This window comes from Nomascus leucogenys, chromosome 22a, assembly GCF_006542625.1.
Source record: "Nomascus leucogenys isolate Asia chromosome 22a, Asia_NLE_v1, whole genome shotgun sequence".
Lineage (NCBI taxonomy): Eukaryota > Metazoa > Chordata > Mammalia > Primates > Hylobatidae > Nomascus > Nomascus leucogenys.
In genome coordinates this window covers 66,985,559-67,046,506 of record NC_044402.1, presented here as the reverse complement: position 1 = coordinate 67,046,506, position 60,948 = coordinate 66,985,559, and the positions used below count along the sequence as shown (strand labels likewise).

General features: G+C 39.0%; 1 protein-coding gene and 1 pseudogene across 2 annotated transcripts; one reads left to right on the top strand and one right to left on the bottom strand.

Moving 5' to 3' along the window:
- Nucleotides 1–1,562: 1,562 nt before the first annotated feature.
- ADGRF4 (adhesion G protein-coupled receptor F4) lies at nucleotides 1,563–22,675 on the top strand. 2 transcript variants are annotated; one of them, XM_003254195.2, is made up of 10 exons: nucleotides 1,563–1,716; nucleotides 7,866–7,974; nucleotides 8,850–8,904; nucleotides 11,381–11,532; nucleotides 12,989–13,240; nucleotides 14,436–15,815; nucleotides 17,466–17,507; nucleotides 17,952–18,011; nucleotides 19,049–19,105; nucleotides 21,869–22,675. In XM_003254195.2, the coding sequence occupies exons 2-9, from the start codon at nucleotides 7,882–7,884 to the stop codon at nucleotides 19,100–19,102; spliced, it is 2,088 nt and encodes a 695-aa protein (XP_003254243.1). In that variant the 5' UTR covers nucleotides 1,563–1,716; nucleotides 7,866–7,881; the 3' UTR covers nucleotides 19,103–19,105; nucleotides 21,869–22,675. The 2 variants fall into 2 exon arrangements, with proteins under 2 accessions (XP_003254243.1, XP_003254242.1); XM_003254194.2 differs by having other exon boundaries at nucleotides 1,576–1,804.
- An 8,279-nt stretch (nucleotides 22,676–30,954) lies between these two features.
- LOC100589872 lies at nucleotides 30,955–53,429 on the bottom strand (annotated as a pseudogene).
- Nucleotides 53,430–60,948: the final 7,519 nt, after the last annotated feature.

The window sequence follows — 60,948 nt, the reverse complement described above, 5'->3', positions numbered from 1 at the left end:
AAATTGGTACTGATAATGTCCAAGGCAGATTTGTAAGTATCAGACTTAACACATAATGATTCTTGGGAAAGCCATTTAAATTTCTGAGACTTTAAGTGGATAAATGTAGGTAAAGTAGTATAGTACTTGGCTCATAATAATTGCTCATTCAAATTCATATGTTAGTTTTAGTTGTTTTTTTTTTTTAATTAGAGTCCTGTGAATACATGAACCCACCCACCCACCCACCCACACGCAAACACAAGCAAACACACAGCCATGACCCCATGCATAAGTTTGGCTGAAGACACCCTCATGGGAACTAGCTCACTGACTTCCAAATTAAAGAGTTAAGCATTTGATTTGGTCTGTTCAACATTAGGGGTATCAGCCAGCAAAATCTGTTGAGCTTATCATTGAAAAATCCTTTCATTCGTTACTGTGGTCATAATACACAGTTACCTGGCCAGGAAAGAGTACACCTCGCAGGGATCTGCTCACTGCACGTGTGCCTGAGCTCTCCCTCACTTTCTGCCTTCTTCAAGAATTCTTCCCTGATTGGTCCAACCAGAAGTGCTGATTCTCCCCACCTGATTTCCTGTAATTTTATAATCTATGTTCTTCACTTTACTTTTGTAGTTACTATGTTACATTGTTTATTTCCTTTTGGTCTTTTTGTATGCATATGTATATGTTTTGGGGAATGGAGTTATTCACTTTTGTTATTCACTGTGTTACTCACTTTTGTATGCCCATAGTGCAGAGCATGGTGCCTTGTACATAGAATATGTTCGCTAAATATGTGCAATAAAAAGTCCTTTGATTACACCATGGCTTGATATTGGCTTTTCCACTTCCCAAATGAGCCAGTTCTTAACTACTGACCTAAATGGAACTGACCCATTTCCATAAACAGCACCTCCTTGACCTTCATTGCTATAAAACCTGTAACAAAACTGCCTCCTCACTTACCTCTCCTTATTGTCTACATTTCCCCTGGAAATATCTAAATGAGCGTTTGCTTTAGATCTTTGAGGAAGGAGGGCATGTGAGTGGACAACAGTAGAAATGGGATGTGTGGGACTGTTTGGTGGTTAGCAGAGCAATGCAAACTGGCTCCCCTGTCCAAAGTCAAGTCGTGTGCGTTCCCCACTACTGGACACAGTGTCTTCTGTGTCTGAATTACCACAGCCATGTAGTGGCTCAGTGAGAACTCCTTGTCCCGGTCATTACAAAAATAAAACAGAAATCTCTGTTGCTAGGTTAGGAATTAGACTAAAATGTATGCATCAGTTTATCAGCCAATTTCCTCCAAGTTCAACATCAGAACAGACAAAAAAAAAAGTATCAGCCTTTTAAAATCATCAACAGTAGTGGCATAACCTTGCATTTTATCACCCTCATTCCAATTATCCCAGTGCAGCAGATAGAAGCAGAGTCTCATGCGATCATCTGAGATAAGGATGAAGAACTGAAAGACAAACAAGTGACTCACTTTAATGGATTTGCTTCAGACAGGAGAAACCTGTAATTTCTCTTAGGCGTGCTTCATGGACCCATAGTGGAGTGAATCACAGACTTGCACAAGCCTTGAAACTGTGGGCAACTTTACAGTTCTCAGATCGGCTTCTTGCAACAGGCAGTCAGTTCTCACTGGGCCCCTTGGACTCCCATTTCAAAAATGGAGAAGACAGATCACAGCCACTGACCAGGGACTGTGCGAGGTGCCACGTGATGGTGAGGCATCATGCTGGGGAGCTGAGAGCTGACCTTCCTGCTGGGTGATTCTCCACCTCTGGGCTGCTAGATCTACTTCCTGGATGCCGTGAGTAGATGTCCCACACCAGCACCATTTTCCTGTTGAAGAAAGGCTTGTTTTTGCACATGTTCCAGGAGCGGGAAATGTGTGATATATGATGGTATTTTCTGGAATGCTTGATTCCTCCGGAAACTTGTCTAACATGATTTAGAAATTGGCCAGTTCAAGGTTGGAGTATTTCCTATGTTTGTTTTTCTTTAAGAGTCATTTGTCAGGCTTTAATGGCTCACTCCTAGGAGTGAAAATGCAAAGTATCCTGTCAGGCAAATAAACTCACTGTCCCTGCATTGTCCCCTTGCTTGATAAATTTCAATACCTGTCTTTTAGACTGAATGTAAAGCTGGATGTTGTCTTAAAAGTGTTCTTTATTAGTTTCTTCTTTTAGTGAGCCTGACAAAGCTATCATTGTATCAATTTAAAAAAAACATTTCTCCAGTTATTGCCAACACATTTGGCATCTTCCCTTGTTTCAAGTGGCCAATTCTATGCCACTTGAAGGTCTATATTCCTTATACTCTGAAGACAGTTGTGAGAGCTCTAAAGTGTTGCATCATTAGGTGCTGTTTGTTTGTTTGTTTGTTTTTCAGTGTCAGCACTCCATGAGTTTTCTTCACGGAGCAGAGGCAATTGCGGGGCCTATCAATTTCTTTAAAATTTTATAAGTATCAAGATAGTTGGTGAGATATCTGGATGTCTTCCAGCTCTGAAATGATGTGATTCTTGAAACCTATCAGAATCTGAATCCAGATTCCAATTTTTAGAAGAGATGCTGGGCTCCAAACAGATTGGCTGGAAGCCATCTAAAATAGCCAAAGATGAGATGTTTCTGATTCTAATAGTTCTTTTCTATCTTTCTTTCCCCCAAGGCTTTATGTGAAGCATTTCATCCATGGCAAGGGAGAACTCTTAAGGGTAACTACATAGATTCTACTATGAGGGCAAGAGATACTGGGCCTTAAACACAGAAACAACTCATTTATCCATCTGATGTTATAATCAGAGTTCTAATTATACTACTGGAACAGAGGAAACAGACAGTTATAGAATTAGGGGAACAACACACACACACACACACACACCACCCCCCCAAAATGTGGGTCACTTAACTTTTAGGTTCCTTGCCCTCTAGTTAACCTCTTTGAATTGGTTGTTCCCATCAGACAATGGTCTGGCCTGGGAGTATGAGGCGAGTCGCCACCTCGAAGACTGGCAAAGAAGTGAGAAGAGGCACTCCCTCTCACCTTGTGGTACAGTTCGGGGGAGAGGAACCCTTTGGGAAAGTATTTCCTTGATTCACAAATATTCTTGGCCATTCACCTTAGGGTGTTTTGCATGAACACGTTTGCGAGATCACACCTTCCTATGCATTCCTTCCTGACTGATTACACTTACAGTTCCCGGCTGACCTTTTTAAATTTTCTTTGGGAGTCCCGATGTCAGGCCGCACTCAGCGTGTTCAGATGGGTAGGGAGAACTCAGTCTGTGTGAGTCATCCCCTACAATTCCATCTGGCATGTTTCAGAAAGAAGCTCCAGTACCCAGACAGACTCACTGTAGTTTTAAATTCCAACTCATTCAGAAAATCTGCTCGAGGTACAAGCAAGATGGGGCAAATAGGAGATGGTGTTTCAGAACAGCTGGGGTCATCTGGGTCTGTCCGGAGAAACAGGGTTTTATTAGTTCTGACTTACGGAGACAGTGTGGAAAGAGACACACGCATTGTTATGACACCCTCTTGTGCCCATGGCGGACATCCCTAATGGGGCATGGCATTATTTCCTGCTCAATTCTTTCTCACATAAGGCTCCAGGCAGTAAAATAAAGAGGAGGTCCACAGTACGACTGGCATCTACTTAAGTCACCAGGTTCCAAAATCATCTAGAATTGCAAACGTGCTCACCTGCCCCTCTGAGATAGAAAAGTTGCCTCATGATTTTAAAGCAAAAACTTCAGATGCTGATGTCACTTTGCAGGAATCATTTCCCAATTCATTCACTTATACAACAAATGTTTACTGAGTGTCTATTCTGTATTTTATCCTCTGCTGGGTGCTGAGGATAGAGAAACATCAGGTGTTTACATTCTGACTAATGACAACCTGACTTTTTTTTTTTTTTTTTGGTCTATTTCACTAGGTGTGGCCTAATTTCTCTCAGGCTCTGGGGCGAAGAGCACAAATTGTGCTCTGTTGACCCATTGTGGTTAGAATTTAGGCAGCGGTGTGAAAGTCGCTGATTACTGTAAACTTGATGGAGAGGTAGATCCTTAGACACATTCACCCTGGGACAATCAGGTCCAGCTGTATTTGCCTGTAAGTCTCTGAGGCCAGCAAATGTTATTTTCTTTGTAACGACCAGCAAATGTTATCTTTTTCTTTGTAATGACCATGTTAGGGCAGGGAGCCTGGCCTCCATTCAGCAGGCTTGAATTGCTTTTTAGTACTATGTGAAAAACAAAGGTGAATGGTAGTGGGTAAGTAACACTTTTATAATCATGCACAGAAAGAGGCGGGTTATGGAAGTGGAGGAGAAGGAACCTGGGACATGACAGTTTCAGGTCCCGAGAAGCTGCCATTCTAGGTGGCTTAGTTGTTTTTATCTCTGAAATAAATCATCTTGCAGACACCTTGGGAAGGAGATGTGGAGCTGCCCTTATTGGGTGACTAGTATAGCAATTGGAGGGAATTTATAAATGACTAATTCTTTATTTACCTTCTTGCCACAGATAGCCTCAGGCAAGAGTTCTTTTGCTTCTTGTTTTCTCTTTCACTTTTTAATTCCTCGTTTCTGAAACTGATCTCTTTCTTGTGGTCACCCAAGCTTTGCTGTGAATGACTTAAAGAATTCCTATGAACATATCAGCACAGGGACGGGCATTAGGTAGATGCCCAGCAAATACATGTGAAGCCTAAGTCTGGATAGATTAATGTGTTTCCCTCCAAGATAACATATTGTGATGGAATAGCAGCTTGAAACTCCTCAAGGCATTTCTGATTATCTATTTATTTTTAGTTTTTGAGACAGAGTTTCACTTTTGTTGCCCAGGCTGGAGTGCAATGGTGCAATCTCAGCTCACTGCAACCTCTGCCTCCCAGGTTCAAGCGATTTGATTCTCCTGCTTCAGCCTTCCAAGTAGCTGGCATTATAGGTATGCACCACCATGCCCGGCTAATTTTTTTTGTATTTAGTAGAGAGGGGGGTTTCACCATGTTGGTCAGGCTGATCTCGAGCTCCTGACCTCAGGTGGTCCACCCGCCTTGGCCTCCCAAGGTGCTGGGATTACAGGCGTGAACCACTGTGCCTGGCCTAGAATTTCCAATTATCAAGTGAATTGGTAAAACCCGGGTGAAACAGTCTTCTTACTACAAGAAATCTCAGAACCTTTGATATGTGTTCATGCCTGTTTGTGTGTGTGTCTGTGTGTGTGTTCGGGGGAGTTGTGGCAGTGGTGTTACACATCGTTTCCCAAACTGATATGACTATGGAACCCCTTTGTCTTTTATGAGACCAATCTTCCACAGAAACCCATGTGAGGACACAAGGCCTTGGTCAAATACAGTAGACACAAAAGCCTCCGTTGTTTGCCACTAAAAGTAGAGCAGGCCCCCTCCCCGAATTCAAAGAAAATTAGGTCAGTCTATACAAATGCCCTCAAGGTTAAATTTTTCTTCTGTTCCATTTTCTTTAACCTTTTTGTGCCTGCTACAAATGGTTGGCAAACAAATGGTGGATAATATGCATCAACCTCAAACATAAATATGTCTTGTTCCAGCATTATTCTGTCACGATTACTGCTTGCCATTTTTGTTTCCCCTCACTGGGTACTAGAATCTTGATTTAAATGGTGACATCTCTTCCCAACAAAGTGTTTTTCTGCCACCAAACACAGAGGGTTTATAAAGGTAGGGAATATAAGAGAATACACAATTTTGTTGATAAACTGAACACAATGTAGAACCAGAAGTCAATAAATGGAATAAAGGTAATTTAAGGAGAATATGCTTGGAACAAGTTTGGATTCTCCACATAGGATAGGATCTAGCATTGGCTCCCCACTCTTTACCAGAAGCTGGTATGTCCCTCACCTGGGTGAGTTAGCCCCCATCAGGCTCCCATATGAAAGCTTCTTCTTTATGTACTGACCATGGTTTGCTTATACCCGTCTGGACAATTCTCACTCTTCTTGTTACTCTTAATTTAATATTTAGGTTTTGCATGCTTGTTCTTTTCTTTCCCTCATCCTTTCAGGAGACCACTCACTACATATAGACATGTGCTAGGTGCTGGAGGTATACTATATTTGTATTTACTGAAACTTTTCAGTTTGGAATGTTGAAAAACTCCAATTCACTTTAATTATTAAGTCTTTATCAGTGGTAGATCTAAGGACGTGTGTTTCCTCCATTACGTTCTATAAAATATCAACCATGGATGAATTAGGAGGATAAATTATGCTGCCAAAGCTTTTAATAAAATTTTAAATTCTTCATTCTCAGAACCCTTAAGCTCTTCTCTGCAGAGGACTCTGGCTTTTGGCCTCAGCTACATTTGAATTCTGATAGGAGGGATCCCATTCAACTCTTTCTGGTGAGAAGAGAACAAACCAAATTAGGGCTAACCTGAAAACATCTATCTAATCCATCCCTGCCAATCAAACTGGGCTAAAATAAAAATGCTATGATTCCTCTTGGGTAATGTCACTGAATATTCTCCCCCAACATTTGTAATAACTGAAGGAAATTTATTATATAAATTACCATCCCAAATGGTATATAGTTACATATGCCAGACTATAGTAACATGAATGATCAAGCAGCAAATTAATTAATCAAAACCTTCCAGCCAATTGTGTTTAGTTCAAATTCGTGTATTTTATGGTCACGTTTATGATTTCATATTACATATATATTATATGCTAGTAAAAATTTTTATTTATATACATATATGAAATGTATCATTATTCAATATTGTTCCACAAAGAATGATTTACAGAAAATGTCATAGCTGTTGGATCCTTTACTCCCTGAGCACGTTCAGGAGCTGTGTGCAGCTGGAGGCCTAGCACTAGTTGGAGAGACATTTTTAGACTTCACAAATGACATCACATCATTATGCCAAATGTCTGACTTTCTTTCAACAAAGTTAGCTTTAAGCAAAACTCCCGTATTAAAGGTAATGGACAGTAAATATGACCCTTCTCCTGAAGCCTCAGACAACAGGTGCTGTTCTTTTTCTTTTTTTTTTTTTTGAGATGGAGTTTCACTCTTGTCGCCCAGGCTAGAGTGCAATGGCATGACCTCAGCTCACTGCAACCTCCTCCTCTCGGGTTCAAGCGATTCTCCTACCTCCCAAGTAGCTAGGATTACAGGTGCCTACCACCATGCCTGGCTAATTTTTGTATTCTTAGTAGAGATGGGGTTTCACCATGTTGGCCAGGCTGGTCTCGAACTCCTGACCTCAGGTCAGCCTCCCAAAGTGCTGGGATTACAGGGATGAGCCACTGCACCCGGCAGCAGGTGCTATTCTTCACAAATGCCTCCTTTCGTCTCGCCTTCACCCATTTTAGTGCACATTTCTGACCATGTTCTGAAATGTGAAGAGGAATTGGGTTTGCCTTAAGCATCGGTCCTATTATTTGGTCCTGAGAATAGGTTTCTTTTTTCCTTGACACACATACCCTGTGTGTCATAGAATTAAAGGAGTTTATGCAAAGACAGTGCTTAGAACAGTTATTGGCAAATAGATATTCTTGATAAAAATGACTATTAAATAAACTTGTTAAGTAAATAATAAGGAATGATGCTTTGGTGAAGCTACATCCTTTCTGGTTCTTCCATCATTCTATCTTCTTCTGTAGAAAAGTTAACAGTTGAGAGAAATTATTTTCTTTCGTACATTTTAGCTGGCTTGAAAATAGATACTGGTGTGCTTTTCCAGGGCAGGCTGCTTTGGCGTGACTATCTCAGAGTACCTGGTGGGTTCACTAAGGGGTCGGTTAGCCTGATAAGTATTGTTAGGTGTGTGAAGTTGTCACCTTCAGGTGGGTATGCCTTCTTTCTCTATTGCAGGTGAAGATCCTCATGTATGAAAATGAAGTCCCAGGCAACCATGATTTGCTGCTTAATGTTCTTTCTGTCCACAGAATGTTCCCACTATAGATCCAAGATTCACCTAAAAGTAAGTTTGATCTATTCCTCCATGATCCAAAGAGAAATCTCTCAGTTGCCCTTGATGGCAAGACTTCTGATAAATAAGATGTCACTTAAAATACATTTTCAAATGGTTACAGCTTTACTGTTGCTGATAGTAACTTTCTAAAGAAGGGAACAAAGAAAAGCTGAGAGGTGGCAGGGACTTGCCTGGAGAGCAACAGTACAGTAGAATAATCACGTTGCAATGGGAAATGTAGATAGAATGTAGATAGACTGCTGCTGAGAGAAGAAAGTACTTGCCTGGCAGTTGAGCAATGGAGGGTCAGATCTTAATTTTGCTTCCCACTAGTTGCACAAGTTGTTTCACTTTTCTGAGTCCCAAATTCTTTATCTATAAGATGAAGTTTTTAAAGATATTATTTATAGTCCTTTATAGATAAAAGAGATTTGTGATTCTATTATTGTGACCTAGTGATTATTCCTAGTATCTGTTCATTTCTGTCTTCTAAGGATCTACAGTATCTGGTGGACCACATTAACTTCATTTCATCCTTACAGTTAATACAGGCAGAGAACAGATTAGTGGTTTAATTCTCATCTCTGTGTTCTCCCTGGATGCTTAAACTTTTTGAAAGACGTAGCATCTCTACTAACTTCACCTAGAAAGGCCAAGTGACCACCATCAAGGTTCTATCCCTCGTCGGAGGGCAGTGCATTCTCCCTGTGCTCTCATCCACGTTTCCTTCAGCAAGTTCCCGCAACACAAGCACATGGATCTGCTGCAGTTTCCTTTCTAGTCCTGAACACATTTTCTTTTCATATTCACATGGAGCCTCTAAGCTGAGATGAGGGAGCACAGTCCCACAGTAAAGAGGACCTTTGGGAACTTATATTTTTCAGGCTGGAGATAAACTTCAAAGCCCTGAAGGGAAACCCAAGACTGGAAGGATCCAAGGTATGTGGCTATAGAACAGTCTTCATCCATTTGAAGACAGGGAAGAATAAAGGAAGGGCATTGGTGTTGCAAGCTTGTCCCCAGACCACAGACTTTCCAACTGAATAGCAATCTCCAGTAAGTTCTCTATGCTTACCAGTATTGATAGATTTTCTTACATTTATACCATTACCAGTGGCATAGTCAATGAAGGGAGTTAGCAAATGTAATATTCACATGTGCTCTAGAATAGTAGACAAGTACGCACTTCCAAATCCCAAAGAGAAATCTGTTCAAAGTAATGAGTTAACAGGAGGCAGAATAGGAAAGAGGACAAGATTATTCCTTCCTTCCTTCCAAGATATTTTCAGTGTGCTTAAATGTATGCAACACTCTGGTGCTGAGAAGTCTATTAAAGCACTGTAAGATGGACATCATGGTGATGAGACTGGTCACTCTCAGGAAGTGAGAAGTAAACTAAGGGGGTAATCACTAGGAGTACTTCAGTGAAATCATGTGGTTCTCACTCACATAGTAGGGAATAACTGGATTCTGCACAATCATGGCCAGGTGGCAAATACATTCTTATATAGATGTGGAAGTGAGAAAGGAAAGCAGAGAGAAAGGTAACTGACATTTACTGGGCATTTAAGACAACTTAAATCTAAGTGTTGTACAAAATGCTGTCTCATTCCATGTTTGTGACAACATTATGGCATCATATTTAAACTATATGGAAGAAGAAACTGAGAACCACTTTGGTTAATGAACTTGCAAAAACTGATGCAAATTTTACAAACAAGGTTTGATGCAAATTTTGCAAACAAGGTTTGGCAAAGCTTGTTCCCTTTCCCAGTGAATTCAGTTATCACAGAGCTGTCCAAGCCACAAAAGGTGACTCTCAGGCAACTGGTTACCTCATTTTATTGATTTGAACACCCTAATAGCTCTCAGCATCATTTACTTTCCATTTTCCCCAGCTGCTATCTTAAGGCAATTCTCCTGAGAATATTTCAACAGTCTCATTCTTCCTATCTGAAGTGCACTCACTCTGACCCATGGGCCAAATTTGGCCTGCCACTAGTTTTGGTAAATAAACTTTTTTCGGAACATAGCCATGCCATTCATTTACATATTGTCTTTGGCTGCTGTCACACTACAAAGGCAGGGTTGAGTAGTTGTGACTAAGACTCATATGGCCTGCAAAGCTGAAAATATTTACTCTCTGGCTAGAGTTACCATATTTAGCAAATAAAAATATAGAATGCCTGATTAAATTTGAATTTCAGATAAACAATGAATAATATCACATGGGTCATACAGACACTAAAAACTTATTTGTTGTTTATCTGAGCATTTACAGTCATTTATTCTTTGCAGATTCTATATTCGCAAATTTTCCTAATGCTGAAATTTATTTGTAATCCCTAAATCAATACTAGCAGTGCTTTTGTGGTCATTCACAGGCATGCAAAGTGCAGCAAAATATTGAGTTGTCCAGTGCGTATGTTTTCAGCAGGGGCTGGACAAGGTGATGCTTTACCTTCTTGTTCTAGCTCTCCTACTATAAACAACTGTGCTTTCCTAGTCTACGTAGCATCACAGTTTTTTTTTTTTTTTTTTGCATTTTTGTGCTTTTTGTTGGTGATTTTGCTGTTTAAAATAGCCCCCCAAACATAGTCCTGAAGTGCTGCCTAGCATTCCTAAGCCAGAGAAGGCTGGAATGTGCCTTATGGGGAAAATGTATATGTTAGATAAGCTTTGTTCAGGTATGAGTTATAGTGCTATTGGCCAAGAGTTCATTGTTAATGAATCCACAATATATATTAAATAAGGTATCTTTATATAGAAACACACATAAAACAAGGTCATATATTGATTAGTTGATGAAAATGTTGTAAGCAGAAGCTTGTAGGACCCTAACCTCATATTACCCTAGGAGCAGTTGTTCAGAACACTTAGTGTTCATGGTGACTTTACAGAACATAACTCCTGTGGATAATGAGAATCAGCTGTGTGTGAAAATAAAATTGACATTTAACTGGGATTCCCGTATTTTACCTGGCACCTCCATTTATGTGTTCCTTTACATAAAAGTTTATGGACTCCTGCTCTATCTTATCATCAATTATCTTTCAAAAACAAGTTCAATCATGTCTTCTGGTAACTCCCACATTAGCATAGCATTCAAGGCCCTGCATGAGTTAACCCCTGCTTTCCTTCCCACCCTCATCTCTTGCCACTCCCCCTTCAGGTGCTCTGGACTAGCCTTTCTGAATGACGTGAAATTCCCCTTTCCACGTGCCATTCACTCTGCCTGGACACCAGCTTCACAATCTACCTGGCAGCTCTTACTCATTGCTGTGGACCCAGTTCAATCCAATTGCTTCCTCTGGGAAGCAATCCAAAAATCTCCAGAATGAATTCGATGCACCTGTCAGTGTGGCGATCCTAATTGGGCTCCTGTCTCTCTCTCTCTCTCTTTATTTCTTTATAGAGCAATGCGAAGGACCTTGCATCTCTTCTTCCAACTGCAGCCAGCCCTGTGCTAAGGACTTTCATGGAGAAATAGGATTTACATGTAATCAAAAAAAGTGGCACAAATCAACTGAAACATGTACAAGCCTTTCTGTGGAAAAACTCTTTAAGGTGATGCATTCACAAATTATTGGTGACAGAAGCCAATCCCCCAGGAGAAAGTAGAGGCATTTTTAATGTGATCTGTTCAGTATGACAAAAAGTCTCAGATCTGCACTTAGAAAAATCTACAGAATGGGTTAAATTTGTTTCTTGACCTTCTTTCCTAACCCACACTCTCAGGTACTCCCCCTCCTCTCCACATGCTCTCTATTTCTCCTGCTAAGAAACTTTTCTCAAAAAAAAAAAAAAAAGATATGAAACTAATTTATGCTATTGTGTATATGATTGCTTAGAGGTTACATTTTAGCTCTAAAGGTGGGTTTGTATGCCTCTTGTGATAATCAGTTAATCAACTAAATGTGTCTAGGATCAAATTTATTTTGATATCTCTTTTTTTGTTTTTGAAATGGAGTCTTGCTCTGCCTCCAGGCTGGAGTGCAGTGGCACAATCTCGGCTCACTGCAACCTCTGCCTCCCGGGTTCAAGCGATTCTCTTGCTTCAGCCTCCTGAGGAGCTGTGACTACAGGCACCCGCCACCACACCCAGCTAATTTTTGTATTTTTAGTAGAGACAGGGTTTAACCATGTTGGCCAGGATGGTCTTGATCTCTTGAACTCGTGATCCGCCCGCCTTGGCCTCCCAAAGTGCTGGGAGTAGAAGCGTGAGCCACTGTGCTGGGCCTTGATATATCTTTTTAATACTTTCAATCTCTTGACCAAAAGAAAGGAGAGATGTGTGCTCGATCTAGAGGAACAGAATTGAATGCATACAACACATCCAGTTAAAGTTAAAATCTCTTTTATATCCTTCCAGGTAGCAATTATTTTCTTCTACCTCCCCTGCAATCCCCTGGAAGCACATGGATGTCCGCATTTTCTAAAATTTTAACAGTGGTTTTACAAGGGGATTGCAGCTGGCTTCTCTGTCACTTAGCCTAGGTAATCACATAGAAGTCCTTGCAACTATGTCGCACTCAAAAGTGAATGAAAGGAAATAAATCATTGCTTTGCTTTATTCAAAGCACATTCTGAGTGAATCTAGGTAAAAGAATCAGAAAATGAGCAAATCACCTCTTCTAGCTAGTAAACTCTGAAGTCTGAAATTGTCATTCCTTAGCATTCTGTATTTGACCTGCCAACCTCCCAAATCCACTCCCTCATGAAATTCCATGTGGCTCTTGTTTCCCTTCTCTGTAGAAAATTATCTTGTTATAATACTTGAGTTAAAAATCACTGTCCTGAAAGCAAATTCCAATAGTAAAGGTCGATATCCTGGTCCCTGGTAATTTGGGTGAAATCCCCTGACTCTTTCTGATCCCACTGTATCCTTTCCACCCCCCTCTGCATCGAAACCACTTTTTAGGACTCTTTGGTTCTCCATCTACCTTCCCCATGTAGATTGTTTGTGCTTTAGCTCCTTTAGTCTGATACATGGTAGGTACTTAATCATTTTTGTTTTAAACAGGACTCAACTGGTGCATCTCGCCTTTCTGTAGCAGCACCATCTATACCTCTGCACATTCTAGACTTTCGAGCTCCCGAGACCATTGAGAGTGTAGCTCAAGGAATCCGTAAGAACTGCCCCCTTGATTATGCCTGCATCATTGACATTGTGAAATCATCAGAAACGACATCTGGAAATATTGCATTTATAGTAGAGCTATTAAAAAATATTTCTACAGACTTGTCTGATAATGTCACTCGAGAGAAAATGAAGGTATGCTTTGTTAATCATTAAAAAATGATATTTTTCTTAAAATTTTCATTTGAATAGTTTCAAATGTACTTTCCAGGGCAAAAACTACAGTGACAGCAACCATCACAGCAACAGCAGGCATTTCACTTCAGTTTGGGATATTGATTCATTCTAGTTTATGGAAGTTTTCAAGTAGTTAAAACTTTTTTAATACCTATTTTTGTACACACTTCATATTTTCAAGAAAATATCACATAGTGTAGTGATGGCTGTGAGCAAGATAGAATGTACACTAGTGTTTCTAAATTATGTTCTTTAGAACAGGGGTCCCCAACACCCAGGCAGTGGATTGGTACCGGGCTGTGGCCTCTTAGGATCTGGGCTGCACAGCAGGAGGTGAGCGGAGGGTGAGCGAATATTACCACCTGGGCTCCGCCTCCTGTTGGATCAGCTGCAGCATTAGATTCTCGTAGAAGCACGGACCTTATTGTGAGCTGCCTATGAGAGGGATGTAGGTTGTGTGCTCCTTAGGAAAATCTAATGCCTGACGATCTAAGGTGGAACAGTTTCATCCTGAAACCATCCCCACCTCTGCCACCCAGAGCCCATAGAAAAATTGTCTTTCACGAAGCTAGTCCCTGGTGCCAAAAAGGTTGAGGACCACTGCTGTAGAACATAACCATTCTGAGAAACGTTAATGGAGGTTCCATTTTTAAAAGGGAGATCTGTAGCCCATCAGCTGTAGGAGGTTCTGAGTTAAACAAAGTTAGGCAAGTTTCCATATGGCAGGACTTTTCAGAGCCTTTAGTATCCTAATCAACTTTGGAATTCTTTGTAAGGCAGAGGGAGATAGGGACAGGGTGTGCAGTCTTTCTTAAGCTTAGATGACCAGAGAACATATCTCCACTCTCCTCCATTAAACAATCATTAAAATCTCATGGGAAACTTGGGTTCTACATACTGCAGTCTGGAAATGCTGCCCTGTGTGCAATAATAAAGCAGGTAAACCTTAGCTGTGATTTTTTTTTTGCATTATTTTACTTTTCTTCCCTCTGTGTGGCCTTACTAATGTGGATTCTAATACATAGGGAATTTGAAGAGAAATATGCCAAATAAGATTGGGTAACTTGATCTTTAGAAATTTCAGGTTTTAGAAATCAACTTTGTACAACAATGCATAAATCCTTAGTATAATGTTCACCTTTCTCCATTGCAGAGCTATAGTGAAGTGGCCAACCACATCCTCAACACAGCAGCCATTTCAAATTGGGCTTTCATTCCCAACAAAAATGCCAGCTCGGATTTGTTGCAGTCAGTGAATTTGTTTGCCAGACAACTCCACATCCACAATAATTCTGAGAACATTGTGAATGAACTCTTCATTCAGACAAAAGGGTTTCACATCAACCATAATACCTCAGAGAAAAGCCTCAATTTCTCCATGAGCACGAACAATACCACAGAAGATATCTTAGGAATGGTACAGATTCCCAGGCAAGAGCTAAGGAAGCTGTGGCCAAATGCATCCCAAGCCATTAGCATAGCCTTCCCAACCTTGGGGGCTATCCTGAGAGAAGCCCACTTGCAAAATGTGAGTCATCCCAGACGGGTAAATGGTCTGGTCCTATCAGTGGTTTTACCAGAAACGTTGCAAGAAATCATACTCACCTTCGAAAAGATCAATAAAACCCGCAATGCCAGAGCCCAGTGTGTTGGCTGGCACTCCAAGAAAAGGAGATGGGATGAGAAAGCGTGCCAAATGATGTTGGACATCAAGAATGAAGTGAAATGCCGCTGTAACTACACCAGTGCGGTGATGTCTTTTTCCATTCTCATGTCCTCCAAATTGATGACCGACAAAGTTCTGGACTACATCACCTGCATTGGGCTCAGCGTCTCAATCCTAAGCTTGGTTCTTTGCCTGATCATTGAAGCCACGGTGTGGTCCCAGGTGGTTGTGACGGAGATATCATACATGCGTCACGTGTGCATAGTGAATATAGCAGTGTCCCTTTTGACTGCCAATGTGTGGTTTATCATAGGCTCTAACTTTAATATTAAGGCCCAGGACTACAACATGTGTGTTGCAGTGACATTTTTCAGCCACTTTTTCTACCTCTCTCTGTTTTTCTGGATGCTCTTCAAAGCACTGCTCATCATTTATGGAATATTGGTCATTTTCCGTCGGATGATGAAGTCCCGAATGATGGTCATTGGCTTTGCCATTGGCTATGGGTGCCCATTGATCATTGCTGTCACCACAGTTGCTATCACAGAGCCAGAGAACGGCTACATGAGACCCGAGGCCTGTTGGCTTAACTGGGACAATACCAAAGCCCTTTTAGCATTTGCCATCCCGGCATTGGTCATTGTGGCTGTAAATCTGATTGTGGTTTTGGTTGTTGCCGTCAACACTCAGAGGCCCTCTATTGGCAGTTCCAAGTCTCAGGATGTGGCCATAATTATGAGGATCAGCAAAAATGTTGCCATCCTCACTCCACTGCTGGGACTGACCTGGGGTTTTGGAATAGCCACTCTCATAGAAGGCACTTCCTTGACGTTCCATATAATTTTTGCCTTGCTCAATGCTTTCCAGGTAAGTTCCAAGAGGGAGTCATTTCTGTGTTACTCTGACTAGACCACAAAAAAATGGCCATGATTTGAAATTATAGAACACAAAATGTTCTCTCCACTTCCTTTTATATCTTAGGGTTATTTGGCTATGGCATCTCTGACTGTATTGATTGTCAAGTTGAATTTAGCTGACCAGGGTGGTTGGGTGGAAATCTCCTTCCTTCTTTCCTCACTGATGCACCTGTATCCCTACTAAAGTTGCAATGTTAGAAGAAGCTAACCTTCACTTACAGAGGACTATTATTTGGTCAGGGATATGTGAGGCTACATATCATGCCTCAAAACAAGCATATTTTTTATCCTTTCTCCAGTGGTTTGGGACCTCAGTGAGATAACAGTCGCTTTCTATATCATGAAGTAATGGGCCTTGCCACTCACTTTCGCTGTTAGCCAGTCAGGAGTTCTCATACCTCTTTCCTGCTAGTCCCTGTGAAATAAAAATAAATTGTTATTTATAGAAATAGATCTTGCCATATGTTACCTGATCTTGGGAATGCCACTTTTCTCTGGGCCTCAACTATTTGGTTCTTACTATTTGGTTCTTTGCAGTAGAATTTTCCCCACTACTCTTTTAAATAATGTAACCAAACAGCAAAGTATTCCTATTAACATGTCAGTATCATTCTGTTTAAAAGCATGATACAAAATAGAAGGCAGACTTTAAAGAAATGCCAACTCAGATCAATTATATATCTTACTCATAATTCTGTAATAACTATGGAGCACATTTATTCTACTCTTTCTGTTGCATTGCTTTACAGTGAAATCTTTGACATGAGGGATTTTTTTTTAAAATCAAAGACTCTGGGACTTTTGATAAATTTCCCCACTCTTGAAGTTACTCTGTTGAGTAATGATCTCATCCTTTCTTACTTTGCAGCTTAATTAAACCCCAGGAAATTTTGCTCTGTATTTCTTTTTCAGTTCACTTGTGTTTCTCTCTTCTTGATAGAAAGAAAAATACCCAAATGCTTTTAGTTATATACATTTCTCTTTTCTCAGCAAGCTCTTCCTGTGACTTAACATCTAAAATTTTAATCTGATGAGTGTTTCTTCACCATGAACTCTCCTTAGATTGATAGTGAAAAGATCCTAGCCTTATAAATCTCTGTAGCATTCTTTCTTTTATGTAGAAATGGTTTTTTTTCCCACCAGCTTAGAGGCCTTGGCTGTCCATTTACCAACTTTTAACTCCAACTCAAAGTAGACTAGAATATAAGTTTCGTTTTCTTAAGACACCTTCCATGATTGTGAATTTGAATTACAAGTTTCTGTCACATGTTACTGTCATCATGAGTAGAAACAGCTACTTCAATATTTGGGAAGAAAGTAACATAACTGCATAAGGCTGAAAACTATCCTGCATCTACAGCAATTCAATAAATATCAATAACCCTCCTGCACATTCCTATGCGGGTGATGATCCTCTTCCAAGGGTGGGGGCAGACTCAAAGGAACACTCATCAGTGCACTTTTATCTGCATTAGTGGAAACTGAAATTTCTAATGTCCAATAACTGCCCTGGGAGGTATCTAGAAGAGTGGTATGACAATAACAGCTGAGATATTTTTCGAAAAACCATCCCTCATGAATCTGTTGAATTTTGCCACAGGGTTTTTTCATCCTGCTGTTTGGAACCATTATGGATCACAAGGTAATTTGAATTTGCTTCCTCCTTATAAATGGTTTTCATGTGGCTGGGGGAAGCAGGAGCATGAAGCAGTTTTGATTGGAGAGCATACTCCAGGGGAGTTGAGTTTGTGAGGATGGTTCAAGGAATCAGCTGTGAAAAGGAAAAAAATACACACCAATATTCTGTCATTTCTTGCTCTTTATCAAGTCAATAGGAGGCTGTGTGCAAGTATTGCTAGTGAAGAGAATGGAAATCATAATCACAATTTTAGTCCTAATACCAAATCCCAAATCTAATTATAATTACACCCTAACTTTTATCCAAATCTTGTTACTTGCCAATCACTATGCTAAGTCCTCTGATATTGCTTCTGCCAGGGTTACTGGTCTTAAAGTTTCAGGACAGGCGATTCTGTTGTTTCTTCCAACATCTGTGAGGTACTTCTCACTGTCATTGCTTCTTTAGATAAGAGATGCTTTGAGGATGAGGATGTCTTCACTGAAGGGGAAATCGAGGGCAGCAGAGGTAAGCCTTCCCCTTTTAGTCTCAGCCCTGGAGGGTCCGTGTCCTTGCCGGTTATGCAGAGACAAATACCATAGCTCAGTACTCAGGATCTGTGGGCAAAGAGGATCAATAAAGCATACTTCATTCATTCATTTCTTCATTCGGTAAATTTGGAGTATTCTGCTAAAACTGAAGGTCAGTGGAATATACCCTTCAAGAGAATGTTTCCTATTGGATGTATTTCAGCTTGACATTTGAACCCATCAAGATGGGACCACATGAACTCAGGATCATAGATTCATAAAATGTGAGAGCAGTGAAATGAGAAATGAGTTAGAAATGAGATTCTAGTCCAACCCATTCATTTTACAGGTATGGAAATCAAAGCCCAGAATACTTATGGGATGGACACACGGCCACCCAGCTAATCAGTAGCAGAATCACAACAGGGACCAATTGGCGTTAAAATGTCTTTCCATTCTCCTTATTTGAGACTCATTTGAGTAAACCATACTCTCTTGGATTGGAGTATCTATGTATTTAGAGATCTTGAAGACTTTGGGCCTGGCTATCAGTCTCTTAAGGCACCAAGTAAAATTGCTGATACTACTTTATTAATTAGAAGTTATTTGTTTAACCTACAGATTCACATTAGGAGCCCGTTCCTTAAAAACAAAAACTTTTTGGATACATTGATAACTACCATTTATATTTAGATAGCATTGAGTGGGACTTTTTGTATCATACTTTATCTATTCTAAGATAGGCATTTTCTTTGTCTTTTAACGTTTCCGAAATTGGAATGTATCTTATATTCAATGCCATGTCATAGTTTAATTGGAAAGTTTTGTTTCTTTTTATTTTTTAGCAGAGCATAAAAATAATGATGTAGCTTACACTTAGATTCAGTGAAATATGATAATTTAGTTCTGTGTAGCTATATCAGTGTGGGTACTCCTTTTCATGTATTCATTTTCACATATTTATCTCTAGAGAGGGATATACATTTTGTCAATATCATTACTCATTACCACTACTGTTATTTTTACCCCACTTAGAATGCATCACTTGGCCCAACCAATGGATCTAAATTAATGAATCGTCAAGGATGAAATGTGAGTATTAAAAATACAAAGAGAAATTTTACTTGCAATTTGTATCAATCCACCAACGCCCCTTGTGACCACGCTATTGCCTGCTACGTGATGCTGGAATGAGGTGGGAGGGGAACAGGGGGACATATTTTTCAGAGAATGGAAGCATCTTTATTGTCTAGCACATAAATGAAAATATGTACATTTTCTTTGAAACCTATGTCATCTGAGCTTACATGACCAAACCCATGACACCTGCTGTCTACAGTGCTCACATACCTTAATTCCATCTTGTCAGTGAGTAGTAACACTCATAATAGCCCCATTGTTGAAAAAGAACACTTGATTGATTGGAATCACAAAGCAACAGGTCTGTCTTTCCTAATGAAGTGGAACCCAGAATCATTCCTAAGGGGGTGTGTGTGGGGTTGTGGCAAATTAGCTACCTACTCATAGCCAACCCCTGAGACATATTTCTACACAGGTGAAACCAGGGGAGAACACACATTAGGCAGCCAGGAAGCAGGAGAATAAGTCACAAAATGGCAGCCAGAAGCCTGAGAGGTACTGGTGGAATGTGGGCAGGGATGATCAACCTTGGGAATGGGTTTGCTTGGAGAGGTTTCATGGCCTTTCTGCATTGTTATAGAAGGGTCTCAGACTTTCAAACAAAATACCATTTGGCAGCAGCCACATCATTTTTATGTTTCTTTCCCTTTCTGAGTCATGGCCCATATATTGAGCAATGGGCCAACACAAGGGGTTGAATCTCATGGAACCAAAGACACTCTGAGTTGTAAAAATCTTTAAGGGACATCCATGTTACAGACCCTACAAACCGTATGCTGTGCTGGTATGGGACACTGACATACAGTCCCAGGGAGAGGGAGAGAGGGGTAGAGGGCTCTGTCATATACATGGAGTGGCATGTGTGAGTGCTGGGAGAACGGGGAGAGGAAAACACAGGCCTGTTATCTTTAATGATTGTCCTCCTATTTGGAATTTTATAGAAGAACTTTACAAAGGTTGACCCTCCTGCTCGCTGCCCATTTCCTAGTCTGTCAGCTTCCTCTGGGATGAAACATCGCTATAACATTTCTTAATTTGCCGCTAATAGAGAGTCACTAATTCAAATGACCTATTAAAAACACAGCTGGCCTTTCTATTAAGGTCCTAATGAAAGAACCGCTTGTTTTAGGTTTATCAGACTGTCTCAGGTGGAGGAGGCCCTGCCTTTGGGGGATACTGTGTCCAGCCTTTCAAGAGAAGAAGTGCGTAGTGAAGGCCTTATCTCCAGCTGGTTGGGGATCCTTGGTTGGCTGTAGTCTAAGTTGGAGAAACACAGTAGAAGGCAAGATCAGGAGCTACACTACTTACTAGGGTTGGGGATGTACAAAGGAGTCTGCCAGTATTAGAAGGAAGTCCAGGAAGGAGGTGGAATGCCCTCACAATATTCCCTGATGAAGTCTTCATCACATAATTCTCTACCAAGTTGCTATATTTTTGAAGCTGCATGAGGTAGGCGAGGAACTGAGGATTAGATTCTTTTAGCATATCCCTTGCAAGTGGCTCTGTGCCTATTGAATTTTCTTAGTATTGGGGCCTATGCTTTTCACATCTGGACACACATGGTACCAGAAGGGCTCTATAATCGCAGCTGGCATCATGGTAGACCATGTTGGGGACCCAACAAAGATTACAATACAGGGCTAAGAAATTCACACTAGATGATCCCCCAAAGTCCGGAGTGGAGGGTGGCAGCACCAGGGGGTCTCTCAGCAGAGAGAGGGGCCCCACACACAGGGTTCAGGGCAAAACCCCAGGCACACTGGGGGTGTTTGGTAAGCACCAGGAGTGGTGGTGGTCCAGGGCAGGGCTGAACCACGGGGCAAGGCAGTGTTCCAGACTTTCACCAAGAATAAAGGATCGAAGGCTGACATGGTCTCAGGAGGAAGGCAGAATTCTGGGAAACGGGTCGAGAGGTCAGAACTGGACTTGCAAGGAGAATTGAGGCTTCCATTGTTGGGGGACACTCCTCATATCCCAGTGATTGCAGGTCAGAATTGTTCTTAGAAACAGGGTTGAGACAGGTCTGTCAGGTGGTCCCAGGGTCGGGAAAGGAGGACTGCAGAGGTGGAGAAACAGGGAACTTAGCTTTGGGTATAGATTCTCATTGGGAACCCCATCCTGGGAGGCAGGGGAGAGAGGGCCATGGCATTCTGTCGGAGGCCACAGCTCCACAGCGCCCTCTGTTGTTCATATCAGGGGCAGGACAAGCCGGCTGTTAGATTCCAGGGGCACCAGAAAGGCTCTGGGCTCCGCCAGTGTCTTGCACGTATTTGTTTATGCCTGTTTAGTATTGGTTTATCACTAAAAGGATACAGAGTTTTTCACTCCACAATGATAAATGAGACTGGTTGAGCATATACCCCGAGGGAAGCAACACGGTTTACAATGTAAATTCACAGCAGCAGAGGCATTCTAGAATCCAAGTTCAGACAGCAGAGGAGGAGAGAGGGCACTGAGCACCGCGTTTAGGGTGGAAAGAGCAGCCCAGAGAAGGCAAAGGGCACCAAAAATTGCAGCTGGGAGAATCGCCTTTTTACTGTCTGACCTTGAAGAAATTACTCAACGGCTCTGTGCTTCATTTCGTCTTCTGTAAAGCAGAGTTAATAATAGTACATGCCTCCCAAGATAGTTTCAGGATTAAATGAGCTAACACGTGAAAAACCCAATGCAAGCTCTTATTCTTGCTATTAATTGTTTTTCAATCATATTTCCCAGGCTGCCCCATTTCTCATGGATGTCCTGAGACCAAGAGGGGAGATCCAGGAGAAAGAGGACATGGAAAGCAGGCTGGAGAGAGGAGGAATGGTCGTGCTTCCTGGGAAGACTTTCTCTTCTTGTCAGGAGTGACTCCCAAGCTCTTGGTTGGCCAAAGAAAAACTGAGGATATCATTTGCTGACTGGGCTTTAGGGAGCTTGATTTATGGACCCTTTGACCTACCCGTGCCCTGCAAGAGGCTGGCTTCTTGGTCAATCTTGGCTAGATTAAGAGTCAATCTGCAAGCCATTTTATGGTCTCCCTGGCCAGCTGGGGGCTGTAGGGCCCTGCTGGGCTTGGTCGTCTTTCACTCCTGAGGCCTGCTCTGTGGCTCCATAGCTCAGTTCTCCATCACTCTGCGTGGATCCTGGGTACTTTGGACAGTGAGGGTTAGATCCAATTTCAGGGGTAGGGTTGGGGGTGGGAGTGGGAGTGTGGGTTGGCAGGAGGAACAATGAGTCTATTTTGGAGACAATTAAGTCATGGTACGTTTCCTAAAGATAGGGAACAGAAGAAAAGCAAGAGAACTGTTTAATAGGCTGATTATTTTAGTCTATTTTAGACCTTGAGTAAACTGATTTAGCTTCTAGGATCCGAGTTTCCTTATTTGTGAAACAGGAAAAAAAATTCTTGTAGGTATTACTGTTTGTGTGTTTGTGTCTACTTGCACATGTTTGTGTTTGTGTATGTGTGTCTTTTAAAAATACTATATATAAAGAAGATTCTGATGTTATGTTAGACATAAAAATGAATATATGTACCTTTCACAACTTGCTCATTTGTGAGGTCATTTGAGATGGGCTTCTCTGTTGGTACCACACATTCTTGGGTACCAGTGCTGCTATCAATCCACCTCAGTGCATTGACTGTACCTACAGGGGGCCTGAGAATGCAAGCCTGTCATGCGTTCACAGGGCAGGAACCTGGAAATATTTAGCAAAGAGCACTAGTGTCTTTCAGGGACTCTCAGTGAAATTTCTATCATCAGTTTGGTTTTATAGTGAGGCATTCAGGACTGAAGATGGGCATGTGCGTGGGTAGAGCACCCTGTTAAAATTGTGGAAGTCGTAAAAGCCGATTAGTGGTCACGTTTTTTCATAAAACAAACAACAAAACAACTGAATGAATATCTCTTCGCAGGGCTCTTGTCAAAACCTTTAGTATTGGTTTAGAAACAAGATAAGATTTGGTTTCAAACTAAATGCACTTTGTTCAAATTGTGGAAGTCGTAAAAGCCAATTAGTGGTCACGCTTTTTCATAAAACAACAAAACAACTCAATGAATATCTTTTCAGGGGCCTGTCAAAACCTGTAGTATTGGTTTAGAAACAAGATTTGGTTTCAAACTAAATAGTAATTATTTAAAGGGTGAAAATTCTCAGTCAATTGCAAATTTTTCTCCTCTCATAAAAATGAAAATAAAATGTTCATTAGAGAGACATGAATTTAACTTTTAGATGTATAAAAGTTCCTTAGCATTAATTTATTAATCCACATTTCCTTCCTGACTCTTGCCACTATAAAAACAACTTTTATTTCTCTCAATCCAGAAATTCCTGAGCATTATGCAATTCCAAGCCAAATAATTGCCTTTGGTTTAGTAGATTTATTTGGTACGGTAACAAGGCCAAATTTATAATTTCCATATGCTAATACCATTTAGTCTTCTTTCTTTTCCATATTTTCCAAAGTTTTCCATCTTTGTAGCACATAGTAAGAGAAATATAGCACTGGGTGCAGTCAGTTCTGCAATAAGGCCACATACGCAATTCTAAAAATCACCTCGCTCTGCAAAATAGGCAATAAAAGCCACAGAGCTTATGGGGAAAATGGATTAGAGATAAAACGTGCCAAAACTTTGTCAGAGAAACATTAAAAAAGATAACTGAATAAAAATTATAGCATAGTTTTACTCATGCTAAATGGTCAAGAAATATATAAATACGACTCTCTCTCTCTCTCTCTCTCTCTCTCTCTCTCTATATATATATATACACACACACTTTCCATTAAAAAAGATCTGAAATTTGCTTTTGGAAGTGGCTGTCAAAAAGGTTGCAGGTTGTCAGTTATTGTGAAGGAAGGTTATCTGACATTGATAGAAAGTTGTAACACCAGAAGTAAATTGGTGTAGCTTATAACACATGCAGTGAATTGAGAGAGCTGGTAGATGTTTGAAGTTTGTGTGTGTGTGTGTGTGTGCGTGCGTGTGTGCATGTTTTGTATATGCCTACATTGCTTGATTCATGTACATACAGTTTTCTGGGTTCACCTAATGTTTCTTGAAGATGGTATCACGTATTAGCAAACATGAAATTCGTGTTATGTTCAAATTATTCCCTAATATATCCATCCAGTTAGAACAAATTCTTATTTTCAAAACAAGCATTATAGCAGAACTGACTGTATTTCGTGGTAAACAACCATAAAGAATAGTGAGTTCCAGCACTGAAATGCATTAAAAACCACCTAGAAAGCTTCTAAAACCATGAAACCCTGAGCCTTACCCCCAGAGATTCTGATTCAATTAGTCTTTGAAAACGGGGGGAAAGAAAACCTTTCTAAGTGGAAGAACAAAGGAGAAAGTTCTTGCTCAATAGGTTTAATTCAGATAAATAGTTATTGGTTTCTTACTGTATGTGCCTACATTGAGGGGTACGAGTGGAGAAAATGAAGTCTCTCTTAGTCTTCTGCTTGTGACCAAATATCTATCCGCAGAAAAAGATGATATAAAACAATTTTATCCAATATTGAATTATTACACAAAGACTTGATGCAATGAATATATCAGAGAATTGAGGAATTTGATGGTGGTCTCAGAGCGAGTGGAAGCTGAGCTGGGCGTAATGGCTGGAAAGGATTTGAACAGATGCTTATTCTAAGCCTGGAGGAGAGCATGAGCACTTCAGAGAGGGAATTACTCATGGGAGACCATGCAGAGAGCAGCCTAACCAAAGCGGAGGCCATGCTGGCCATAGAAGGAGAGTGGGTCAGATTCTGGAAGGCCTAGCATACCTGGTGGGGGTGATGGGGCTGGATCTGGCATGTGACAGTAAAGATAATAAATACTGCTTACTGCACAGTTTTCTGTTTTGGAGAACAATGGTTAGTCCTATTAAGGAAACCAAAGACTCAGAGAAATGTGGAGAGGATGACAGGGTGGAGTGAAGGGGCTATCTGTTAGGAAGGCACTGCCCAGGCTCTTGGATGACTATCTTGCTGTGATTCCAGTATCCAGGCATGAACCCTAGGCAGAAATATCTCAGCCCTGAGCCACTCATTTAAAGGTAGATTTTATTGCTATGGATTTCTCCCTCCTGGTAAATGTTACGAGTCAATGACTCAATGGTTGTGGTTCCGTTATAGGCCTTTGTATTAGTCCATTTTGCATTGCTATAAAGGAATTACTGAGACTGGGTAATTTGTAAAGAATAAAGGTTTATTTGGCTCATGCTTCTGCAGGCTGTACAAGCATGGTGCCAGCACTGCTGGGCTTCTGGTGAGGCCTCAGGAAGCTTGGCATAAGGCACGGGGAGCAGGTGTATCTCATAGTGAGAGAGGAAATGAGAGCGAAGGAGGCACCAGGTGTTTTTTAACTATCAGTTTTCATGTGAACGAATAGAGTGAGAATTCACTCATTACTATGGGGAGGGCACCAAGCTATTTGTGAGGGACCCATCCCTATGACCCAAACACCTCCCATTAGGGCCCACCTCCAACATTTGGGATCACATTTCAACCTGTGACTTGGAGGGGAAAAACATCTAAACTCTATCATTCTTTAAAAAGAAATCCATTTTTACGTGCATACTGTGGCCAGGTGGTATTTTGTCATCTCTTCACCCATTTCATTCATTCCATTGGCAGATCTGGCTGAAAGTTTGTATTGCAAACGGAAGGGGCAGATTTACATAGGTTTGTTTTTGCGATCCAGCTGTTTGAGAGATAGCAATCTGCCTGGGGAGTGAAGAACTGGTTTTCAGAGTTACAGGACCTTGGGGAAACGGTCACTGACACCCCTGAAAGAGCAACAGGAGAAGGGAGCTCGAATTCTGCCCAATTCCCACAACTTCCTCTGGGAGGGGGCCTGTGAAGATTTAACAGCCCTCAGTGCACGATGCAATGAGCTGGCAAAGAAAAGACTTTAGCCGATAAAACAAATGAAGAATGTTGAAACTCATTAAACAGGAAACAATCAAGCATGTGCAGAAGAGTGCCACCCTTCTATATGATATGGGTATTCTAAGACAGTGGTTAGAACCTTTTTTCAGACACATAAATGGGGTATGGAAGTCAGGGAGTAAAGACTATGAACAGCTACACCTTTGGGCCTGGGGACTTTTGGAGAGAGTGGGCTGGATTGGGGCTTAGTTCTGTGATGCCTGTCATGCATAAGCGGTGTAGGCCAATGGAAAGAAGCTAGGTTTTGGAGAGTCAGGCGTGTCTGTCCTTTCAATTCTGTCCTTTCCACTTTCCAACGGGTGACTTGGGCAAGGTATTTAGGCTCTTGGAGCCTAATATTTAGTCTAAATGCTCATCTATAAAATGATAACATAAAACACACCTTATGGTATGGTTTAGAGTAAAGAAGCTATACATGAAAGCACCTGCCCTCCTGTCTAACACATGGTAGATACCTGAGAAATGTTAGTCCCCCTTCCCCATCTCTCTGTTTTTTGGGGATGAGGGGATGCTGCTAGTACTAGAGAAGTGAAACCAAGGCCTTATGTATTAAGACTTTTATTAGGCTCAAGAGCATGAGTTAGAAGAAACCTCCAAATGTCCTTCTAGTGATTAGGACTGGGTCAGGATAGGAAAAGGGAAAGAGTTTCAGAGCAAGGATCTGCTTCAGGAAAAAAAAAATATAGATCGGTAGATAGCTGGGTCTTCAACCTGGTTCAAGAGAGTGAGCCTTATGTGGGATAATATTAATTTTCAGAGAAACCAATTGTGGAGAAGACAAATTCCTTTCTTGAATGACTTTAGTAACTTAATTGTTCAACGCAAAGCCAGCTCTAGGGGAGATTAGTGGTAAGAGCTCGCTCTCTGAATGCTAAAATTCTAGCTGGAGTGATGTCCCTACAGCTGTATTAAAATTAAGACGATGTGCCTTTGGGATAGGTGACATGGCCTGTGCCTCAAGACATTCAACATCTCTTTCTTGGTTTCTCTATCTATAAAATGATATTTAAAGCATGAGCTCTTCCCATATGTTGTGATGGGATGAATTATGTCTCTTCCAAAATGTGTATGTTGAAGTTCTTATTCCCACTACTTTAAAATGTGGCTGCATTTGGAGATGGGGAATTAAATTAAATTAATTAAATTAATTAAATTAAATAAATTATTAATTTTTATAATTATTATATAAAATTATAAATAATTATTATAAATTAATTAAATATAATTTATAATATAAATAATTATTATAAATAAATTAATTAAATTAAATAATTAAATTAAATTAATGAGGGAATTAAAGTGACGCTGTTAGGGTGTGCTTTTATCCAATGTAATTGATGTGCTTATAAGAAGAGGAGATTAGGAGACAGATAAGCACAGGGGGAAGACAATGTGTAGACACAGGGAGAAAACAGCAATCTACAAGCCATGGAGTGAGACCTTAGAAGATGTCAACCCTGTCAACACTTTGATCTTGTACTTCCAGCCCCTAGAATTATGACAGAATACATTTTTTTTTATTTTTTATTTTTTTACACAGAGTTTCGCTCTTGTTACCGAGGCTGGATTGCCATGGCGTAATCTTGGCTCACTGCAACTTCCCCCTCCTGGGTTCAGGCAATTCTTCCTGAGCCTCCTGAGTAGCTGAGATTACAGGCACCTGCCACCATGCCTGCCTAATTTTTGTATTTTTAGTAGAGACAGGGTTTCACCATGTTGGCCAAGCTGGCCTTGAACTCCTGACCTCAGATGCTCTGCCCGCCTCGGCCTCCCAAAGTGCTGGGATTACAGGCATGAGCCACCACACCCAGCCAATAAATTTATGTTTTAAGCTATCCAGCCTGTGGTACTTTGTTATGGCTAACCTAGCAAGCTAATACACATGCCTAGAGATATTTTTAGATGAATGAAATGCTTGATGAGAATACGTATTTATTTACTGGAACAAAAGGTGGATACAATGCATTATTATCATTACAAGCTTTTTATTCTTAGCTTCACTGTAGATTCTTTTATTTCCATTTTCCAAATAATATGCCAATAATAGGGTGGATTTTATTTCGGGCAATTCCAATCTAAGTATTTGTTGAAGTTAGCTATTTGCAAAGAGCATCAGAGCAGCTAGTATAGCATAGTAGTTATAAAGACAAACATGATGCAGTGCTGTAGTGCAAGGAGTTTGTTGTGAAAATGGCCATCTATTTATATTCTCAAAGCAACTATCTTGAAGAAACCAATTATAGTGGATGTGATGATGCACTACCATAACCTTCCTTTCAGGATCAAGTCACTCATTCCCCCAGCTGCCCAGAGTGTTGCTGGCTAACCGCTTACAGCTGTTCTCAAGCTGCTGATAAAGACATACCCAAGACTGGGTAATTTATAAAGCAAAGAGATTTAATTGACTCACAGTTCAGCATGGCTGAGGAGGCCTCACAATCATGGCTGAAGGCAAATGGGGAGCAAAGGCATGTCTTACATGGTAGGGGAACATCCCTTTATAAAACCAGCAGTACAAGTACAAGATCAAAGTGTTGACAGGGTTGACATCTTCTAAGGTCTCACTCCATGGCTTGTAGATTGCTGTTTTCTCCCTGTGTCTACACATTGTCTTCTCCCTGTGCTTATCTGTCTCCTAATCTCCTCTTCTTATAAGCACATCAATTACATTGGATAAAAGCATACCCTAACAGCGACACTTTAATTCCCTCATTAATTTAATTTAATTTAATTAATTAATTTAATTTATTTATAATAATTATTTATATTATAAATTATATTTAATTAATTTATAATATTTATTTATAATTTTATATAATTATAAAAAATTATTATTAATTTATTTAATTTAATTAATTTAATTAATTTAATTTAATGAGACTTAGTTTCACTATCATGAGAACAGCACCGGAAAGACCCACCTCATGATTAAATTACCTCCCACTGGGTCCCTCCTACAACACGTGGGAATTATGAGAGCTACAATTCAAGATGAGATTTGGGTGGGGACAAACCACATCACACCCTCAGCATTGTCCTCCAAGAACTGAAGTAAACTGCCTCTCCCTATATCATGCCAAGGTCAGCTTGCATGCAATGATTGAATGACATTAACCATAAAGGCCTTGCTCAATTTGGAACATTTCTGAAGGACCACCCAGCTCCAGAGCTTCCTGTGGGATCAGCAGAGGCCACTGTTCATTGCTTTGTAGTTCAACTCTTCCTTCTTCTCCATTTGGCTGCTTTCGTTCCCCCTCAGAAATACTCCCCAATAAACTTTATGCAAACAAACCTCCATCTCAGATTCTGCTCTCCTGGGAATGTGAACAAGGATGCCATTCATAGAAAACTATTTTTATTGGTATACTAATGATATTCTTTGCTCAGAGTAAGTGGAAGTAATTGATAGTCTGAATGTTTTGCACGATAGACTGTATGTTGATGAAAATTTTCTGACATTAGAGAACATGTGCTCAATGAAAGTACGGCTCACTTAAGAAAAAAATTGGCCACATAGCAGCCAAATAAATCTGGGATCCAAATATTTTGAGTTACTAAGCCATTATTAGAGAGCTGCCCATCAGTGACCTTGCAGTCTGCTGGCACTACATAAAGAGAAAACACAGGGCCGAGTGTGGCTACCCAGGATAAATGCACCTTGAGATATGATTATTCATCCCAGGAATGGGCCACCCATTTCCGAAGAAGCTCTAATATTAGTGTACAAGCAGTCTGTGATCTAGTGTTCTTGGTCTTCAGAGTGATTTATTGTAAAGAAATCAGGAAATAAATCAGGCTCTGGAATATGTTCTGAGCTCTGAGAACACCTGGATGCCACCAGTCATGTGAGTCATAACTCTTCTGTCCATCTGTTTCTTCACCTGTCACCATGGACAGAGTGGAAAAATGGGCTGCAATCAATCCTGAATCTCCAAGTCCCTGATCTGCAGTTGTCACAAAGAAAAACTGCAGAGGGGATGTTTCAATCATGTCTCTTTTTCATAAGGACTTCTTAGTGCAATAATATTCCTATGAGGAAGTCAGTCTTGGTGAATGGGGCTGGACCATGCACCTGGGATCCACAAGAACACCTTTGTCTTTCTGGGGTAAGGTCACATGTCTTTCTTGGTTTATTTCCTCTCTAATCTTCGCTCTCTGTTTTTCAAAGAAAAGTGTTTCAAATATAAGTGAATCTTTCTCCATAGACACTGAAGCAGTGGCTTAAGCTGCAGACTCAAGGTTTCCTGCTTAAGGTTTCCTACTGCAGTCTACTTGAGTCACCTCTGAATCATGCTCTCTGCCTAGAATCTTCACCTTAGCCCTTACCTCCTAGCTTCTGCACTGTTATAATGAGGCCTTTTACTTACCAGCTCAGCTTTGCCCATTTTTGAGCCAATGTCAATAATTTGGAAAGCAAGCTCAGAGTTTCATGCACAGCAGTGATTAGGACCTGGGATTTGCTACCATCAACCTGGTTTAGGTGAGCTGAAGACGAGCCCGGGGTTCTGGGTGTCTTCAGCCTGTTGTTTCCTTCACCTCCTATATTGGCAGGGTCTGGTTTGCTAAACTGCTAGCATGCTGTGGTTAGTGTCCTGATCTGGGTTGTACCTTATAAGACCAGAGCTCTCACACCTCCTCTGGGCAGCTTCATTCTTGGATGCTGTCCTGTGCTCTGGCTGGACCTTGCTCCATTGGTCAGCCCCCTGAGATCACTTGTCACCACCTACTCCTGGTGTGGCTGCTGTACCCCGTGAAGTATCCTAGACCCCTTAGGCAGTGCTCATGGCCCAGTGAAGCCCTGGCTACTCAGCCCCTCTGGGCTCTGGGAGTTGGGTAGCTGCTCAGTCTACATAGGACCAGTCCTCTAGGTAAGTGGGCTCAGTCCAGCTTCCTGTCCGTTCCCATAAGCTTCCTCTGATGAGGTCACAGAAGACTTCAAGGAAGAGCTGCTTCTTTCTTCCATCCCCTGCCTTGCCATCCCCTGCTGCTGCTGTCCAGCCCTGTCACCAAAGGGAGCTAAGTGGAGAAGACCTGCACATAAAAAGTCCCCCCAATAGGGTTAAACAAACCAATTATTTCATTTAATTTTTTATGTTTTAATCAATGTGTATATGAGGGTCTCCAATATGTAATGATTCTCCTTAGACCCCAATCTGTGAAGAAATGTTTTTCCCCAGTGACGGTCATTTCATCTTAAACTTCAGGATCAGCCTTTCCCTAGGCTTTAGGACTGATTTTGACCCTAATCAGAAGGAAGTATAAGAAGTCTTTTTCATTATGAGCTGAGTGATTCACTATCTAATGAAACTCCTTGCTTATTTTTTGATCATGTGCCCCAGTTCTAACAGGGCTTCCACCATTCTCCTGGAACCAACTTTCCATATTGTACCAGCCCTAATAGTGACTCTGTGCCATGTATTGATCCTCCTTTCTGATTTTAAGTCCATATAAATCTGGGCCTTCACTTTGCTCCAGTCTTTCCTTTTCCTCAGGGACTGATTCCCAGATCCCTCCCTGACTTGAGTAGGAGTCTGCTCCCAGATACCTTAATCACATACTTGCCCGCTTACTAGGAAATCCTGCTTATCTCCTACAGGAGCTACATTTTGCATGATATTTGCTTGAAATGCCATCTATTTCTTATTGTATATTTCAAAATACATTTATTGGTGCAACATTTATTGAGCATCTTCGCTAGACTTTTAATTGTGAACAAAACCCAGTCCCTGTCTTCAAAGAGCTTATAGTCTACAGAAGGAGAGAGACAAATAGGAAATATGAGGAGTAGATAACTGAAAAACATTATTTAACTTGCCAATTTTATCTGCACAGGAATCCTGTGAGGGAGACATTATTATCTCCACTTTAATAGAAGTAGAAAGTGAGACTCAAGTGAAGTCGGTTGGTCTGGGTCACATAGAAAGAGGCAGAGTTAGGTTTAAAACTTTGCTGTCCTAAGCCTAAAGAGGCAGAGTGAGGTTTAAAACTTTGCTGTCCTAAGCCTAACCCTATGCAATGACGAGTCTAAGTATAGTTTGTCAATATACACAAAAACAATCTGCTGAATTTTGATTGGAATTAAATTGAATTTGTAGGAAGTTAATATCTTTGCACGATTTTTGTCTTTAATTCATTAACATAGTTTGCCCTTCTATCTTAGTCTTTTGGTCAATGGGTTTTCTTTAATTTCTCCACGTTTTGTAGTTTTCTCTGTGTCTTGTGTATTTTTCACTTTTAGGTATTTGGTGTTTTTTGATATTTTTGCTATTTTAAAAGTATTCATTTTTAATTGTTTTTCTGTTATGTAGAAAAAATCCCCTTCTTCGTATAATTCTCCTACATCTAGCAGCCTTGCTAAATTTACTTATATTTTCTAATCTCTTATCTGTAGATTTTTCTATGTATACAATCTAGTGTTAAATGAATAAAGACAGCCCTCTATTTTTGAATACTCACTTCTTTATTTTTCTTGTACTACTATTCTTACGTCATTTAATTATCTGAATAAATAATGAATAATTAGGATGTCATAGGACATACTTTTCTCTGACTAATTTCTCAAGTTTCTGTTTTCTTTACTAGATTAAAACTGAGACTTGTTCAGCAATGACCCTTAACTGCTTTACACTCTGCTGTCAGCCAGAGTTAAGAGTGGGTGCCAACAGAGTTGCTAAGAGTTAAATCTGTGTAGCTTTTGGAGAGCTTCCCTCTATGATTAATTTATGAGTAAGGGTTTCATTCTTTTCTCTGTAGCTCACAGAAGTCATGTCTTGTTAGTATTGCCTTGTATTTATTTCTTTTTGCACAAACAACACCTTAAAAATGACAGAGAGAGAGAGAGAGAGAGAGAGAGAGACTGAGTTTGTTAAAAAGCTTTTCCAAGCCTTATTTCCCTATTTTGCAGCCAGCACCACCACAATGCCTTGAGAACCTCTCTAGTGTCCCTTCACTATTGTGAGCCTTATGGTGTCACTGTAGTAACTAGAAATTAAGTCATAATTAGCTTTGGATAAATGAAATCCTTGCTTTATTCCTATGGTGAAGAGGCCAGCAGTTATTCCTATGTGGGAGAGGCTCAAAGTAGCACCCAGCTCCCAATTCAGAGAGCCATACTATTACTAATCTTAGTAAATACTTTACTTGAGCTTGTCTTTGGCTGGGTACCAAATGCTGATACTCCACCCCAAATGATAATCCTGATATTCACCCTTTAAGTTTTTATTGTATTTTATTAGTGGAGCAATTGTGGAGAGGCCTAAGATTAAGATTCTTACACAATATACATTGTATACTTCAGATTTTTAGATTTATTATATTAGACATATATTCACCCAAATAACTTCTTGACTTCGTGACTGGTATTTATTGCCCATTAAATATGGAAAAATGCACATAAACATCAACACTTATTTCTATGAGGAAGAGGGTAAGGTTATAGATAGAAAACCGGGGCTCGTAACTGAGAATCAAAATTTAGGTTTTCTAACAAGCACAAAGCTTTCTCAAGTATATCATTTTTCACCTAGTACACTAATATGATTGCATAGTTTTGAGCAAAAAAATTGAGGTATATGGCTTAATAGTTCTATTTATCTGTCTATTTGGTAGACATTATCTGCATTTAGTAGACTTATAGTCTCAAGCCATGTGCTCATGTGTATAAGAAATAGAATTTTTAAAAATCTCAACTTAATTTTAAACCTTGCTTCACCTTTAGCAAAATTATATATATATATGTATAAATTGAGTCCATTCAAAATAAACTCATTTTCTCTAGGCCAATTTCCATCAGTTCAGGATTTGTCCTCCTTACTCCCTCCCTCTCTTTTCTTCCTGAGATTCCATTTAAGTTCTAGGGGCTTGCATAGTTTTGTGTGTCAGCATAAAGGAGGTCACAAATCTTGGGCTGCTGTTTCTATGAGGGCATCTGCCCTGGCTCTGTACCATCTGGTCTTTGGGGATAGTCAGCATTCTGTCCCAGCATCTGCTGAGATTTCTATGAATATATCTAGACAAATGGCTTGTTTTACTTCTTTCTCCTCTTCTCTTTCTCCTAACTTCCATGTCCTTTTCTCAGGTGTGTGGAGAGGATACAGGTGGTATCTCATGTCTCTCTGAAGTCCTGGGAAACACAGTCAGGTTGCTTATCCCTCTCTGCCCCTAACAGCTCCCACAGCCTTTTTCCCTCTACACCCGCTGCCACTAAAGTGTGTTGAATGTTTGTGAGTCTGTCTGCCATATTCCAAAATCCCAGGTAGGGGTGTGGATAAGTTTCCTCTTTTCTTGGTCCCCCAAACTTATCATCTGCTTTCTCCCTACACTCTCTACCAATGTGGGATCTAACCCCAGAGCTCAGGACCTGTCTTAGACACCTTAGCCAGTAGCAAATGATTTTCCTGCTTCTCCATGTCTTCTCTTCCCACAGCCAGGAGAATCCTAACCTATTTTGTGAATGTCAAAACCCATTTTGAATCTGGAAAAAAAATCTTCAAGTATTATTTTAAAACTTTTTGTCTTGTTCACAGACTAATATTTTCAAAAATAAAAAGCTAGGAATTGGATGTTTGAGCCTGGTAATGACGGTAGCAGGAATTGATGTCCACTTCATATCTATAAGCTCAAGTGGGGTTCAGGAGAAGGTCATGAAATCAAATGGGATTTGTATGTGTGAAACACGTTAATACCTCACATTTGTCTGAATATCAAATCATCTATCCATCCATCCATCCATTCATCCATCCTTTGAATATTCCAGAAAAAAATGTTGATGCTGTTTGACTTCAGCATGTCAGGGCAGAGTATTAAAAAATCAAGACAAGTTAAAAGTTCCAGAACTTACAGTAGCAGTAGTAGACAAAGTAATGGCCCCTGAACATAGACATGCCCTGAAACCTGAGATGATGTTAGGTTACATGGCAAAGGGGAATGAAGGTTGCAGATGAAATTGAATTCGCTAATTAGCTGGCTTTAATGTGGGTAAGATTATCCTGGGTTATCCAGGTAGCCCCAATATAATTACAAGTGTTCTTGTAAGTGCAAGAGGGAGGCAAGAGAGATATAAAGTTGCTTTGCTGCTGGCTTATGAGATGGGAGGAAGGAGCTGTGAGCCCAGGAATGCATGTATCCATTAGAAACTGGAAAAGGAAAGGAAAAGCCTTCTTCCCTGGAGCATCCAGAAGGAATGCAGCCCTGCTGACACCTTGGTTTTAGTCCAGTGAGGCCCACTTTTGATTTCTAACCTGCAAAACTGTAAGATAATACACTGTGATTATTTTAAGCCAATAAGTTTTTGGTGATTTGTCACAGCAATGATAAAAAACTAATACAGTAGCTGTGACTATATAGTCATAAATAACTTATTAGACAAAGTAACTTAAAACTTGGCTAACAGGGCAGACACAACTGATTTTAATAAACACTTTGGCGCCACCTGGTGGTTGAAATCTTAGAGTGAGTGACAGCTGAAATGACATCTCTCCAAAGCAGAAGTAAAATGCTCCAAGCATGACACTAAGCTTATTGTTTTTGGTTAAATGATTAAAAATAAAAGGTGGAAGGATTTATTTGGGTCACCAGATAATACAATGAAGAAAGAAGCTCAACTTGTAAACATTCAGGAATAAAGTATTTTATGGCAAGGACACATGACAGAAAACATGAAGCCAACAAGACCTGCTTAGGAATCATCATTTGCCAGTGATAGGTGGCTTGGGAGAACTTCCACTCCACCCAAACCTTACCTCACAAAGTCTGAAATCTCCATTCTCTCCATATGAGTTAAGGACAATTACATTTTCTCAGCTGCTATATAAAGTATGATGCAAACGTAGCATTATTTTAACCAAAAAGCACCCCTAATCCTCTCCTATACAGAATTCTGGATCTGTTCGCGCACCCATGGCCATTCAAAAGTGCAAGATATCTTGCACCCATTACAATGGCTGCTGTGGAAGGAAAATAAAATCTCGGGACCCCGAACTCTCCGTGCCAAAGGGAAGAATTAAGTTTGGGAACTGAATGGTGCAAAACTGCCTCTTGTTTTGTTTCCAAATAGATAGCTGCGGAGATGCAAGGCAACTTACCTCCCCAGGGGACCTCCCTCACAATTTACTTACAATGAAATTCCTTGTGGGCTCCAAGATTTTTACTCTCAAACAGAAATTCTGTTGAATTTCACCCTGACAATGTAAATCAACAGCTTATATTCATAGGTAAGGGACAAGGACGAGATTGGAAGTCATCCTTCTGCTTGCCTGAGACAAATGCATATTTGACTGCTTCTTCTACTCTATGTTTACTTTATCTCATGTAGAAATGCAGATTCACTGAGAAGGCCACACAAATGTGTAGTTGACTGTTTCTCCAGCCCCTCTTTTCACATGTAAAATGTGAATTCAGCGAACAGTGATCACAGCCTCAAAAGAATGCAAACGATTACCACTTTTATCTACTGTCCTTTTTCTTTCCTCTTTCCTCTACTGCCTGCTCTTTCCCCTTTAAATACTGAAGTCTCCAAACCTTCTTTGGCAAAAGTATGCGCTGCAGATCCAACTGTGGCTAGTGTCTATTTTTCCCTTGTGCATCCTCAACCTTGGCAAAATAAACCTCGAAATTGATCTAGACTTGCCTCAGTCATTTTTCCTTGATTTTACACCACTATAAAGCAAAACATAAAATAACAAGTGTTGACAAGAATACAGAGAAGTTAGAACCCTTGCGCATTGTTGGTGGGATTGTAAAATGGTGTAATTGCTGTGGAAAACAGTATGGGAATTCTTCAGTAAACTAAAAATAGGACATAGAACTACTATACAATCCAGCCATCCAACTTCTGGGTATATATCTGAAAAAATTGAAAGTGGGGTCTCATACCAATTCTCTTTACAACTGGCAAGAGGTAGAAGCAACACACACGTATGGAATATTTTATATATATATGCATATATAAATACGGAATATTATTCAATCCTAAAAGCAAGGAAAACCTGTCACATGCTGCAACATAGATGAAAATTGAGAAAATTACCCTAAGTAAATTGAGCCAATCACAAAACACAAATACTACATAATATCACTTACATGAGGTTTAGAAAGTAGTTAGATTCATAGAATGGTGGTTACCAGAGAAGGGGGGAAAAGGGAATTGTTTAATGGATATATAGTTCCAGCACTAAAAGATGAAAAAGTTGTGGAGATCTCTTTCAAAATAATGTAAGTATGCTTAACACTACTGAACTATACACTTAAACATCGTTAAGATAATAAATTTTATAATATGTGTTTATTGACATAATAAAATAAAATGCAAGGTAGTGGAGCATGCACAGGACAGAATGAAGAATGGTGAATCCTCTCTTCTAATGACCATATAGGCCTCTGGCTGAGGCGCCACGAACGTCCCCATCCACTGAACAGGCAGGTTGAAGGCTGTGGCATTTGAACAGGGTCAACATCTGTGAGCCTTCTTCAGATGGTCTCAAGAGCTGCCTCTCTTTTGCAATTTTTATATGGCACAACTACTAAAGCACAGCTTTACCCTTCCATCTTCTAACCTGATTTTCTGCTATTCATTGAAAACGTTCAATTCTCCCATCAGCCATGAGTCACTTCCTCCTGGTATAAAGATGTGTTCACATTATCCCCAGATCTTCCCATCATAATTTTTCAGAACATGTATAACTTTGTAAAGCCTCTGAATATAAAACCTGAACTTCATCACACAACCTATTTTTAAGGAAACTTGATCGTACTTGAGCCAACTTAATTCTTTTAGGCCTTTTACCAGCCTGCAATCTTCCTTATGTTGATGCTCTAGAAAGATATTAAGCAGAGGTAGAGTTTGTGCATGAAATAAGACACTACAGGTTTGAATTCTGATTCCACCATTTGCCTGCTGTGTGGCCTTGGATTCCCCAAATTAGTTTAAGAACTGCCTGGTTGGTCCTTTGGATTCAGCCCTTACCCTCTTACAGTTTAATTCCCAATACAATCGCCTAAGTGATGTCATAAAATTGATCCACATTTTGCCTTATGTTTGTGTTTGTGAAGTTGTGTTTAAAGAAATTCTTCCGTACCCCCAGCCTGGAAAGATGTTTCCCTAGATTGAGGTATTTATTTATTCCATCTGCGAATGTGGCTTTCAATGGGAGGGATGTTTAGCAGGGTCTGGAGACATTTTGATTGCAAAAATTTGGGTCATGGGTGGGGCTACTGCGCAGGGCAAAGAAAGAACAAGAATGTGCATTGTCAAGTAAACAAAAAACAAAAACAAGGAGCAGAGTTGTATATAGCATAGAATATTTTGCATAAGAAAGAAAAAAGCTAGAGTAAACACATATGTACTTGTTTATTAAAAATATATCCACAGGAAGAATAAAGCAGAAAGTGGTAAATGTGGTTACCATTAGGAGCAGGGCAAAGTGGGGGTGAGGCATAGGTTGTACTGAACACACATGCTTATTAGTTTCCTATAGCGCTATAAAAAATTGTCACAAATTTAGTAGCTTAAAGCAACACACATTTATTATATTACAGTTCTGGAGGTCGAAAGTTCAAAATGGGTCTCCCTGGGCTAAAATCCAAGTGTCAGCAGGGCTATGTCAGCGGGGCTGTGTTCCTTTCTGGAGCTTCTAGGGCAGCATACACTTGCTTGCCTTGTCCGGCTTCCAGAGGCAGCCCACATGTCTTGGCACTGCTCTGCCATCTTCAAAGCCAGCAAGGATGCAATGAGTCCTTCTCACACTGAGTCCTTCTCACACTGAGTCATTTTGACCTCCTTTTCTGTAGGCAATCTTCCTCTACCTCACTCTTCTGAGTACCTTTTCTACTTTTTTTTTTTTTTTTCCAGACAGAGTCTTGCTCTGTCGCCCAGGCTGGAGTGCAGTGGCATGATCTCGGCTCACGGCAACCTCCACCTCCCGGATTCAAGTAATTCTCCTGCCTTAGCCTCTCGGGTAGCTGGGACTACAGGCACGCACTGCCATGCCTGGCTAATTTTTATATTTTTAGTAGAGACGAGGTTTCACCATATTGGCCAGGCTGGTCTTGAACCCCTGACCTCGTGATCTGCCTGCCTCGGCCTCCCAAAGTGCTGGGATTACAGGAGTGAGCCACCATGCCAGCCTCTACTTTCAAGGATTCTTATAATGACACTGGGCCCACCCAGATAATAAAAGATGACTTCTGCATGTCAAAATCCTTAATCACATCTACAAACTCTCTTTTCCAGGTAAGGTAACGTAGTCACAGATTCTGGGGAGTAAGATATGGACATCTTGGGGGCTGGGGCAAGGTTTGGTCACTTTTCTTCTTTCCACAGCATGGAAATGATATTACAATGTTTTTACATTTTAACCATGTAAAATGAACACATCAAGAAGAAACTAAACATGAAAATTATATATTTCAACAACATTTTAGGCTGAGTGTGGTGGCTCACGCCTGTAATCCCAGCACATTGGGAGGCCAAGGTGGGTGGATCACAAGGTCAGGAGATTGAGACCATCCTGGCTAACACGGTGAAACCCCGTCTCTACTAAAAATACAAAAAAAAAAAAAAAAATTAGCTGGGCATGGTGGCAGGCACCTGTAGTCCCAGCTACTTGGGAGGCTGAGGCAGGAGAATGGTGTGAACCTGGGAGGCGGAGCTTGCAGTGAGCCGATATAGTGCCACTGCACTCCAGCCTGGGCGATAGAGCGAGACTCCATCTCAAAAAAAAAAAAAAAAAAAAACACATTTTGTATGATTCTATGCACTTAGTCCTCAATACAACATATGAGGCAGTGCTGTTATGTACAGGAAGCTAAAGGCCTTTGCTATTTCATAATTTGTCTAAATAGTAAAGCCAGTTGGTAGCAGAATTATGATTCAAACTCAGTTTGTTATAACTCTGGAATATTTCCCAAAGTCACTTTAAACTCACTAGCATTGAAACACCTAAGTGGTCTTCTTTCCATTACTTCACGGCTGCCCACAGTCAGCTGTCATGGCCACCCAAGTCAAGTCTTTCCTTCACTGTGATCTGTTGTGTATATTAATAATAGTAAAATCTGTACTGACAAACTGTTATGAAATGTCCTTTTCAAATTCTTTTAGAAGCTCCTTGCAGCTAGGAAAAATTAATGAGTTGAGATGTAAAATTTCCCATAGCTGTGATCTAGTACCCAAGGGTCAGGGCTGGCTTTGCAGAGGATCAGCTTTGGTAACAGGTAGAAAGCCAGAGTCATTGAACATAGATGCTGGTGGTGAGCAGCAGTGATGGTGGGAGTCTGTGGAAGTTCTCTTCCATTTGCTTCTATTTTCTCAGAGAAATAGAAGATCATTGGCTGAGAATAAGAATGGGGGAGGAAGTGTGGAATTTCAGAGGGGAAGAGAATGTGTGGAATAGTCACTTTGGAAAGTAGGGTATCTTATGACTGCTGGGCAGCATAAAGAGGCCACTTGATTTAGTGGTCACAAATTTAAAGAGATTGTAGGCAGAGGAGGTGCTGATTTGGATTTAACCAAGTTTGTGGTTTGCCAAGGAAGTGGGAGCAAATGAGAGAGGATAAGGGCATAAAGGGTGCATGCAAAGGTTGACTATGGAGTTTCAGCTGTGTAAAGAGGGGAGTGAAACTATCAAGGAACTAAGGAACAGTGAACAGTAAAGGGATTTAAGAATTGATGAATATTGGTTGTCAGTGTGGTGGAAAGACAGTTGGCATAAGGCATTAGAGGGAGTGAGCTGCAGTTGGGAGGCAGCTGGCAGAGAGTGGGATGTACACACCTGAGGCTGTGAAGGGTACGCAGCTCTGTAAAGGATGGTAATGAGGAGGTCTTAGAGTATGACCACGGGGGTAGTCCAGGCGTTAAAAGTCTCAGTTACACGTATATTGAAATGACTAAGGATTAGCACCAAAATAGTATGAAGTGACGGTGAACCAAGAGTTCCCATGGAAAACAAGGAGGCAGAGGCAGAACTTGGGGGCAGCAGACGACAGTTACAGTGACATTCAGAACTGAAGGAGAGAGAACAGCCCAAAAGCAGCAATGGAGATTGTGGGCAGGCAAGGAGGACGCTTAGTCCTTTCCAGGTCTGGGGGAAGATCAGCCACTGCTAGAGCGGGCTGCAGGGAATGTAATGTTGGATTTAGCCAAGTTTGTGGTTTGCCAAGGAAGTGGGAGCAAACGAGAGAGGGTTAAGGGCAAAAGGGTACATGCAAAGGATTAACTATGGAGTTTCAGCTGCATAAGGAGGGGAGTGAAACCACCAAGAAGGGCGGGAGCAGTGGACAGCAACGAGATTTAAGAATCAATGAATCATGGGTGTCAGTGGGGTGGAAAGACCCCTGAGGACCTGATTTCTGTTTGAAGAACAAGAAAGTGAGAGAACATTCAGAGAAGAGATGACAATAAGGGGGATTTGTCCTCTGTGATTTGCTAGGAATCCAAATAGCACAATGGAAGGATCTCAGAATTGGGGGAAAGGTGGAAGAGATGGACGGAATGGGGATGAGCAGACCCTCACAATGTGGGAGATTAGGGGTGGCCTTGCAGTTTGGGGCTTTTGAGGTGGTTTTCCTAAACGGGAATAAAGTGAATAATGTGGATCCAAAGGAGAGGGTAGGGTGAGGCTCTGACCAGAGGGGGCCAGAGAGGGTGAGTTTCTAGAGCCCCCACTTTACACTGATGCTGGCGGTAGGTAGGGTTGTAGACCAACGGGAGGTGTGTTCTTAGACCAAGTATACTAGTTCCCTCTTCCTCTGTGGGGCAGTGGGGTTTACCCCAAGGGTGTTTGTTTCCCTTGACCCCATTATTGATGTCTTGGGAGATCTCTGGAGAAGCAGGTCGGTTGCACCTGTCTTTATTCAGAATGATGGGGGTTGAAGGCATCATCTTGTTTCCACAACAGAAAAGTATGAAATTGAAATAGCAACACTACAGAAAACAGTTGAGTTCCCTTAGAAAGGGCAAACCAAACTGATGGCATCTGCAGAAAAAGACAAACATTTGCATTACTGTCATAGGAAGCATTCAGAGGCACTGAGGATAATAGAATCGTGAGTTCTTTCAGTAAATTGATACTCATTGCCTATCTACTACGTGCCTAACACTGTTCAGGGTGCCACAAGACATGCAACAAGGCAGTGAAATACAGTGTGTGTCCTTCAAGCAGACTCAGTTAAAAAACTGTGGAAAGTATTAGATATAAAGCCAGTGCTGTCCCAAGGAACACAGGCTATGGTGGAAGCTGTTGAAATCTATCTTCTGTTGATCTAGAATTTGATTTTCATAAAGCATTAGCAAATCAAAAGCCAAAAACAAAACCGCAAACACAGAGATTGATTTGTTTCCTTGCATTGTTTTCTTGTAGGCACCTTGGATTTTTTAATTTATTACTTTTTAAACACAGATTACATATATGCTGCAACCAGAAATGCCAGCATCCCATGATGGAAATTTTCTTTGCATTCTTGAGAGGACTATATTGAGAACTGAGTATCTATATTTTATATTTCATTTTATTGATAATTGGAAATAGCTGAGAAGTGATAGATCAAGGATTTGAATTCATTGATTCTAAAGCCCATATGACCATATGATTTCACCTTTTATGCGCTCTTTTTCTTTCCATCTCGGTCTCACCCTGTCCTGCCTTCTCTCTTGGTACCAGTTATACTGCTGAATCACTATCAGTGGTAGGGACTCATGTGGGTGGGTCATCCAGAAATGATTGTCCTATTTTAAGAACAAATTAAGTTGCCTCAGTTGGTGGTGTCTAACTCTTCAACTTAAAAGAGAGAAAATATTAATAGGAATCAACTCTGCTGATTTAACAGGTCAAGCTGGTCTCTGGTGTCCATGGGGACACTTCAGGAGAAGCCGATTAACACTGAGATGTGTGGAAACAGGATCAATAATTTTCAGTAACTGAGGAAGATTACCAGAAGCCAAGGTGGCCTTTAACAGAGACTGTGCAGCTCTGAGCCCAGGACTGTTGAGCACTTGGCAGGCAATGGAGAAAGTCTAATTGTGGCTGACGATGAGTCATTTTACACTATTGTCACACCTCCTTTCTCCACGTTCCATTTTAGGAACAGTATAACTTTCCCAGCCAGAAATTGTCTAATTTAAACCCTGACTCTTACCTGTGTGAATCAAAATGACTCAGAAAGTGCAAATAAAATACCCCTGAGGAGTCAGTGGTTGTTTCATTTTTCTCATAGCTTCTCTTCTCAGAATTGAGGCCTGTATCTTCCATGTGTATAGAAGAAACAGAAGGGCCAGAGGATTGAATCTGGGGGGCAGGAAAAGAAGAAGAAGTCTCACAGGACTAGAAGTTAGAGCATTTTTCCTGACATGAGGATATAGGGTAGATTTATGGCCAAAGTCTTAACTATATGAAAAATAGAGTAGTAATTTTTTTAAAAGGAGAGAGAACTGCTGCTTTTTAAATACAATTAAAACATGGATAAACAAAAAAGAGGGTGCATATATGTGTGTTTGCCTATATATATATAAACATGCATAGACACACATGTATACATATACATTTTAGTCCTGTATCTTCAGATTCTCTCCCCCATTCATTCTTATGCCTTTTAAGAAATAATCATGGCATAGACTCTAACAAGAAGACTTAATTCACAAAAGCATGGGACATTGGCCTATGAAATGAAGAAAAATTAGCACTGAATATTTAGACAATTCACACAGCATCAAAGATATTGGTTAGAAAAATAAAAATTACTCACCATCTAGAGGATAACCTCATCATACATTTTGTTATATTTTCTATTAATTGTCATTTTATTCTTATCCAGGCATTAAAAAATGCAGTTGAGGATGTACTCCATGTATAAATTGAAAATATTTCATACATAATTTACATGCTGCATAATTTATGCAGCCACACCCTTATCAGTGGATAGTTATGCTATTTTCATTTTTTGTTATTATAAATAGTACCAGGATGAGCATTGTGCAAGTTAATCATCATTTGTTTGTAATTGAGCCCTAGAAGTGGTACGACTGGGTCAAATGATGAACACATTTTCAGTCTATTGACAAATGTTGCAATTTTTTCCAAGGAACTTACCACTAGCTGGGCAGAATGCCACATCATCCACTATGGAATTTGAGTGGAATTAGTGTTGAAAGATGTATTGTTGCTGTAAAAAGTTACCACAAACTTAGTAGCTTCAATCAACACAAATGTATTATCTTACACTTTCGATGTCAGAAGTCCTAAAATCAAGATGCTAGCAGGGCTGCATTCCTTCTGGATTCTTTAGGGGAAAATTGTTTCCTTGTTTTTTCCAGTATCTGGAAACTACTTGCATTCCTTGGCTGGTGGTCCCTTCACTCATCTGCAAAGTCAGCAGTATAGCATCTTCAAATCTCTTTCTTGCTCTTTAATCTCTCCTTCCATCAGCACATCTTCTTGTCCTTCTAACCTGCCTGTCTCTATCTTTTAAAGAGCCTTGTAATTACATTGGTTTTACCTGGATAATTCAGGATACACTTCCCATCTCAATGTCCTTAATCTAATGACATCTACAAAGTCTCTTTTGCCATGTAAGGTAATACATTTACAGGATCTGAGAATTAGGAAATGGACATATTTGGGAAGCCATTTTCCAGCTGACTATAATAGAAAAAACATAATTTGACTCTGTATCCTATCTTCATGACTTGCTAGTTCAGAAAAGTTTCATCAGTATTTTTTTTATGGTTGAAGAAATAAAGCAGATGGAAATATGTTTATTGACCAGGTGCTGAGGAAACCGAGGCCCAGTGAGGTCATGAAACTTCTCCAAAGTCAAGTGGCTGAAAGGTGACAGGTCTGTCTGACTTCCAAGTTCATTATCTTTTTTGTTGTTTATTTGTTTTTGGTTATATTATTTTCTATTTAAAAGCTAATGCTATCAATACCTACAAGGTATAACAAGTCTCTGACTTTAAAAAGTCAGCTGCTAATTCTATAATGTCATTATTGTTATAGAAGTAGCCTGTATTCGTGTCAGTAATGTTGTGAGAGGGAGTCCAGGCATGCTGCTTTCCTGCAAGGCCTCAGTGACACCATAAGTGGCTGCTAGACTCTCCCTATATATATTTCAGCACATTTATCTTTATAAATCATATAGCTTTCAAGATTTATTTACATTTAAACTTCTAGAAGAAATCTGTATTAGATTTTTGAAATCAGATTTTAATGGGCTTCATGTGTCAGGAACAGCAGTGTTTTGTAATCTCTTTTCTTCTTTTTTTTTTAATTGTACTTTAAGTTCTAGGCTACATGTGCACAACATGCAGGTTTGTTACATATGTATACATGTGGCATGTTGGTGTGCTGCACCCGTTAACTCATCATTTACATTAGGTATATCTCCTAATGCTATCCTTCCCTTCTCCCCCGACCCCACGACAGGCCCTGGTGTGTGGTGTTCCCTACTCTGTATCCAAGTGTTCTCATTGTTCATTTCCCACCTATGAGTGAGAACATGCAGTGTTTGGTTTTCTGTCCTTCCAATAGTTTCCTCAGAATGATGGTTTCTAGCTTCATCCATGTCCCTACAAAGGACATGAACTCATCCTTTTTTATGGCTGCATAGTATTCCATGGTGTATATGTGCCACATTTTCTTAATCCAGTGTATCATTGATGGACATTTGGCTTGGTTGCAAGTCTTTGCTATGTGAATAGTGCCACAATAAACATATGTCTGCATGTGTCTTTATAGCAGAACGATTTATAATCCTTTGGGTATCATACCATTAGCTATCTCTGTGAAAGTATGAGTCCATGTCTGTATGCACTCGATGGAGCATCCTTTTAGAAAACCTCACAGAGATTTTAATAAGGTCAGTCAACCTATTCCTATCACCTCAGAGCATCAAAGACAAAAATTAGTACCCAGCCATGACTTTAAGTAAGTATGTTTCAGAGAAAATACATGAATAAAGATCACTAGTGCTTTGAATGAGGTGAAATGATTAGTTTTTATATTTGATTCTGTAGATCTGTGAATTGGGCAATGCTTGCTAAAACTAATTCATACTATTTATATTAACCTCATTATTCCACGCTCTGTTAACTCTTTGGCATATGATTCCCAGTTCCATCAGTCTACCTGTGATGACTGGTTATTCACTGAGCTCTGACCTGACGCTCACCTCTGTGCCTAACTCCAGACCTCAGTGGCCGTGATAAATAAGAGATATGCTGGCCTGCTGGCCCACAGGCCCCTGTGCTTACACTCTCCCAGTACAGGAGGCCAGTGGCTAGACAATGCTCTCCATAGCTTTCAAGTAGGCCTCCTACTTTCATGAATTAAAAAAAAAAAAATCAATGAATCTGAGAGGAGGCACTAGCCATTGGGTTGAGAATAACCATGTTCATTAACTTGCAGGACATTTTGGTCATTACATATGAAGATACAAGCCATCCCAGCAACCTAGATAAGAAGAAATGAAATTAAGAATGATTGATTGAGAAACATAGCTAACAGGTTATATTATCGGATCTTGACAATGAAGAAGGTAAAAAATGTAATATTTTTAAACCTATTTTTAATTGCTTTCCTTCATAAATGACTGTGCTATTCCACAAAGGATTTGAGACTGCTTAAAGGAAGAAGACAATAAAAAAGATTAAGACTAGAACAAATACTGGTAAAACAGTAAGGTCAGACAGAGGGAAATTTAGAGAACTGAGGAATCTACGTTCTTCCCCATCCTGTAGTTTTGAGGAGCAAACCCACTGTGGAGAAGAAAAGTGCTCTGTGGTTCTTGCTACAGAGACCCTCTTCCAGCGTGTTTAATGGGAGTGTAGTGCTGTGTGGAAGAGTTTACAGGTAATTCACTTTACCCTCCCTAGCAAGCCAATTTAGTCTTTACTGCTTAAATAAATATAGCTTTTTGAGGTCTTCCTGCTTATTATCCTTTTTACTTCTAATATTGAACTTTTTGATTACTGCAAGTGATTTTTTTTTTTAGTGTCCAATTAAGAGTTTAGACTACTAGGGACTTTTAGAGCACAGTTCTTCTGAATCAGCCAACTGGTGGACAATATTCACACATTCTTAGTCTTTCCGAAACAAGTACTGAACGTGCAAATATAAAGCAAAGTGCCAGTTTCTATAATGGCTTGTTTTCTATCTTATTTCTACACGTATTGAACCCAAATAACCTGAATGGTTCATTTTTTTTTCCTCCTAAAAGTAGCTTCTATTTTATTTTATTTTAAAAAAAGAAAAAGTAAAAGAAAAGAAATCCCTTTTGAATATCCACTAATTGTCCTGGAAATTAAGAAAAAATATATTTTATCTATTTATGAATCATGATTGTTAATTTGATAACGGTGTTCTTTACAAAGTAAATCCCATTATTATATTCCTGTGGTAGAAATTTCTGGGTTTTGTGGGTAAATACTGCAATACAGAATTCCCACCATTGTGAATAAAAAATTAAGTTGAGTCTTAAAAATGGTCTCATTGGAAGTTTCAAATTACATTTTTACTCATCAAGCTATAGTGTCTATTTTTTTGTTATTCAGAAATACTACTAGAGTAAGACCTCATTTTTCTAAACTAATAAAAATCATGTTTAAAAATAGTCTTTAACCATTTTATTGACAATAATATCTAAAATAACCTAAGGTCCTTTCACATAATATTTATTTATTTATTTAGAGATGGAGTTTCGCTCTTGTTGTCTAGGCTGAACTGCAATGGAGCGATCTCAGCTCATCACAACCTCTGCCTCCCGGGTTCAAGCAATTCTCCTGCTTCAGCCTCCTGAGTAGCTGAGAATACAGGCATGCACCACCACACCTGGCTAATTTTGTATTTTTAGTAGACATGGGGTTTCTCCATGTTGGTCAGCCTGGTCTCCAAATCCTGACCTCAGGTGATCCTACCCGCTTGGCCTCCCAAAGTGCTGAGCCACAGCGCCCAGCCTATTTATTTTTAAAATATATATGGTTAACACATGTATAGGTCTCTATATTATTGAGTGCTATGATTTTATGCAATATTTATTTCTTATATGTAGCTTTACATTTGTCACACTTGACATTTCAACCACTGTATAGGATAAATCCAGCTGACATATTTTTGTTTGCTTGAGTGTTATATTGACATTGGTGATTACACTTTGAGTAATTTCAGTTCTTTGAAAATTATTAAAACTAGCTTTAGGGACCAGCATATGATAAATTTTGATAAATGTTCCATGTGCACGTGAAAATATGTATATTATGTAGTTGTAGAGTACCGTGTTTTATAAATGTCAATTAAGTCACGTCAATCATTCTTGCTGTTGAAATCTTCTATATTAGTACAATCCAATAGAAATATAATGCTAACGACATATGTAATTCTTATTTTAAAATTTTCTAGTAGCTCACATTATAAAGTAAAAAAGGTAAAATTAATTTGTCATATATTTAACAAAATACATCCAAAACATTTTCATTTCAAAGTGTGATTAGTATAAAATCATTAATGAAATTTTTTCATATTTAGCCTTCAATATTTGATACATAATTTATATATACAGCACATCTCAATGCAGATACTAATTTTTTTTTTTGAGGTGGAATTTTGCTCTTGTACCCAGGCTGGAGTGCAATGGCAGGTACTAACTTTTGACCTGTGTTTAGATCTCATAAAATTTACTGTTGAAAAAGTAGATTCACAGACTCACATATCCAGGTTGCTCCAACCAGTCTTAAATGTTTTTAGTACCCGAATCAAGTGGCAAAAATGTCGTTTAAAAAATTCACATCCACATTGAGAAAATAGATTTATCTGTTTTAGAAAACTTGATTTGACTTTGAAGGGAAAGCACATAATTTTCAAAAGTTGGCCGGGAGCGGTGGCTCAGGTGTGTAATCCCAGCGCTTTTGGAGGCCGAGGCAGGTGGATCACGAGGTTAGGAGATAGAGACCATTCTGGCTAGCACAGTGAAACCCCATCTCTACTAAAAATACAAAAAATTGGTCAGGCGTGGTAGCAGGTGCCTGTAGTCACAGCTACTTGGGAGGCTGAGGCAGGAGAACCAGTTGAACCTGGGAGGCAGAGGTTGCAGTGAGTGGAGATTGCGCCACTGCACTCCAGTCGGGAGGACAGAGTGAGACTCTGTCTCAAAAAACAAAAATATCATCCATACAAGTTAAGTAAATTTACTAAATTTTTTTACATTGTATCATAAAATAGAATTTATTGTAATAGAATCCTGTAAAATATATGAATTACCATTTCACAAAGTAGAAATAAAGTCTGGTCAAAGAACTTATGCTTTAAATAATTAAAAACAAAACTGAAGGACAAGACAGGGTATTCTTGTTCTAAAGGGTATTCATAAAATAAAAATAAGTACAAAAATAACTCATAATAGTAGCTACACGAACTACCATATACAAGTTAATATCAGTTTCAAAGGGGTATTACGAAAAGTGAAAGCAATTTAAAATTTATCAATATCAAGAAAGCCTTACCTAAATTTCCTGTAGTGTTTGTTACCAATTTATGTATTTTCAATTACAACTAAAATCTTCCGTATATTGATTCATGTTATGAAAATGTATAAAAATCATCATTATTGATTTGTAGTATAAAAAATTCATTGTCAGTATAAATTTGCACACTTGTCTAGGCAGGTTACAATAGCTTTTTCTGTCCTTGGAACTTGAAAATTTAGCTCCTTCATATGCAGTGTGATACCAGTCAGTAAACACAAATCAAACTACTTTTTTTTTCCCTTTGATTATTGAATATTTGATAGGCATTCCTTTGGTTTCAAAAATTTCTAGAATTGAACTTAACATTGCAATAAATGTCTGTAAAACTTTTCCACAACTCAATCAACAACAATTGGCAAAGACCACAAGACAATTACATTCATTGTCTTTTATTTCTTTTAATTGTTCCACAAATTGATGATTCATAACATTTATATTTACGTACTGAAGAATTTTACAGTATGCATGACACTCTTCATAGAGACTGTTTCAGAAAGATGAGCACAAATATTTTCAATAAGTATCACATATTGGAATGAAGTAAGGGGAAAACTTGAGTCTGTGGTTTCAGATTCTAGTAAACCTAGAGTTTTGATTGAAAATAACCGAAGCACCATCTGTTGTGATAGAAACCATTTTTTTTGCGTCTAGTTGAAATTCTTTGGCAGATGTGAAAGATTGAAGAATATCCATGCCAAAAGTTCAAATTTTTAGGTTGCAAATGTACACCATTTTTTTTTTTTTGTAAATTGGAACATCCAAGACACCGTATATTCCAAATATGAATTGGGCAGGGTCTGTTATGTGGTATGACTCAAGTAAAGCTAAAGAAAATTACTTGCAATTTTTCAAATTTTCAGTCAATTAATCTTTGATTTTTTAGAAAAATTTCATAACCTATGATCAATGGTTTAGTGGCTCAACAAAGATATTTACAAGATTATCGAATATAAAATATCTTTTTTTACCTTCCTCAGAACTTTCTAGAAAAATTTTTATTTCTAAAATTAGAATTTACTTTCTCATATCTCTATCTGAAAATGGTTTTCTATTTTATGCAAAATTCAAGCTGTTTTATAGATGGACTAAGTTATAAGGCTGGATCATATTATATATTGTTTAACTTTTTAAAATTGGACATTCAATCCTGATTCCAGGAGAACAGTGTTGCCAGTTTTTCTTTGACTACTGAGGGTGAACTTCTTACATAGAGATAAAGATGTATAAATATTCTTCACTTCAATCCTTAAAAATATTTTTACACAACAAACAAACAGCTTTTTTTGCTTTGCTTTGTCATAGAAAAGTAAAACTGCCATTCATTGTACAATTTGCAGCATTCTTTTGTTCAGTCTTCTTAAAAAGTTGTTCCATTAGCTTTGGGATGCCAAGGCAGGTGGATCACGAGGTCAGGAGCTCAACACCAGCCTGGCCAAGGTGGTGAAACCCTGTCCCTACTAAAAACACAAAAAGTACCCGGGCGTGGTGGCAGGTGCCTGTAATCCCAGCTACTCGGGAGGCCGAGACAGAGAATTGTTTGAACGTAGGAGGCGGAGGTTGCAGTGAGCTGAGATCACACCACTGCACTCCAGCCTGGTCCACAGAGCGAGACTCCGTCTCAAAAAACAAAAAAAAGGTATTGTATTGGTTATAGTACCAATTTTCGCATCTCTACTCATTTCTGCATCTTTCTTGTTATGCCAGAGTCAGATTGGAAAGTAAGTCATGATATACGGGATTAAATAACCTCATCTGATGAGAATTTATGGTTTGTGGGGCATGACTCCCCAGACCCCTTAGATAGGAATCTGAGCAAGATTAAAAAAAAAAAAAAAAGAATTAGAGCTTAGTCCTCAATAATGAAAGTGAAATGAAGCCCTACCAAAAGAATAAAATTGTGGTTAACAATAAAATTTTACAGTGCTTCAGTTTAAAAAATGTAAACTAAATTAATTAAAATTATATACGAAATAAAAAATTCTATTATCCATTTGCATTAGCCACATTTTAAGTGCTTAATAGTGAGTCCCATTTGCCTAGTGGCTTTCATATTGAACGACACAGTATACCCTCATTAATTTTTTGCTTTGTTTTATTAAAAATAGAAAGATATGTTAAGATTTCCTACTATGATTTGGAAACTATTCCTCTTTTTAATCCTATCAACTTTATATATTTGAAGCTATGTTAGTGGGCATGGACATTTCAAGAATTGTTTTATCTTCCTGGTGTGTTGCCTTTTCTTGTTTTTTTTTTTTTTTTTTTTTTTTTTTTTTTAAGGCAAAGTCTCGCTCTGCCGCCCAAGCTGGAGTTTGGTGGCGTGATCTCCTCTCACTGCAACCTCCACCTCCCGGGTTCAAGTGATTGTCCAGCTAATTTTTGTATTTTTAGTACAGACAGGGTTTAGCCATGTTGGCAAGGCTGGTCTCGAACTCCTGGCCTCAAGGGAACCCCCCCCCCCCGCCAACCTTGGCCTCCTAAAGTCCTGGGATTATAGGCATGAGCCACCATGCCAGGTCAGTGTACTGCCTTTTTAGCATTCCAAAATGTCCCTCTTAATATCTAGTAGTAGTCTTATGTCTACTTTGACTCATATTAAAATAACTATATCAGTTTTCTTTTGGTTTTGTTTCCATTATATACCAAGGTATGTTGTACATTTTTAACAATCTAGGAATAAGAAGCACTGAAATGTGGTGTTTGCCACCTTCCATGATGTAGCCACTCTTACCAGGACTGATTTCAAGCTTCTAGCATGACATTAATTGGCTCACAATATTTCCAAAAATGTGATCACTGATGCTCATGAGCTAGCGTGAGTCGGCTTCAACACCTCACTGATCATATACCTTTTTCCATCAACCTCTATGTGTCCTTATATTTAAGGTGGTGGTGGTGGGGGCTTTTGAAAGAAGCATATGATTTTTTTTCCCCAGTCTTACAGTGTTTCTCATTTAATTATAATACGATACCTTTTACATTTAATGTCATCATTGAAATATTTGGGTTTACACTTATTTTGCTATTTGTTTTATATCTGTCTCATCTACTTTATAATAAAAAATGAATCAATTTTATTATATAATTTAGCCCTTCAATGATCTTAGTTATATACCTTCTTTTATCATTTCTTAGAGATTAAAATATTCATCTTTGACTTATTACAGTTCACCCTGAGATTAAAATACTCATCCTTGACTTATTACAGTTCACCGTAAGTCACTATTTCTGCCACTTCCTGAACAATGTTAGTACCTTGGGATGCTTTAACTTCATTTACCTCCCTTTTGCCCTTTTTTGGTTGCCCTTTTTATCATATCTTAATATTCTATATATTTCATTTTGTTATTTTTATTTTTTTTGCAGCAGTTGCCAGCATTTAACAAACCTCCCTCCATGTGGCTTCACACCACCAGCCCCACTCCAACACCCTTTAATCCTCTCCTGAGTTCTTCTTCTGAAGAATTTGGCCTTCACAATGACAGGATGCTTTGGGAGCTTTCCCTTTCCCAGAACTTTGTAGTAATCTACCACATCAATGATGGGAGAGCCCCAGTCTTGTTTTTAGCAGCATTCACCTGTGTCTGCTCACTGACCAAAGTCCACAATGTATTGTGATTGGCAGTTGAGCAGGAGCTCTGGTTCTTCTCTAAGTGGTAATCCTCATACCAACTTTCCAAAGTAGCCAGGGTGATATTTATCAAAGTTTATCCCGTGGTGATGCATGCCACCAGCATTCTACTGCCTCCTGAGTGCTTCTGGTGCTTGCTGATGAGGCTGTGGCTGTGGCTCATGTGGCCCCAAAGTTTCTGGGTCTTTCTCATTCTGGATGGCATGTCAGCAACTGAGACAACATAGAGAGACTCTATATATTTTTAAGTCCAGTAGGCATTTTTATTATTGTTTTATAAGATAAAATTTATTTAGCTTTAACCCCATATTTACCTTTTCCATTGCTCTTTACTCTTCAATGTCTGTGCCTTTCTCTGTAGTTATATTCCTTCTTAAAGAATGCCTTTCAGTATTTATATTTATGCAATTCTGCTGGCAATAAACTATTGTTGTTATTACTTAAAAAAACCCTTTGTTTTCATTTATAAGTATATTTTTATTTCATATAGAATTTTAGGTTAGCAAGTATTTTATTTCATCACTTTGAAGGCAAACTTTTCTTTACTTTGTAGCTTTCATTATTTCTGTTGAGACAACACCTGTCATTATCACTTTCTTGCTGCTTTGAAAGTAAGGTGTCTTTTTTTTTCCCCTCTGTCTGCTTTAAAGATTTTCTCCTTGTCTTTGGTTTTCCTACAATATGCCTAGAAATTGATTTCTTTGACATTATTGGAGTTCATAATGATTCTTGAGTTTGTGGTTTGATATATTTCATTATTTTTGAAAATTTTGGTCATTATCTCTTCAAATATTGCTTTTGCCCCTTTTCTCTCTTGTCCCTTTCTGGGACCACAAATATATGTGTTAATCTTAGACCTGGATACATTTTACATATTGAAATTACATGTCACTAATTTTCTCTTCAGCTGTGTCTAATTTGCTCTTTAACTTATTTATTGTTTTTTTTTTAGTTATTGTATTTTTCAGTTTTAGGATTTCTATTTCCATTTTATACTTCTTCTTATTAACTCTAGTTGTCTGGTGAAATTCTTTATCTTGTTGTTAAATTTTGAACATGTAAATCATAGTTTATTTTAAATGCCCTGTTTATTAACTTCAATATCTGCATCCCTATGAGTCTATTTTTATCATCTGTTCTATATCTTGTTCTTTTCTCTTGATACATAGGCCTGGTAAGTTTTGATTGAATATCAGACATCATGTATGAAATAATGTACATGCTCTGGATGATTATATTCCTCCAGAGAAGAACAGATTACCTTAATTCAACCAGGGCTTAATTGATTTCTATGCTTGACATCTGTCTGTTTGAAGACCTGATCTATTTCCACTCTACCTTAATTTTTAGGGTGCAGTTCTTCAAGAAGTCTTAGGTAGCTTATACAGTATCCCTTCAAATAAGCAGACACAACTCTATGTGTTCTCTGCTCAGCACAGTGAGATTGCTAATAGCCTTGCTTAGATTTTTAGCCCCTTAACAGGTACTTATCGTTGACCCTGAGTACCAAGTTCACTTTTGCAAACTTCCTTTCTGGACAAGGTCTTGAACTTTCAAGTCCTAACTGTGTTGGCAGCCCTAAACTCCAGGTATGTCTTTATAGCTGCTAAGACTGCAGAAAATTCTACTCAAATTTTCTCCAACTCTCCAGTTTTTGCTCAGCTTCTAAACATTCCTGTCCACTTTACTTACGAATTAGCAAATGCATTGAATGGGAAAACATTGAAAAATGTCAGAATCACTTCTGAGTTTTCTTTCCATGATCTTAGCCTCTCAAACCTGTCACTTTGGTACCATTTTGATAGCGCCATTTAAATTGTTTTTCTGTATTTTACAAACTTTTAAAGTTACTCTCAGTGGGAGAATTGGTTCTTATTATAACTGAAAGCAGTAGCCTTTCTGAGCCATAGAAATGGGCATTTATTATGCATTTATTCCCCTTTATTACATAAAGAAAATGTGTATTTGTTGTAGTAAACATAGAAGACCCAAAAATATTAAAAGAAATAATACATCTTCCAGAGATAATTATTTTAAGATTGAAATATGCTATGGACTGAATGTGTCTGCAAAATTCATATGTGGAAGCACCAACCCACAATGGGATTGTATTTAGAGATGAGCCTTTGGGAGATAATTAGGTAATGAGGGGAGGGCCCTTCATGATGGGATTAATGCCCTTATAAGAAGAGACACCACAGAACTTGCTGTCTCTACCTCTGCAACATGTTAAGACATGGTGAAAAGGCAGCCATCTGCCAGCCAGGAAGAGGGCCTGATCATGGTGGCAACCTGATCTCTGACTTCCAGCTGACTAAAACTGGATATATGAGGTTGACTAAATATATACATTGGTGTCTAAAACTATATATATAATATATATATATTCAAAATTTATTATATATAAATTGTACAAAATTATTATATGTAAACATCTAATACAATATTTAATAAAGAATATACATTATAATATATTACATATTAATAGATAATCATATCTTACATTCTAATATATATCAGCACATATATAAATATATAATATATAGTGTTTATATACATAACTGTGTGTGTGTGTATATATATAGGATATATATACTATATACTATCATCTTCATACTAACGTCTTTACTTTTATATATGTTCAAAAATTTCTAGACTAAAAAAGTATATGTGCAAATATATATCTAAATTGTTTATATTTAGACATATATCTAAAATATCTGCATATCTGAACATATATTCAGTCATTATATGTTGTATACATATTTTGTTTTTCACTAAGTGAAATCTTATATATAATTTTTATTATCTGATTCATTTAAATTTAGCAATAAAATAAAAAAACAAACCTTTTCTTATGTCATTAAATATTATTCTACTACATATTTTAATGTTATGGATGAACCCAGTTAGATTTCTAACATTTTATGATTTAAAGTAATGCTATGATGAACACACATATGCATAGTATTTTGTATATTTTTGATATGGTTTGGCTGCATCCCCACCCAAATCTCATCTTGAATTCCCACATATTATGGGAGGGACACAGTGGGAGGTAATTGAATCACGTGGGCAGGTCTTTCCTGTGCTATTCTCATGATAGTGAATAAGTCTCATGTGATCTGATGGTTTTAAAAAGGAGAGTTTCCCTGCACAAGCCCTCTTCTCTAGTCTGCTGCCATGTGAGATGTGCCTTTCACCTTCCACCATGATTGTGAGGCCTCCCCAGCCACGTGGAACTGAGTCCAATAAACCTCTTTCTTTTCTAAGTTGCCCAGTCTCGGGTATGTTTTTACCAGCAGCCTGAAAATGAACTAATACAATTTTATATTGTTCCCTCATGATAGGTTCTTAGACATGGAGTTTACTAAGATAGGTAAACAATTTAGATCTATATTTGAACTTACACATTTTTTACCCTAGAAATTTTTGAACATATGTAAAGTAAAGATGATAGTATAAAGAGCCTCCAAGTACCTAGAACCCATTGTCATAATTTAAGCAAATTTTGAGACGGGAGTTTCACTGTGTTGCCCAGGCTGGTCTTGAGCTTCTGGCCTGAAGCAATCCTCCCACCTCAACCTCCCAAGTAGCTGGGATTACAAGTGCAAGCCACTGTGCCCAGCCATTTCAGCAAGATTTTTAAAATGTGATTGGACCTCTAATTTCAATAATGAATAAACAATTCATTCCTATTTGTTAGGGAACTCACTAGATATTAGGGCTTTTTTCCACCCCAAGTATTTGCCTACGATTTCCTACAATCGTCAATGCACAATAGCCACAAACTTCTAGAAGTCCAGTTTATATCTGCATTACAGAAAGCCTTGAACAGCTGAGGGGCTAAATTTACATTGCTACATCAGGAACTCTAGAACATCATAGCAGGACCTCAGGTATGTTGTTTTTCTTTGGGTCCCCCAGAAAGTTTGGGAGAAGGGGAAATATACAAATGGGACTTGGGCTGAAGGTCAAGTTCTTGGAAATTAGGAAGAGTAAGGCCCCATATATACAGGGCAAGGGAAGAATTGTGCTTCTGGAAGAGTAGGGTTTCATTCTTGACTGGGGATTAGTCAAGGGATACGTATCTCTTTTTGAAGATTGGCTTAGGGTTCATAGAAGAAGGCTGGGAAATGTGACTTCGAAGATTTTCAGACTCAGATTCCATAGGACTTGGGAACTGTCCTGAAATGGAAGAGAGATAAGCTTCAGAGTGAAGGGCTGCTTTTTGAGGCCAAAATTACTTAGACCCTGAGTGATTTAAAACTCGCTGAAAGAGCTACATCACCTGAGGGAACATTTGTTGCATGGAGAGTGAAAGACAGTGAGACCGTCGGGGGTAACAAATGTGTCACTCATCAATGTCACAGACTGAAAGAGAGCAGGAAGAGGAGTTGGAAATGGTCAACAGTATTGGAGCAGATGAGTGTGGATGCAGACACTGGAAAAAGACACCAAAGGACCTGAGGTAAAAGGCAGCATCGGTGGGGGATGTGGGAGTGGCGTGTCAGGGTAGCTGTGTTCATGAAACTTACAGCTGAGTACTTGGGGGTGGGGTGGGGGAGAAACATGGCTCAAGCCCCTTACCGCTTAGTTTATAGCCTAGGTTCTTGATTTTTTTCTGACAAACAGCATAGCCTAAAAGAATAATTTTATTTTTGTTGTTACCCATTTTATTCCAGGTAACTTCAACTTATTTTCTTCCATACAAAATAAACATATTAACCTTCTACAAACTAGAATCATCTTACAAATTAACAAAGAAATTGCACTGCTAAATAACTCTTCTAGTAGCTTTTCTCCCAGAGCAAAATACTTGCCCACAATCAGTGCATTAAATGTGTAAGTGTGCATGTGCATTTGTGTGTGTGTGTGTGTGTGCATGTGTGTGTTTGTTGAGATGAAGGAGTAAGCATAGGGCATAAATGTACAAGAAAAGTGAGGCAACACAGGCTACAATTCAGAGGAAAGTTACAAAGGCTGGAAAAAACACCTCCAGTTGTGGAGGCTGAAAGGATTTCATGCAGGAGGTGGTTCTTAAATGAAACTTGAATGTTATATAAGATTATAACAAGAGTAATGGTAGAAAAACATTCCAGATGATTCTCCCTTCGTATGGAAAACCTATAGGCCAATGAACTGGGTATTTTATTGTATCCTATTCATAGACATGTTTTTGTCCAGATTAAAGTACATGTGTTAAAGCTTAGAAGCTGGAAAACAAATTTGAGGCCATATATAGCAAAAAAACTCTCCATGTGAGGCTGGAAACACTGCAGTGCAGCAGGAACTGAGGAGTTAGCCAAGTAATTTTAGAAAAATCACTCTTTTTCTTATTTCTCTGAATAATAACCCGAAATCTCCATCTATTTTTTTCTTAATTTTTTTTTAAATTTAAAAATCAATGTGGAAGACTAGAACATTTTGGGAAAAGAGAACAAGAAAAGAAAAAGAAAGGCAACCACAATTTGACCACCTGGAATCAACCTTTTGCCGTATTTTCTTCCACAAATATTTATTTACATTATTTGTGAAAGCATTTATAAAACTTTAAAGATTTAATTTGTATGTATCATATTACATCATAAGCATTTCTCCATGCTATTTTACAGTTTTCATAAATGTCAGTAAATGGCCTCCAGTATTCCATGATATTGATGTACCATAGTTTAATTAATCATTTGCCTCCTGTTGAATTTATGGGTTACCTCCTCTTTATAGGAGGGTAGTGAGTCTGCAAAACAGACAAAGAATGATCTTTGTGGTTTAGAATGACACATAGATTCAAAGGAAATTTAACAGGGATATATATATATATATATATATATATCTCATTTAATAAATTTATTTATATTTTAGTTTTGAAAGAATAAAACGTACCAGTAAGAGACAAGCAGACCTGACATGGAAAGAATCCAGGTGCTTAATTAAATTAGATCTTCATTGAAATGATAGTTGTAATCAAACAGCTAATGCAATCTTAGGTTTTGAATGTAAAAGATAGTGCCACAATAAAAGTAAGAGTCCTGCTAAACTTTGATAAGTTACTTTAGGAAAGAACGATTATTTGAGAATGAAGAAGGAACAGGGAAGAGTCAATACTTCCCAAGGTGATTGCCCACATATAAGATGATGAGCTTCAGATTTCGACCTTTAAATGTACATTGGTGATGAGAATGAGTAATATTACTTTCCAGGAATGCCTCCTCCATGACATCATGCTAATAGCTAGCTCAGAGTTCTAAGCATTTTTAAATTAAAGAAGTTGCTTTACAACAGATGTTACCTTCCATTTTTCACATCTAATGAATCAGAAAAATGCAGTTGGAGTAAAACTTTTATTTAAAACCTTTATTAATGAATTAGATAAATTAAGTTAAGGTAAAACTTTTATTGAAATCTAACTCGTCAGGTCCTCAAAGTTCTTATTATGGCCATGAATTTCTAATATACATACAATATGTAGATGTCAGTGATAAAGCCTCAGAAATTGAGTGGAAACAAAGACACTGGTGTGTTGCATAATATGAAAAATTTAGTTATAATTATTATTTACACAATGTGCTTTTTAAAGAATGCTTATTAGAAGCAAAGGTGAAGGGGTGACATGTACAAAGATTAGTATCTCACCATTTAAAAAGTATACAGTTGAATGAGGGCATAGGGATTAACTAAGATACAGTGACATATGTTTTATAATAGCTTGGTATAAAGAATTATAAGGACCAGAAAGAGTGAGAAACTAATGATTCTGTTTGTTGGAGTGGAATGGAAAGAATGGAATGCTACATATAGGTGACATTTAACTGATTTTCGAGGACAAAGAGAGGATAAGAAATCAGTTGCCTCATATGAAAAGACAAAGAAAGCTTATGTCTGACAAAAGGCATATTCTAATTGGACAGCGAGCTGAGTCTTACAAGTCTATTAAGCTGTAGATAAATATATTTCGAAGGACTTTTTAAATAAAATCATTGCAATCAAAGAGATTCTCTTCCTTTAGTTAACCAGAAAATTAGTAATAATTTTGTTAAGCACTGTGCTTTACATGTCAAATGTCATTTATTCTTCACAGCTACCCCATAACACAGATATTATATTGTTATCCATTTGGCTCATGGAGAAAAGAGGTTAGAGTTTCAGTATCATCTTAAGGTCACTTAGCCAGACCTGGTATTGGAACCCATGTATTTGTCATAAGTGAATTCTCTGCACTATTTGTTTTTTAACCATTTAGTTTTGTGAGGTTTCTTCAACACATCAGATTTATTATTAGCATGCAGACATGTGTGAGTGGATGCACATATACAATGATTTGTTTATTATAGCCTGACGACATGGATCACAGTTCATTTTCTACATATCTTTTAGGTTCATTCATGCTCATCATCCTCCTATTTAAATTTTGACAGCAAACTCTCCTATGCACTATTTTAAGCATTTGGTCTATATTAACTCATTTAATCTTAAGTAACTTCCTTAAAGGCATACAACTAGCAAGTAGTGGAGCTGGGATTTGAACCCAGGATATCGGATTCCAGGAGCTATGCTAATAATCACTACAGTATACTTCTATTTAAATCTTAGCTATCCTTTAAGTTCTCACACTTGAAATCATCTCACCTTAAGCAGTCTTTGATGGTTTCAGGTTGAGCTCCCAAGAATCATACATATGAAACTCACTGGAATTTTCTAACCTTATTGTGTAATGTGCTGTACAT

Coding starts and splice junctions, on each gene's coding strand:
- ADGRF4 (XM_003254195.2), top strand. CDS start 7,882: ATGAAAATGAAGTCCCAGGCAACCATGATTTGCTGCTTAATGTTCTTT. Junction 13,241..14,435: donor TCACTCGAGAGAAAATGAAG/GTATGCTTTGTT, acceptor TCTCCATTGCAG/AGCTATAGTGAAGTGGCCAA. Junction 17,508..17,951: donor GAACCATTATGGATCACAAG/GTAATTTGAATT, acceptor TTGCTTCTTTAG/ATAAGAGATGCTTTGAGGAT.